We start from the raw sequence: 72,089 nt of genomic DNA on the forward strand, positions 1-72,089 counted from the left end.
TGTCCAGTAAAATTTTAAATACGGTGTCAATCTGGTCTAAAAAGCACAATGCTAAGAATGCGAATGAATTCTGCGCATGTGCATGAACTTGTCTCGTAAAATTTCGAATAAATATAGAAATATTTTGATATTAAATTCTATTTTTGACGAATATGATTTGGAATTATTCAATTTATTTCTAGGAATGATGGCGAAAACTGACTAAAATAAATTTAAATAAAAATATATATACGTATAAAAATATTCGTCGGCTTCGAGCCTCGAACTGAAGACCTGCAAAACTAAGCGATGCACTCTGCCGATCCAGCCACCAAGCTTCGTAACCTGAGAGCTTCTGAAAGAGCTAAGAGTCTCATTTCGACTGTCCAGTAAAATTTTAAATACGGTGTCAATCTGGTCTAAAAAGCACAATGCTAAGAATACGAATGAATTCTGCGCATGTGCATGAACTTGACTCGTAAAATTTCGAATAAATATAGAAATATTTTGATATTAAATTCTATTTTTGACGAATATGATTTGAAATTATTCAATTTATTTCTAGGAATGATGGAGAAAACTGACTAAAATAAATTTAAAAAAAAAATATATATACGTATAAAAATATTCGTCGGCTTCGAGCCTCGAACTGAAGACCTGCAAAACTAAGCGATGCACTCTGCCGATCCAGCCACCAAGCTTCGTTACCTGAGAGCTTCTGAAAGAGCTAAGAGTCTCATTTCGACTGTCCAGTAAAATTTTAAATACGGTGTCAATCTGGTCTAAAAAGCACAATGCTAAGAATACGAATGAATTCTGCGCTTCAGCATGAACTTGACTCGTAAAATTTCGAATAAATATAGAAATATTTTGATATTAAATTCTATTTTTGACGAATATGATTTGGAATTATTCAATTTATTTCTAGCAATGATGGAGAAAACTGACTAAAATAAATTTAAAAAATATATATATACGTATAAAAATATTCGTCGGCTTCGAGCCTCGAAATGAAAACCTGCAAAACTAAGCGCTGCACTCTGCCGATCCAGCCACCAAGCTTCGCAACCTGAGAGCTTCTGAAAGACCTAAGAGTCTCATTTCGACTGTCCAGTAAAATTTTAAATATGGTGTCAATCTGGTCTAAAAAGCATAATGCTAAGAATACGAATGAATTCTGCGCATGTGCATGAACTTGACTCGTAAAATTTCGAATAAATATAGAAATATTTTGATATTAAATTATATTTTTGACGAATATGATTTGGAATTATTCAATTTATTTCTAGGAATGATGGAGAAAACTGACTAAAATAAATTAAAAAAATATATATATATATACGTATAAAAATATTCGTCGGCTTCGAGCCTCGAACTGAAGACCTGCAAAACTAAGCGATGCACTCTGCCGATCCAGCCACCAAGCTTCGTAACCTGAGAGCTTTAGAAAGAGCTAAGAGTCTCATTTCGACTGTCCAGTAAAATTTTAAATACGGTGTCAATCTGGTCTAAAAAGCACAATGCTAAGAATACGAATGAATTCTGCGCATGTGCATGAACTTGACTCGTAAAATTTCGAATAAATATAGAAATATTTTGATATTAAATTCTATTTTTGACGAATATGATTTGGAATTATTCAATTTATTTCTAGGAATGATGGAGAAAACTGACTAAAATAAATTAAAATATATATATATACGTATTAAATTATTCGTCGGCTTATAGACTCGAACTGAAGACCTGCAAAACTAAGCGCTGCACTCTGCCGATCCAGCCACCAAGCTTCGTAACCTGAGAGCTTCTGAAAGAGCTAAGAGTCTCATTTCGACTGTCCAGTAAAATTTTAAATACGGTGTCAATCTGGTCTAAAAAGCACAATGCTAAGAATACGAATGAATTCTGCGCTTCAGCATGAACTTGACTCGTAAAATTTCGAATAAATATAGAAATATTTTGATATTAAATTCTATTTTTGACGAATATGATTTGGAATTATTCAATTTATTTCTTGGAATGATGGAGAAAACTGACTAAAATAAATTAAAAAATATATATATACGTATATAAATGTTCGTCGGCTTATAGCCTCGAACTGAAGACCTGCAAAACTAAGCGCTGCACTCTGCCGATCCAGCCACCAAGCTTCGTAACCTGAGAGCTTCTGAAAGAGCTAAGAGTCTCATTTCGACTGTCCAGTAAAATTTTAAATACGGTGTCAATCTGGTCTAAAAAGCACAATGCTAAGAATGCGAATGAATTCTGCGCATGTGCATGAACTTGTCTCGTAAAATTTCGAATAAATATAGAAATATTTTGATATTAAATTCTATTTTTGACGAATATGATTTGAAATTATTCAATTTATTTCTAGGAATGATATCGAAAACTGACTAAAATAAATTTAAATAAAAATATATATACGTATAAAAATATTCGTCGGCTTCGAGCCTCGAACTGAAGACCTGCAAAACTATGCGATGCACTCTGCCGATCCAGCCACCAAGCTTCGTAACCTGAGAGCTTCTGAAAGAGCTAAGAGTCTCATTTCGACTGTCCAGTAAAATTTTAAATACGGTGTCAATCTGGTCTAAAAAGCACAATGCTAAGAATACGAATGAATTCTGCGCATGTGCATGAACTTGACTCGTAAAATTTCGAATAAATATAGAAATATTTTGATATTAAATTCTATTTTTGACGAATATGATTTGGAATTATTCAATTTATTTCTAGCAATGATGGAGAAAACTGACTAAAATAAATTTAAAAAATATATATATACGTATAAAAATATTCGTCGGCTTCGAGCCTCGAAATGAAGACCTGCAAAACTAAGCGATGCACTCTGCCGATCCAGCCACCAAGCTTCGTAACCTGAGAGCTTTAGAAAGAGCTAAGAGTCTCATTTCGACTGTCCAGTAAAATTTTAAATACGGTGTCAATCTGGTCTAAAAAGCACAATGCTAAGAATACGAATGAATTCTGCGCATGTGCATGAACTTGACTCGTAAAATTTCGAATAAATATAGAAATATTTTGATATTAAATTCTATTTTTGACGAATATGATTTGGAATTATTCAATTTATTTCTAGGAATGATGGAGAAAACTGACTAAAATAAATTAAAATATATATATATACGTATAAAAATATTCGTCGGCTTATAGACTCGAACTGAAGACCTGCAAAACTAAGCGCTGCACTCTGCCGATCCAGCCACCAAGCTTCGTAACCTGAGAGCTTCTGAAAGAGCTAAGAGTCTCATTTCGACTGTCCAGTAAAATTTTAAATACGGTGTCAATCTGGTCTAAAAAGCACAATGCTAAGAATACGAATGAATTCTGCGCTTCAGCATGAACTTGACTCGTAAAATTTCGAATAAATATAGAAATATTTTGATATTAAATTCTATTTTTGACGAATATGATTTGGAATTATTCAATTTATTTCTAGGAATGATGGAGAAAACTGACTAAAATAAATTAAAAAAATATATATATATATACGTATAAAAATATTCGTCGGCTTCGAGCCTCGAACTGAAGACCTGCAAAACTAAGCGATGCACTCTGCCGATCCAGCCACCAAGCTTCGTAACCTGAGAGCTTTAGAAAGAGCTAAGAGTCTCATTTCGACTGTCCAGTAAAATTTTAAATACGGTGTCAATCTGGTCTAAAAAGCACAATGCTAAGAATACGAATGAATTCTGCGCATGTGCATGAACTTGACTCGTAAAATTTCGAATAAATATAGAAATATTTTAATATTAAATTCTATTTTTGACGAATATGATTTGGAATTATTCAATTTATTTCTAGGAATGATGGAGAAAACTGACTAAAATAAATTAAAATATATATATATACGTATTAAATTATTCGTCGGCTTATAGACTCGAACTGAAGACCTGCAAAACTAAGCGCTGCACTCTGCCGATCCAGCCACCAAGCTTCGTAACCTGAGAGCTTCTGAAAGAGCTAAGAGTCTCATTTCGACTGTCCAGTAAAATTTTAAATACGGTGTCAATCTGGTCTAAAAAGCACAATGCTAAGAATACGAATGAATTCTGCGCTTCAGCATGAACTTGACTCGTAAAATTTCGAATAAATATAGAAATATTTTGATATTAAATTCTATTTTTGACGAATATGATTTGGAATTATTCAATTTATTTCTTGGAATGATGGAGAAAACTGACTAAAATAAATTAAAAAATATATATATACGTATATAAATGTTCGTCGGCTTATAGCCTCGAACTGAAGACCTGCAAAACTAAGCGCTGCACTCTGCCGATCCAGCCACCAAGCTTCGTAACCTGAGAGCTTCTGAAAGAGCTAAGAGTCTCATTTCGACTGTCCAGTAAAATTTTAAATACGGTGTCAATCTGGTCTAAAAAGCACAATGCTAAGAATGCGAATGAATTCTGCGCATGTGCATGAACTTGTCTCGTAAAATTTCGAATAAATATAGAAATATTTTGATATTAAATTCTATTTTTGACGAATATGATTTGAAATTATTCAATTTATTTCTAGGAATGATATCGAAAACTGACTAAAATAAATTTAAATAAAAATATATATACGTATAAAAATATTCGTCGGCTTCGAGCCTCGAACTGAAGACCTGCAAAACTATGCGATGCACTCTGCCGATCCAGCCACCAAGCTTCGTAACCTGAGAGCTTCTGAAAGAGCTAAGAGTCTCATTTCGACTGTCCAGTAAAATTTTAAATACGGTGTCAATCTGGTCTAAAAAGCACAATGCTAAGAATACGAATGAATTCTGCGCATGTGCATGAACTTGACTCGTAAAATTTCGAATAAATATAGAAATATTTTGATATTAAATTCTATTTTTGACGAATATGATTTGGAATTATTCAATTTATTTCTAGCAATGATGGAGAAAACTGACTAAAATAAATTTAAAAAATATATATATACGTATAAAAATATTCGTCGGCTTCGAGCCTCGAAATGAAGACCTGCAAAACTAAGCGATGCACTCTGCCGATCCAGCCACCAAGCTTCGTAACCTGAGAGCTTTAGAAAGAGCTAAGAGTCTCATTTCGACTGTCCAGTAAAATTTTAAATACGGTGTCAATCTGGTCTAAAAAGCACAATGCTAAGAATACGAATGAATTCTGCGCATGTGCATGAACTTGACTCGTAAAATTTCGAATAAATATAGAAATATTTTGATATTAAATTCTATTTTTGACGAATATGATTTGGAATTATTCAATTTATTTCTAGGAATGATGGAGAAAACTGACTAAAATAAATTAAAATATATATATATACGTATAAAAATATTCGTCGGATTATAGACTCGAACTGAAGACCTGCAAAACTAAGCGCTGCACTCTGCCGATCCAGCCACCAAGCTTCGTAACCTGAGAGCTTCTGAAAGAGCTAAGAGTCTCATTTCGACTGTCCAGTAAAATTTTAAATACGGTGTCAATCTGGTCTAAAAAGCACAATGCTAAGAATACGAATGAATTCTGCGCTTCAGCATGAACTTGACTCGTAAAATTTCGAATAAATATAGAAATATTTTGATATTAAATTCTATTTTTGACGAATATGATTTGGAATTATTCAATTTATTTCTAGGAATGATGGAGAAAACTGACTAAAATAAATTAAAAAATATATATATACGTATAAAAATGTTCGTCGGCTTATAGCCTCGAACTGAAGACCTGCAAAACTAAGCGATGCACTCTGCCGATCCAGCCACCAAGCTTCGTAACCTGAGAGCTTCTGAAAGAGCTAAGAGTCTCATTTCGACTGTCCAGTAAAATTTTAAATACGGTGTCAATCTGGTCTAAAAAGCACAATGCTAAGAATGCGAATGAATTCTGCGCATGTGCATGAACTTGTCTCGTAAAATTTCGAATAAATATAGAAATATTTTGATATTAAATTCTATTTTTGACGAATATGATTTGGAATTATTCAATTTATTTCTAGGAATGATGGCGAAAACTGACTAAAATAAATTTAAATAAAAATATATATACGTATAAAAATATTCGTCGGCTTCGAGCCTCGAACTGAAGACCTGCAAAACTAAGCGATGCACTCTGCCGATCCAGCCACCAAGCTTCGTAACCTGAGAGCTTCTGAAAGAGCTAAGAGTCTCATTTCGACTGTCCAGTAAAATTTTAAATACGGTGTCAATCTGGTCTAAAAAGCACAATGCTAAGAATACGAATGAATTCTGCGCATGTGCATGAACTTGACTCGTAAAATTTCGAATAAATATAGAAATATTTTGATATTAAATTCTATTTTTGACGAATATGATTTGGAATTATTCAATTTATTTCTAGGAATGATGGAGAAAACTGACTAAAATAAATTTAAAAAAAAATATATATACGTATAAAAATATTCGTCGGCTTCGATCCTCGAACTGAAGACCTGCAAAACTAAGCGATGCACTCTGCCGATCCAGCCACCAAGCTTCGTAACCTGAGAGCTTTTGAAAGAGCTAAGAGTCTCATTTCGACTGTCCAGTAAAATTTTAAATACGCTGTCAATCTGGTCTAAAAAGCACAATGCTAAGAATACGAATGAATTCTGCGCATGTGCATGAACTTGACTCGTAAAATTTCGAATAAATATAGAAATATTTTGATATTAAATTCTATTTTTGACGAATATGATTTGGAATTATTCAATTTATTTCTAGGAATGATGGAGAAAACTGACTAAAATAAATTAAAATATATATATATACGTATAAAAATATTCGTCGGCTTATAGACTCGAACTGAAGACCTGCAAAACTAAGCGCTGCACTCTGCCGATCCAGCCACCAAGCTTCGTAACCTGAGAGCTTCTGAAAGAGCTAAGAGTCTCATTTCGACTGTCCAGTAAAATTTTAAATACGGTGTCAATCTGGTCTAAAAAGCACAATGCTAAGAATACGAATGAATTCTGCGCTTCAGCATGAACTTGACTCGTAAAATTTCGAATAAATATAGAAATATTTTGATATTAAATTCTATTTTTGACGAATATGATTTGGAATTATTCAATTTATTTCTAGGAATGATGGAGAAAACTGACTAAAATAAATTAAAAAATATATATATACGTATAAAAATGTTCGTCGGCTTATAGCCTCGAACTGAAGACCTGCAAAACTAAGCGATGCACTCTGCCGATCCAGCCACCAAGCTTCGTAACCTGAGAGCTTCTGAAAGAGCTAAGAGTCTCATTTCGACTGTCCAGTAAAATTTTAAATACGGTATCAATCTGGTCTAAAAAGCACAATGCTAAGAATGCGAATGAATTCTGCGCATGTGCATGAACTTGTCTCGTAAAATTTCGAATAAATATAGAAATATTTTGATATTAAATTCTATTTTTGACGAATATGATTTGGAATTATTCAATTTATTTCTAGGAATGATGGCGAAAACTGACTAAAATAAATTTAAATAAAAATATATATACGTATAAAAATATTCGTCGGCTTCGAGCCTCGAACTGAAGACCTGCAAAACTAAGCGATGCACTCTGCCGATCCAGCCACCAAGCTTCGTAACCTGAGAGCTTCTGAAAGAGCTAAGAGTCTCATTTCGACTGTCCAGTAAAATTTTAAATACGGTGTCAATCTGGTCTAAAAAGCACAATGCTAAGAATACGAATGAATTCTGCGCATGTGCATGAACTTGACTCGTAAAATTTCGAATAAATATAGAAATATTTTGATATTAAATTCTATTTTTGACGAATATGATTTGGAATTATTCAATTTATTTCTAGGAATGATGGAGAAAACTGACTAAAATAAATTTAAAAAAAAAAATATATATACGTATAAAAATATTCGTCGGCTTCGAGCCTCGAACTGAAGACCTGCAAAACTAAGCGATGCACTCTGCCGATCCAGCCACCAAGCTTCGTAACCTGAGAGCTTTTGAAAGAGCTAAGAGTCTCATTTCGACTGTCCAGTAAAATTTTAAATACGCTGTCAATCTGGTCTAAAAAGCACAATGCTAAGAATACGAATGAATTCTGCGCATGTGCATGAACTTGACTCGTAAAATTTCGAATAAATATAGAAATATTTTGATATTAAATTCTATTTTTGACGAATATGATTTGGAATTATTCAATTTATTTCTAGCAATGATGGAGAAAACTGACTAAAATAAATTTAAAAAATATATATATACGTATAAAAATATTCGTCGGCTTCGAGCCTCGAAATGAAGACCTGCAAAACTAAGCGATGCACTCTGCCGATCCAGCCACCAAGCTTCGTAACCTGAGAGCTTTAGAAAGAGCTAAGAGTCTCATTTCGACTGTCCAGTAAAATTTTAAATACGGTGTCAATCTGGTCTAAAAAGCACAATGCTAAGAATACGAATGAATTCTGCGCATGTGCATGAACTTGACTCGTAAAATTTCGAATAAATATAGAAATATTTTGATATTAAATTCTATTTTTGACGAATATGATTTGGAATTATTCAATTTATTTCTAGGAATGATGGAGAAAACTGACTAAAATAAATTAAAATATATATATATACGTATAAAAATATTCGTCGGCTTATAGACTCGAACTGAAGACCTGCAAAACTAAGCGCTGCACTCTGCCGATCCAGCCACCAAGCTTCGTAACCTGAGAGCTTCTGAAAGAGCTAAGAGTCTCATTTCGACTGTCCAGTAAAATTTTAAATACGGTGTCAATCTGGTCTAAAAAGCACAATGCTAAGAATACGAATGAATTCTGCGCTTCAGCATGAACTTGACTCGTAAAATTTTGAATAAATATAGAAATATTTTGATATTAAATTCTATTTTTGACGAATATGATTTGGAATTATTCAATTTATTTCTAGGAATGATGGAGAAAATTGACTAAAATAAATTAAAAAATATATATATACGTATAAAAATGTTCGTCGGCTTATAGCCTCGAACTGAAGACCTGCAAAACTAAGCGATGCACTCTGCCGATCCAGCCACCAAGCTTCGTAACCTGAGAGCTTCTGAAAGAGCTAAGAGTCTCATTTCGACTGTCCAGTAAAATTTTAAATACGGTGTCAATCTGGTCTAAAAAGCACAATGCTAAGAATACGAATGAATTCTGCGCATGTGCAAGAACTTGACTCGTAAAATTTCGAATAAATATAGAAATATTTTGATATTAAATTCTATTTTTGACGAATATGATTTGGAATTATTCAATTTATTTCTAGGAATGATGGAGAAAACTGACTAAAATAAATTTAAAAAAAATATATATATACGTATAAAAATATTCGTCGGCTTCGAGCCTCGAACTGAAGACCTGCAAAACTAAGCGATGCACTCTGCCGATCCAGCCACCAAGCTTCGTAACCTGAGAGCTTTTGAAAGAGCTAAGAGTCTCATTTCGACTGTCCAGTAAAATTTTAAATACGGTGTCAATCTGGTCTAAAAAGCACAATGCTAAGAATACGAATGAATTCTGCGCATGTGCATGAACTTGACTCGTAAAATTTCGAATAAATATAGAAATATTTTGATATTAAATTCTATTTTTGACGAATATGATTTGGAATTATTCAATTTATTTCTAGCAATGATGGAGAAAACTGACTAAAATAAATTTAAAAAATATATATATACGTATAAAAATATTCGTCGGCTTCGAGCCTCGAACTGAAAACCTGCAAAACTAAGCGCTGCACTCTGCCGATCCAGCCACCAAGCTTCGTAACCTGAGAGCTTCTGAAAGACCTAAGAGTCTCATTTCGACTGTCCAGTAAAATTTTAAATATGGTGTCAATCTGGTCTAAAAAGCATAATGCTAAGAATACGAATGAATTCTGCGCATGTGCATGAACTTGACTCGTAAAATTTCGAATAAATATAGAAATATTTTGATATTAAATTATATTTTTGACGAATATGATTTGGAATTATTCAATTTATTTCTAGGCATGATGGAGAAAACTGACTAAAATAAATTAAAAAAAAATATATATATATACGTATAAAAATATTCGTCGGCTTCGAGCCTCGAACTGAAGACCTGCAAAACTAAGCGATGCACTCTGCCGATCCAGCCACCAAGCTTCGTAACCTGAGAGCTTTAGAAAGAGCTAAGAGTCTCATTTCGACTGTCCAGTAAAATTTTAAATACGGTGTCAATCTGGTCTAAAAAGCACAATGCTAAGAATACGAATGAATTCTGCGCATGTGCATGAACTTGACTCGTAAAATTTCGAATAAATATAGAAATATTTTGATATTAAATTCTATTTTTGACGAATATGATTTGGAATTATTCAATTTATTTCTAGCAATGATGGAGAAAACTGACTAAAATAAATTTAAAAAATATATATATACGTATAAAAATATTCGTCGGCTTCGAGCCTCGAACTGAAAACCTGCAAAACTAAGCGCTGCACTCTGCCGATCCAGCCACCAAGCTTCGTAACCTGAGAGCTTCTGAAAGACCTAAGAGTCTCATTTCGACTGTCCAGTAAAATTTTAAATATGGTGTCAATCTGGTCTAAAAAGCATAATGCTAAGAATACGAATGAATTCTGCGCTTCAGCATGAACTTGACTCGTAAAATTTCGAATAAATATAGAAATATTTTGATATTAAATTCTATTTTTGACGAATATGATTTGGAATTATTAAATTTATTTCTAGGAATGATGGAGAAAACTGACTAAAATAAATTAAAAAATATATATATACGTATAAAAATGTTCGTCGGCTTATAGCCTCGAACTGAAGACCTGCAAAACTAAGCGATGCACTCTGCCGATCCAGCCACCAAGCTTCGTAACCTGAGAGCTTCTGAAAGAGCTAAGAGTCTCATTTCGACTGTCCAGTAAAATTTTAAATACGGTGTCAATCTGGTCTAAAAAGCACAATGCTAAGAATACGAATGAATTCTGCGCATGTGCATGAACTTGACTCGTAAAATTTCGAATAAATATAGAAATATTTTGATATTAAATTCTATTTTTGACGAATATGATTTGGAATTATTCAATTTATTTCTAGGAATGATGGAGAAAACTGACTAAAATAAATTTTAAAAATATATATATATACGTATAAAAATATTCGTCGGCTTCGAGCCTCGAACTGAAGACCTGCAAAACTAAGCGATGCACTCTGCCGATCCAGCCACCAAGCTTCGTAACCTGAGAGCTTTTGAAAGAGCTAAGAGTCTCATTTCGACTGTCCAGTAAAATTTTAAATACGGTGTCAATCTGGTCTAAAAAGCACAATGCTAAGAATACGAATGAATTCTGCGCATGTGCATGAACTTGACTCGTAAAATTTCGAATAAATATAGAAATATTTTGATATTAAATTCTATTTTTGACGAATATGATTTGGAATTATTCAATTTATTTCTAGCAATGATGGAGAAAACTGACTAAAATAAATTTAAAAAATATATATATACGTATAAAAATATTCGTCGGCTTCGAGCCTCGAAATGAAAACCTGCAAAACTAAGCGCTGCACTCTGCCGATCCAGCCACCAAGCTTCGTAACCTGAGAGCTTCTGAAAGACCTAAGAGTCTCATTTCGACTGTCCAGTAAAATTTTAAATATGGTGTCAATCTGGTCTAAAAAGCATAATGCTAAGAATACGAATGAATTCTGCGCATGTGCATGAACTTGACTCGTAAAATTTCGAATAAATATAGAAATATTTTGATATTAAATTATATTTTTGACGAATATGATTTGGAATTATTCAATTTATTTCTAGGAATGATGGAGAAAACTGACTAAAATAAATTAAAAAAATATATATATATATACGTATAAAAATATTCGTCGGCTTCGAGCCTCGAACTGAAGACCTGCAAAACTAAGCGATGCACTCTGCCGATCCAGCCACCAAGCTTCGTAACCTGAGAGCTTTAGAAAGAGCTAAGAGTCTCATTTCGACTGTCCAGTAAAATTTTAAATACGGTGTCAATCTGGTCTAAAAAGCACAATGCTAAGAATACGAATGAATTCTGCGCATGTGCATGAACTTGACTCGTAAAATTTCGAATAAATATAGAAATATTTTGATATTAAATTATATTTTTGACGAATATGATTTGGAATTATTCAATTTATTTCTAGGAATGATGGAGAAAACTGACTAAAATAAATTAAAAATATATATATATATATACGTATAAAAATATTCGTCGGCTTCGAGCCTCGAACTGAAGACCTGCAAAACTAAGCGATGCACTCTGCCGATCCAGCCACCAAGCTTCGTAACCTGAAAGCTTTAGAAAGAGCTAAGAGTCTCATTTCGACTGTCCAGTAAAATTTTAAATACGGTGTCAATCTGGTCTAAAAAGCACAATGCTAAGAATACGAATGAATTCTGCGCATGTGCCTGAACTTGACTCGTAAAATTTCGAATAAATATAGAAATATTTTGATATTAAATTCTATTTTTGACGAATATGATTTGGAATTATTCAATTTATTTCTAGGAATGATGGAGAAAACTGACTAAAATAAATTAAAATATATATATATACGTATAAAAATATTCGTCGGCTTATAGCCTCGAACTGAAGACCTGCAAAACTAAGCGATGCACTCTGCCGATCCAGCCACCAAGCTTCGTAACCTGAGAGCTTCTGAAAGAGCTAATAGTCTCATTTCGACTGTCCAGTAAAATTTTAAATACGGTGTCAATCTGGTCTAAAAAGCACAATGCTAAGAATACGAATGAATTCTGCGCATGTGCAAGAACTTGACTCGTAAAATTTCGAATAAATATAGAAATATTTTGATATTAAATTCTATTTTTGACGAATATGATTTGGAATTATTCAATTTATTTCTAGGAATGATGGAGAAAACTGACTAAAATAAATTAAAAAAAATATATATATATACGTATAAAAATATTCGTCGGCTTCGAGCCTCGAAATGAAAACCTGCAAAACTAAGCGCTGCACTCTGCCGATCCAGCCACCAAGCTTCGTAACCTGAGAGCTTCTGAAAGACCTAAGAGTCTCATTTCGACTGTCCAGTAAAATTTTAAATATGGTGTCAATCTGGTCTAAAAAGCATAATGCTAAGAATACGAATGAATTCTGCGCATGTGCATGAACTTGACTCGTAAAATTTCGAATAAATATAGAAATATTTTGATATTAAATTATATTTTTGACGAATATGATTTGGAATTATTCAATTTATTTCTAGGAATGATGGAGAAAACTGACTAAAATAAATTAAAAAAATATATATATATATACGTATAAAAATATTCGTCGGCTTCGAGCCTCGAACTGAAGACCTGCAAAACTAAGCGATGCACTCTGCCGATCCAGCCACCAAGCTTCGTAACCTGAGAGCTTTAGAAAGAGCTAAGAGTCTCATTTCGACTGTCCAGTAAAATTTTAAATACGGTGTCAATCTGGTCTAAAAAGCACAATGCTAAGAATACGAATGAATTCTGCGCATGTGCATGAACTTGACTCGTAAAATTTCGAATAAATATAGAAATATTTTGATATTAAATTCTATTTTTGACGAATATGATTTGGAATTATTCAATTTATTTCTAGGAATGATGGAGAAAACTGACTAAAATAAATTAAAATATATATATATACGTATAAAAATATTCGTCGGCTTATAGCCTCGAACTGAAGACCTGCAAAACTAAGCGATGCACTCTGCCGATCCAGCCACCAAGCTTCGTAACCTGAGAGCTTCTGAAAGAGCTAAGAGTCTCATTTCGACTGTCCAGTAAAATTTTAAATACGGTGTCAATCTGGTCTAAAAAGCACAATGCTAAGAATACGAATGAATTCTGCGCATGTGCATGAACTTGACTCGTAAAATTTCGAATAAATATAGAAATATTTTGATATTAAATTCTATTTTTGACGAATATGATTTGGAATTATTCAATTTATTTCTAGGAATGATGGAGAAAACTGACTAAAATAAATTAAAATATATACATATATGTATAAAAATATTCGTCGGCTTATAGACTCGAACTGAAGACCTGCAAAACTAAGCGCTGCACTCTGCCGATCCAGCCACCAAGCTTCGTAACCTGAGAGCTTCTGAAAGACCTAAGAGTCTCATTTCGACTGTCCAGTAAAATTTTAAATATGGTGTCAATCTGGTCTAAAAAGCATAATGCTAAGAATACGAATGAATTCTGCGCATGTGCATGAACTTGACTCGTAAAATTTCGAATAAATATAGAAATATTTTGATATTAAATTATATTTTTGACGAATATGATTTGGAATTATTCAATTTATTTCTAGGAATGATGGAGAAAACTGACTAAAATAAATTAAAAAAATATATATATATATACGTATAAAAATATTCGTCGGCTTCGAGCCTCGAACTGAAGACCTGCAAAACTAAGCGATGCACTCTGCCGATCCAGCCACCAAGCTTCGTAACCTGAGAGCTTTAGAAAGAGCTAAGAGTCTCATTTCGACTGTCCAGTAAAATTTTAAATACGGTGTCAATCTGGTCTAAAAAGCACAATGCTAAGAATACGAATGAATTCTGCGCATGTGCATGAACTTGACTCGTAAAATTTCGAATAAATATAGAAATATTTTGATATTAAATTCTATTTTTGACGAATATGATTTGGAATTATTCAATTTATTTCTAGGAATGATGGAGAAAACTGACTAAAATAAATTAAAATATATATATATACGTATTAAAATATTCGTCGGCTTATAGACTCGAACTGAAGACCTGCAAAACTAAGCGCTGCACTCTGCCGATCCAGCCACCAAGCTTCGTAACCTGAGAGCTTCTGAAAGAGCTAAGAGTCTCATTTCGACTGTCCAGTAAAATTTTAAATATGGTGTCAATCTGGTCTAAAAAGCACAATGCTAAGAATACGAATGAATTCTGCGCTTCAGCATGAACTTGACTCGTAAAATTTCGAATAAATATAGAAATATTTTGATATTAAATTCTATTTTTGACGAATATGATTTGGAATTATTCAATTTATTTCTAGGAATGATGGAGAAAACTGACTAAAATAAATTAAAAAATATATATATACGTATATAAATGTTCGTCGGCTTATAGCCTCGAACTGAAGACCTGCAAAACTAAGCGCTGCACTCTGCCGATCCAGCCACCAAGCTTCGTAACCTGAGAGCTTCTGAAAGAGCTAAGAGTCTCATTTCGACTGTCCAGTAAAATTTTAAATACGGTGTCAATCTGGTCTAAAAAGCACAATGCTAAGAATGCGAATGAATTCTGCGCATGTGCATGAACTTGTCTCGTAAAATTTCGAATAAATATAGAAATATTTTGATATTAAATTCAATTTTTGACGAATATGATTTGGAATTATTCAATTTATTTCTAGGAATGATGGCGAAAACTGACTAAAATAAATTTAAATAAAAATATATATACGTATAAAAATATTCGTCGGCTTCGAGCCTCGAACTGAAGACCTGCAAAACTAAGCGATGCACTCTGCCGATCCAGCCACCAAGCTTCGTAACCTGAGAGCTTCTGAAAGAGCTAAGAGTCTCATTTCGACTGTCCAGTAAAATTTTAAATACGGTGTCAATCTGGTCTAAAAAGCCCAATGCTAAGAATACGAATGAATTCTGCGCATGTGCATGAACTTGACTCGTAAAATTTCGAATAAATATAGAAATATTTTGATATTAAATTCTATTTTTGACGAATATGATTTGGAATTATTCAATTTATTTCTAGGAATGATGGAGAAAACTGACTAAAATAAATTTTAAAAAAAAATATATATACGTATAAAAATATTCGTCGGCTTCGAGCCTCGAACTGAAGGCCTGCAAAACTAAGCGATGCACTCTGCCGATCCAGCCACAAAGCTTCGTAACCTGAGAGCTTTTGAAAGAGCTAAGAGTCTCATTTCGACTGTCCAGTAAAATTTTAAATACGCTGTCAATCTGGTCTAAAAAGCACAATGCTAAGAATACGAATGAATTCTGCGCATGTGCATGAACTTGACTCGTAAAATTTCGAATAAATATAGAAATATTTTGATATTAAATTCTATTTTTGACGAATATGATTTGGAATTATTCAATTTATTTCTAGGAATGATGGAGAAAACTGACTAAAATAAATTAAAAAAATATATATATATATACGTATAAAAATATTCGTCGGCTTCGAGCCTCGAACTGAAGACCTGCAAAACTAAGCGATGCACTCTGCCGATCCAGCCACCAAGCTTCGTAACCTGAGAGCTTTAGAAAGAGCTAAGAGTCTCATTTCGACTGTCCAGTAAAATTTTAAATACGGTGTCAATCTGGTCTAAAAAGCACAATGCTAAGAATACGAATGAATTCTGCGCATGTGCATGAACTTGACTCGTAAAATTTCGAATAAATATAGAAATATTTTGATATTAAATTCTATTTTTGACGAATATGATTTGGAATTATTCAATTTATTTCTAGGAATGATGGAGAAAACTGACTAAAATAAATTAAAATATATATATATACGTATTAAAATATTCGTCGGCTTATAGACTCGAACTGAAGACCTGCAAAACTAAGCGCTGCACTCTGCCGATCCAGCCACCAAGCTTCGTAACCTGAGAGCTTCTGAAAGAGCTAAGAGTCTCATTTCGACTGTCCAGTAAAATTTTAAATACGGTGTCAATCTGGTCTAAAAAGCACAATGCTAAGAATACGAATGAATTCTGCGCTTCAGCATGAACTTGACTCGTAAAATTTCGAATAAATATAGAAATATTTTGATATTAAATTCTATTTTTGACGAATATGATTTGGAATTATTCAATTTATTTCTAGGAATGATGGAGAAAACTGACTAAAATAAATTAAAAAAAATATATATACGTATATAAATGTTCGTCGGCTTATAGCCTCGAACTGAAGACCTGCAAAACTAAGCGCTGCACTCTGCCGATCCAGCCACCAAGCTTCGTAACCTGAGAGCTTCTGAAAGAGCTAAGAGTCTCATTTCGACTGTCCAGTAAAATTTTAAATACGGTGTCAATCTGGTCTAAAAAGCACAATGCTAAGAATGCGAATGAATTCTGCGCATGTGCATGAACTTGTCTCGTAAAATTTCGAATAAATATAGAAATATTTTGATATTAAATTCAATTTTTGACGAATATGATTTGGAATTATTCAATTTATTTCTAGGAATGATGGCGAAAACTGACTAAAATAAATTTAAATAAAAATATATATACGTATAAAAATATTCGTCGGCTTCGAGCCTCGAACTGAAGACCTGCAAAACTAAGCGATGCACTCTGCCGATCCAGCCACAAAGCTTCGTAACCTGAGAGCTTTTGAAAGAGCTAAGAGTCTCATTTCGACTGTCCAGTAAAATTTTAAATACGCTGTCAATCTGGTCTAAAAAGCACAATGCTAAGAATACGAATGAATTCTGCGCATGTGCATGAACTTGACTCGTAAAATTTCGAATAAATATAGAAATATTTTGATATTAAATTCTATTTTTGACGAATATGATTTGGAATTATTCAATTTATTTCTAGCAATGATGGAGAAAACTGACTAAAATAAATTTAAAAAATATATATACGTATAAAAATATTCGTCGGCTTCGAGCCTCGAACTGAAGGCCTGCAAAACTAAGCGATGCACTCTGCCGATCCAGCCACAAAGCTTCGTAACCTGAGAGCTTTTGAAAGAGCTAAGAGTCTCATTTCGACTGTCCAGTAAAATTTTAAATACGCTGTCAATCTGGTCTAAAAAGCACAATGCTAAGAATACGAATGAATTCTGCGCATGTGCATGAACTTGACTCGTAAAATTTCGAATAAATATAGAAATATTTTGATATTAAATTCTATTTTTGACGAATATGATTTGGAATTATTCAATTTATTTCTAGCAATGATGGAGAAAACTGACTAAAATAAATTTAAAAAATATATATATACGTATAAAAATATTCGTCGGCTTCGAGCCTCGAAATGAAAACCTGCAAAACTAAGCGCTGCACTCTGCCGATCCAGCCACCAAGCTTCGTAACCTGAGAGCTTCTGAAAGACCTAAGAGTCTCATTTCGACAGTCCAGTAAAATTTTAAATATGGTGTCAATCTGGTCTAAAAAGCATAATGCTAAGAATACGAATGAATTCTGCGCATGTGCATGAACTTGACTCGTAAAATTTCGAATAAATATAGAAATATTTTGATATTAAATTATATTTTTGACGAATATGATTTGGAATTATTCAATTTATTTCTAGGAATGATGGAGAAAACTGACTAAAATAAATTAAAAATATATATATATATATACGTATAAAAATATTCGTCGGCTTCGAGCCTCGAACTGAAGACCTGCAAAACTAAGCGATGCACTCTGCCGATCCAGCCACCAAGCTTCGTAACCTGAGAGCTTTAGAAAGAGCTAAGAGTCTCATTTCGACTGTCCAGTAAAATTTTAAATACGGTGTCAATCTGGTCTAAAAAGCACAATGCTAAGAATACGAATGAATTCTGCGCATGTGCATGAACTTGACTCGTAAAATTTCGAATAAATATAGAAATATTTTGATATTAAATTCTATTTTTGACGAATATGATTTGGAATTATTCAATTTATTTCTAGGAATGATGGAGAAAACTGACTAAAATAAATTAAAATATATATATATACGTATAAAAATATTCGTCGGCTTATAGACTCGAACTGAAGACCTGCAAAACTAAGCGCTGCACTCTGCCGATCCAGCCACCAAGCTTCGTAACCTGAGAGCTTCTGAAAGAGCTAAGAGTCTCATTTCGACTGTCCAGTAAAATTTTAAATACGGTGTCAATCTGGTCTAAAAAGCACAATGCTAAGAATACGAATGAATTCTGCGCTTCAGCATGAACTTGACTCGTAAAATTTCGAATAAATATAGAAATATTTTGATATTAAATTCTATTTTTGACGAATATGATTTGGAATTATTCAATTTATTTCTAGGAATGATGGAGAAAACTGACTAAAATAAATTAAAAAATATATATATACGTATAAAAATGTTCGTCGGCTTATAGCCTCGAACTGAAGACCTGCAAAACTAAGCGATGCACTCTGCCGATCCAGCCACCAAGCTTCGTAACCTGAGAGCTTCTGAAAGAGCTAAGAGTCTCATTTCGACTGTCCAGTAAAATTTTAAATACGGTGTCAATCTGGTCTAAAAAGCACAATGCTAAGAATACGAATGAATTCTGCGCATGTGCATGAACTTGACTCGTAAAATTTCGAATAAATATAGAAATATTTTGATATTAAATTCTATTTTTGACGAATATGATTTGGAATTATTCAATTTATTTCTAGGAATGATGGAGAAAACTGACTAAAATAAATTAAAATATATACATATATGTATAAAAATATTCGTCGGCTTATAGACTCGAACTGAAGACCTGCAAAACTAAGCGCTGCACTCTGCCGATCCAGCCACCAAGCTTCGTAACCTGAGAGCTTCTGAAAGAGCTAAGAGTCTCATTTCGACTGTCCAGTAAAATTTTAAATACGGTGTCAATCTGGTCTAAAAAGCACAATGCTAAGAATACGAATGAATTCTGCGCTTCAGCATGAACTTGACTCGTAAAATTTCGAATAAATATAGAAATATTTTGATATTAAATTCTATTTTTGACGAATATGATTTGGAATTATTCAATTTATTTCTAGGAATGATGGAGAAAACTGACTAAAATAAATTAAAAAATATATATATACGTATAAAAATGTTCGTCGGCTTATAGCCTCGAACTGAAGACCTGCAAAACTAAGCGATGCACTCTGCCGATCCAGCCACCAAGCTTCGTAACCTCAGAGCTTCTGAAAGAGCTAAGAGTCTCATTTCGACTGTCCAGTAAAATTTTAAATACGGTGTCAATCTGGTCTAAAAAGCACAATGCTAAGAATACGAATGAATTCTGCGCATGTGCAAGAACTTGACTCGTAAAATTTCGAATAAATATAGAAATATTTTGATATTAAATTCTATTTTTGACGAATATGATTTGGAATTATTCAATTTATTTCTAGGAATGATGGAGAAAACTGACTAAAATAAATTTAAAAAAATATATATATATACGTATAAAAATATTCGTCGGCTTCGAGCCTCGAACTGAAGACCTGCAAAACTAAGCGATGCACTCTGCCGATCCAGCCACCAAGCTTCGTAACCTGAGAGCTTTTGAAAGAGCTAAGAGTCTCATTTCGACTGTCCAGTAAAATTTTAAATACGGTGTCAATCTGGTCTAAAAAGCACAATGCTAAGAATACGAATGAATTCTGCGCATGTGCATGAACTTGACTCGTAAAATTTCGAATAAATATAGAAATATTTTGATATTAAATTCTATTTTTGACGAATATGATTTGGAATTATTCAATTTATTTCTAGCAATGATGGAGAAAACTGACTAAAATAAATTTAAAAAATATATATATACGTATAAAAATATTCGTCGGCTTCCAGCCTCGAACTGAAGACCTGCAAAACTAAGCGCTGCACTCTGCCGATCCAGCCACCAAGCTTCGTAACCTGAGAGCTTCTGAAAGACCTAAGAGTCTCATTTCGACTGTCCAGTAAAATTTTAAATATGGTGTCAATCTGGTCTAAAAAGCATAATGCTAAGAATACGAATGAATTCTGCGCATGTGCATGAACTTGACTCGTAAAATTTCGAATAAATATAGAAATATTTTGATATTAAATTATATTTTTGACGAATATGATTTGGAATTATTCAATTTATTTCTAGCAATGATGGAGAAAACTGACTAAAATAAATTTAAAAAATATATATATACGTATAAAAATATTCGTCGGCTTCGAGCCTCGAACTGAAAACCTGCAAAACTAAGCGCTGCACTCTGCCGATCCAGCCACCAAGCTTCGTAACCTGAGAGCTTCTGAAAGACCTAAGAGTCTCATTTCGACTGTCCAGTAAAATTTTAAATATGGTGTCAATCTGGTCTAAAAAGCATAATGCTAAGAATACGAATGAATTCTGCGCATGTGCATGAACTTGACTCGTAAAATTTCGAATAAATATAGAAATATTTTGATATTAAATTATATTTTTGACGAATATGATTTGGAATTATTCAATTTATTTCTAGGAATGATGGAGAAAACTGACTAAAATAAATTAAAAAAAAATATATATATATACGTATAAAAATATTCGTCGGCTTCGAGCCTCGAACTGAAGACCTGCAAAACTAAGCGATGCACTCTGCCGATCCAGCCACCAAGCTTCGTAACCTGAGAGCTTTAGAAAGAGCTAAGAGTCTCATTTCGACTGTCCAGTAAAATTTTAAATACGGTGTCAATCTGGTCTAAAAAGCACAATGCTAAGAATACGAATGAATTCTGCGCATGTGCATGAACTTGACTCGTAAAATTTCGAATAAATATAGAAATATTTTGATATTAAATTCTATTTTTGACGAATATGATTTGGAATTATTCAATTTATTTCTAGGAATGATGGAGAAAACTGACTAAAATAAATTAAAATATATATATATATACGTATAAAAATATTCGTCGGCTTATAGACTCGAACTGAAGACCTGCAAAACTAAGCGCTGCACTCTGCCGATCCAGCCACCAAGCTTCGTAACCTGAGAGCTTCTGAAAGAGCTAAGAGTCTCATTTCGACTGTCCAGTAAAATTTTAAATACGGTGTCAATCTGGTCTAAAAAGCACAATGCTAAGAATACGAATGAATTCTGCGCTTCAGCATGAACTTGACTCGTAAAATTTCGAATAAATATAGAAATATTTTGATATTAAATTCTATTTTTGACGAATATGATTTGGAATTATTCAATTTATTTCTAGGAATGATGGAGAAAACTGACTAAAATAAATTAAAAAATATATATATACGTATAAAAATGTTCGTCGGCTTATAGCCTCGAACTGAAGACCTGCAAAACTAAGCGATGCACTCTGCCGATCCAGCCACCAAGCTTCGTAACCTGAGAGCTTCTGAAAGAGCTAAGAGTCTCATTTCGACTGTCCAGTAAAATTTTAAATACGGTGTCAATCTGGTCTAAAAAGCACAATGCTAAGAATACGAATGAATTCTGCGCATGTGCATGAACTTGACTCGTAAAATTTCGAATAAATATAGAAATATTTTGATATTAAATTCTATTTTTGACGAATATGATTTGGAATTATTCAATTTATTTCTAGGAATGATGGAGAAAACTGACTAAAATAAATTTAAAAAAAATATATATACGTATAAAAATATTCGTCGGCTTCGAGCCTCGAACTGAAGACCTGCAAAACTAAGCGCTGCACTTTGCCGATCCAGCCACCAAGCTTCGTAACCTGAGAGCTTCTGAAAGAGCTAAGAGTCTCATTTCGACTGTCCGGTAAAATTTTAAATACGGTGTCAATCTGGTCTAAAAAGCACAATGCTAAGAATACGAATGAATTCTGCGCATGTGCATGAACTTGACTCGTAAAATTTCGAATAAATATAGAAATATTTTGATATTAAATTCTATTTTTGACGAATATGATTTGGAATTATTCAATTTATTTCTAGGAATGATGGAGAAAACTGACTAAAATAAATTTAAAAAAAATATATACGTATAAAATTATTCGTCGGCTTCGAGCCTCGAACTGAAGAGCTGCAAAACTAAGCGCTGCACTCTGACGATCCAGCCACCAAGCTTCGTACCCTGAGAGCATCTGAAAGAGCTAAGAGTCTCATTTCGACTGTCCGGTAAAATTTTAAATACGGTGTCAATCTGGTCTAAAAAGCACAATGCTAAGAATACGAATGAATTCTGCGCATGTGCATGAACTTGACTCGTAAAATTTCGAATAAATATAGAATTATTTTGATATTAAATTCTATTTTTGACGAATATGATTTGGAATTATTCAATTTATTTCTAGCAATGATGGAGAAAACTGACTAAAATAAATTTAAAAAATATATATATACGTATAAAAATATTCGTCGGCTTCGAGCCTCGAAATGAAAACCTGCAAAACTAAGCGCTGCACTCTGCCGATCCAGCCACCAAGCTTCGTAACCTGAGAGCTTCTGAAAGACCTAAGAGTCTCATTTCGACAGTCCAGTAAAATTTTAAATATGGTGTCAATCTGGTCTAAAAAGCATAATGCTAAGAATACGAATGAATTCTGCGCATGTGCATGAACTTGACTCGTAAAATTTCGAATAAATATAGAAATATTTTGATATTAAATTATATTTTTGACGAATATGATTTGGAATTATTCAATTTATTTCTAGGAATGATGGAGAAAACTGACTAAAATAAATTAAAAATATATATATATATATACGTATAAAAATATTCGTCGGCTTCGAGCCTCGAACTGAAGACCTGCAAAACTAAGCGATGCACTCTGCCGATCCAGCCACCAAGCTTCGTAACCTGAGAGCTTTAGAAAGAGCTAAGAGTCTCATTTCGACTGTCCAGTAAAATTTTAAATACGGTGTCAATCTGGTCTAAAAAGCACAATGCTAAGAATACGAATGAATTCTGCGCATGTGCATGAACTTGACTCGTAAAATTTCGAATAAATATAGAAATATTTTGATATTAAATTCTATTTTTGACGAATATGATTTGGAATTATTCAATTTATTTCTAGGAATGATGGAGAAAACTGACTAAAATAAATTAAAATATATATATATACGTATAAAAATATTCGTCGGCTTATAGACTCGAACTGAAGACCTGCAAAACTAAGCGCTGCACTCTGCCGATCCAGCCACCAAGCTTCGTAACCTGAGAGCTTCTGAAAGAGCTAAGAGTCTCATTTCGACTGTCCAGTAAAATTTTAAATACGGTGTCAATCTGGTCTAAAAAGCACAATGCTAAGAATACGAATGAATTCTGCGCTTCAGCATGAACTTGACTCGTAAAATTTCGAATAAATATAGAAATATTTTGATATTAAATTCTATTTTTGACGAATATGATTTGGAATTATTCAATTTATTTCTAGGAATGATGGAGAAAACTGACTAAAATAAATTAAAAAATATATATATACGTATAAAAATGTTCGTCGGCTTATAGCCTCGAACTGAAGACCTGCAAAACTAAGCGATGCACTCTGCCGATCCAGCCACCAAGCTTCGTAACCTGAGAGCTTCTGAAAGAGCTAAGAGTCTCATTTCGACTGTCCAGTAAAATTTTAAATACGGTGTCAATCTGGTCTAAAAAGCACAATGCTAAGAATACGAATGAATTCTGCGCATGTGCATGAACTTGACTCGTAAAATTTCGAATAAATATAGAAATATTTTGATATTAAATTCTATTTTTGACGAATATGATTTGGAATTATTCAATTTATTTCTAGGAATGATGGAGAAAACTGACTAAAATAAATTAAAATATATACATATATGTATAAAAATATTCGTCGGCTTATAGACTCGAACTGAAGACCTGCAAAACTAAGCGCTGCACTCTGCCGATCCAGCCACCAAGCTTCGTAACCTGAGAGCTTCTGAAAGAGCTAAGAGTCTCATTTCGACTGTCCAGTAAAATTTTAAATACGGTGTCAATCTGGTCTAAAAAGCACAATGCTAAGAATACGAATGAATTCTGCGCTTCAGCATGAACTTGACTCGTAAAATTTCGAATAAATATAGAAATATTTTGATATTAAATTCTATTTTTGACGAATATGATTTGGAATTATTCAATTTATTTCTAGGAATGATGGAGAAAACTGACTAAAATAAATTAAAAAATATATATATACGTATAAAAATGTTCGTCGGCTTATAGCCTCGAACTGAAGACCTGCAAAACTAAGCGATGCACTCTGCCGATCCAGCCACCAAGCTTCGTAACCTCAGAGCTTCTGAAAGAGCTAAGAGTCTCATTTCGACTGTCCAGTAAAATTTTAAATACGGTGTCAATCTGGTCTAAAAAGCACAATGCTAAGAATACGAATGAATTCTGCGCATGTGCAAGAACTTGACTCGTAAAATTTCGAATAAATATAGAAATATTTTGATATTAAATTCTATTTTTGACGAATATGATTTGGAATTATTCAATTTATTTCTAGGAATGATGGAGAAAACTGACTAAAATAAATTTAAAAAAAAATATATATATACGTATAAAAATATTCGTCGGCTTCGAGCCTCGAACTGAAGACCTGCAAAACTAAGCGATGCACTCTGCCGATCCAGCCACCAAGCTTCGTAACCTGAGAGCTTTTGAAAGAGCTAAGAGTCTCATTTCGACTGTCCAGTAAAATTTTAAATACGGTGTCAATCTGGTCTAAAAAGCACAATGCTAAGAATACGAATGAATTCTGCGCATGTGCATGAACTTGACTCGTAAAATTTCGAATAAATATAGAAATATTTTGATATTAAATTCTATTTTTGACGAATATGATTTGGAATTATTCAATTTATTTCTAGCAATGATGGAGAAAACTGACTAAAATAAATTTAAAAAATATATATATACGTATAAAAATATTCGTCGGCTTCCAGCCTCGAACTGAAGACCTGCAAAACTAAGCGCTGCACTCTGCCGATCCAGCCACCAAGCTTCGTAACCTGAGAGCTTCTGAAAGACCTAAGAGTCTCATTTCGACTGTCCAGTAAAATTTTAAATATGGTGTCAATCTGGTCTAAAAAGCATAATGCTAAGAATACGAATGAATTCTGCGCATGTGCATGAACTTGACTCGTAAAATTTCGAATAAATATAGAAATATTTTGATATTAAATTATATTTTTGACGAATATGATTTGGAATTATTCAATTTATTTCTAGCAATGATGGAGAAAACTGACTAAAATAAATTTAAAAAATATATATATACGTATAAAAATATTCGTCGGCTTCGAGCCTCGAACTGAAAACCTGCAAAACTAAGCGCTGCACTCTGCCGATCCAGCCACCAAGCTTCGTAACCTGAGAGCTTCTGAAAGACCTAAGAGTCTCATTTCGACTGTCCAGTAAAATTTTAAATATGGTGTCAATCTGGTCTAAAAAGCATAATGCTAAGAATACGAATGAATTCTGCGCATGTGCATGAACTTGACTCGTAAAATTTCGAATAAATATAGAAATATTTTGATATTAAATTATATTTTTGACGAATATGATTTGGAATTATTCAATTTATTTCTAGGAATGATGGAGAAAACTGACTAAAATAAATTAAAAAAATATATATATATATACGTATAAAAATATTCGTCGGCTTCGAGCCTCGAACTGAAGACCTGCAAAACTAAGCGATGCACTCTGCCGATCCAGCCACCAAGCTTCGTAACCTGAGAGCTTTAGAAAGAGCTAAGAGTCTCATTTCGACTGTCCAGTAAAATTTTAAATACGGTGTCAATCTGGTCTAAAAAGCACAATGCTAAGAATACGAATGAATTCTGCGCATGTGCATGAACTTGACTCGTAAAATTTCGAATAAATATAGAAATATTTTGATATTAAATTCTATTTTTGACGAATATGATTTGGAATTATTCAATTTATTTCTAGGAATGATGGAGAAAACTGACTAAAATAAATTAAAATATATATATATATACGTATAAAAATATTCGTCGGCTTATAGACTCGAACTGAAGACCTGCAAAACTAAGCGCTGCACTCTGCCGATCCAGCCACCAAGCTTCGTAACCTGAGAGCTTCTGAAAGAGCTAAGAGTCTCATTTCGACTGTCCAGTAAAATTTTAAATACGGTGTCAATCTGGTCTAAAAAGCACAATGCTAAGAATACGAATGAATTCTGCGCTTCAGCATGAACTTGACTCGTAAAATTTCGAATAAATATAGAAATATTTTGATATTAAATTCTATTTTTGACGAATATGATTTGGAATTATTCAATTTATTTCTAGGAATGATGGAGAAAACTGACTAAAATAAATTAAAAAATATATATATACGTATAAAAATGTTCGTCGGCTTATAGCCTCGAACTGAAGACCTGCAAAACTAAGCGATGCACTCTGCCGATCCAGCCACCAAGCTTCGTAACCTGAGAGCTTCTGAAAGAGCTAAGAGTCTCATTTCGACTGTCCAGTAAAATTTTAAATACGGTGTCAATCTGGTCTAAAAAGCACAATGCTAAGAATACGAATGAATTCTGCGCATGTGCATGAACTTGACTCGTAAAATTTCGAATAAATATAGAAATATTTTGATATTAAATTCTATTTTTGACGAATATGATTTGGAATTATTCAATTTATTTCTAGGAATGATGGAGAAAACTGACTAAAATAAATTTAAAAAAAATATATATACGTATAAAAATATTCGTCGGCTTCGAGCCTCGAACTGAAGACCTGCAAAACTAAGCGCTGCACTTTGCCGATCCAGCCACCAAGCTTCGTAACCTGAGAGCTTCTGAAAGAGCTAAGAGTCTCATTTCGACTGTCCGGTAAAATTTTAAATACGGTGTCAATCTGGTCTAAAAAGCACAATGCTAAGAATACGAATGAATTCTGCGCATGTGCATGAACTTGACTCGTAAAATTTCGAATAAATATAGAAATATTTTGATATTAAATTCTATTTTTGACGAATATGATTTGGAATTATTCAATTTATTTCTAGGAATGATGGAGAAAACTGACTAAAATAAATTAAAAAAATATATATATACGTATAAAATTATTCGTCGGCTTCGAGCCTCGAACTGAAGAGCTGCAAAACTAAGCGCTGCACTCTGACGATCCAGCCACCAAGCTTCGTACCCTGAGAGCATCTGAAAGAGCTAAGAGTCTCATTTCGACTGTCCGGTAAAATTTTAAATACGGTGTCAATCTGGTCTAAAAAGCACAATGCTAAGAATACGAATGAATTCTGCGCATGTGCATGAACTTGACTCGTAAAATTTCGAATAAATATAGAAATATTTTGATATTAAATTCTATTTTTGACGAATATGATTTGGAATTATTCAATTTATTTCTAGGAATGATGGAGAAAACTGACTAAAATAAATTAAAATATATATATATATACGTATATAAATGTTCGTCGGCTGCGAACTGAAGACCTGCAAATCTAAGTTCGGCACTCTGCCGATCCAGCCACCGAGCTTCGTAACCTGAGAGCTTCTGAAAGAGCTAAGAGTCTCATTTCGACTGTCCGGTAAAATTTTAAATACGGTGTCAATCTGGTCTAAAAAGCACAATGCTAAGAATACTAATGAATTCTGCGCATGTGCATGAACTTGACTCGTAAAATTTCGAATAAATATAGAAATATTTTGATATTAAATTCTATTTTTGACGAATATGATTTGGAATTATTCAATTTATTTCTAGGAATGATGGAGAAAACTGACTAAAATAAATTAAAATATATATATATACGTATATAAATGTTCGTCGGCTTATAGCCTCGAACTGAAGACCTGCAAAACTAAGCGCTGCACTCTGCCGATCCAGCCACCAAGCTTCGTAACCTGACAGCTTCTGAAAGAGCTAAGAGTCTCATTTCGACTGTCCAGTAAAATTTTAAATACGGTGTCAATCTGGTCTAAAAAGCACAATGCTAAGAATGCGAATGAATTCTGCGCATGTGCATGAACTTGTCTCGTAAAATTTCGAATAAATATAGAAATATTTTGATATTAAATTCTATTTTTGACGAATATGATTTGGAATTATTCAATTTATTTCTAGGAATGATGGCGAAAACTGACTAAAATAAATTTAAATAAAAATATATATACGTATAAAAATATTCGTCGGCTTCGAGCCTGGAACTGAAGACCTGCAAAACTAAGCGATGCACTCTGCCGATCCAGCCACCAAGCTTCGTAACCTGAGAGCTTCTGAAAGAGCTAAGAGTCTCATTTAGACTGTCCAGTAAAATTTTAAATACGGTGTCAATCTGGTCTAAAAAGCACAATGCTAAGAATACGAATGAATTCTGCGCATGTGCATGAACTTGACTCGTAAAATTTCGAATAAATATAGAAATATTTTGATATTAAATTCTATTTTTGACGAATATGATTTGGAATTATTCAATTTATTTCTAGGAATGATGGAGAAAACTGACTAAAATAAATTTAAAAAAAAATATATATATACGTATAAAAATATTTTTCGGCTTCGAGCCTCGAACTGAAGACCTGCAAAACTAAGCGATGCACTCTGCCGATCCAGCCACCAAGCTTCGTAACCTGAGAGCTTTTGAAAGAGCTAAGAGTCTCATTTCGACTGTCCAGTAAAATTTTAAATACGGTGTCAATCTGGTCTAAAAAGCACAATGCTAAGAATACGAATGAATTCTGCGCTTCAGCATGAACTTGACTCGTAAAATTTCGAATAAATATAGAAATATTTTGATATTAAATTCTATTTTTGACGAATATGATTTGGAATTATTCAATTTATTTCTAGGAATGATGGCGAAAACTGACTAAAATAAATTTAAATAAAAATATATATACGTATAAAAATATTCGTCGGCTTCGAGCCTCGAACTGAAGACCTGCAAAACTAAGCGATGCACTCTGCCGATCCAGCCACCAAGCTTCGTAACCTGAGAGCTTCTGAAAGAGCTAAGAGTCTCATTTCGACTGTCCAGTAAAATTTTAAATACGGTGTCAATCTGGTCTAAAAAGCACAATGCTAAGAATACGAATGAATTCTGCGCATGTGCATGAACTTGACTCGTAAAATTTCGAATAAATATAGAAATATTTTGATATTAAATTCTATTTTTGACGAATATGATTTGGAATTATTCAATTTATTTCTAGGAATGATGGAGAAAACTGACTAAAATAAATTTAAAAAAAATATATACGTATAAAAATATTCGTCGGCTTCGAGCCTCGAACTGAAGACCTGCAAAACTAAGCGCTGCACTCTGCCGATATAGCCACCAAGCTTCGTAACCTGAGAGCTTCTGAAAGAGCTAAGAGTCTCATTTCGACTGTCCAGTAAAATTTTAAATACGGTGTCAATCTGGTCTAAAAAGCACAATGCTAAGAATACGAATGAATACTGCGCATGTGCATGAACTTGACTCGTAAAATTTCGAATAAATATAGAAATATTTTGATATTAAATTCTATTTTTGACGAATATGATTTGGAATTATTCAATTTATTTCTAGGAATGATGGAGAAAACTGGCTAAAATAAATTAAAAAATATATATATACGTATATAAATGTTCGTCGGCTTATAGCCTCGAACTGAAGACCTGCAAAACTAAGCGCTGCACTCTGCCGATCCAGCCACCAAGCTTCGTAACCTGAGAGCTTCTGAAAGAGCTAAGAGTCTCATTTCGACTGTCCAGTAAAATTTTAAATACGGTGTCAATCTGGTCTAAAAAGCACAATGCTAAGAATGCGAATGAATTCTGCGCATGTGCATGAACTTGTCTCGTAAAATTTCGAATAAATATAGAAATATTTTGATATTAAATTCTATTTTTGACGAATATGATTTGGAATTATTCAATTTATTTCTAGGAATGATGGCGAAAACTGACTAAAATAAATTTAAATAAAAATATATATACGTATAAAAATATTCGTCGGCTTCGAGCCTCGAACTGAAGACCTGCAAAACTAAGCGATGCACTCTGCCGATCCAGCCACCAAGCTTCGTAACCTGAGAGCTTCTGAAAGAGCTAAGAGTCTCATTTCGACTGTCCAGTAAAATTTTAAATACGGTGTCAATCTGGTCTAAAAAGCACAATGCTAAGAATACGAATGAATTCTGCGCTTCAGCATGAACTTGACTCGTAAAATTTCGAATAAATATAGAAATATTTTGATATTAAATTCTATTTTTGACGAATATGATTTGGAATTATTCAATTTATTTCTAGGAATGATGGCGAAAACTGACTAAAATAAATTTAAATAAAAATATATATACGTATAAAAATATTCGTCGGCTTCGAGCCTCGAACTGAAGACCTGCAAAACTAAGCGATGCACTCTGCCGATCCAGCCACCGAGCTTCGTAACCTGAGAGCTTCTGAAAGAGCTAAGAGTCTCATTTCGACTGTCCAGTAAAATTTTAAATACGGTGTCAATCTGGTCTAAAAAGCACAATGCTAAGAATACGAATGAATTCTGCGCATGTGCATGAACTTGACTCGTAAAATTTCGAATAAATATAGAAATATTTTGATATTAAATTCTATTTTTGACGAATATGATTTGGAATTATTCAATTTATTTCTAGGAATGATGGAGAAAACTGGCTAAAATAAATTAAAAAATATATATATACGTATATAAATGTTCGTCGGCTTATAGCCTCGAACTGAAGACCTGCAAAACTAAGCGCTGCACTCTGCCGATCCAGCCACCAAGCTTCGTAACCTGAGAGCTTCTGAAAGAGCTAAGAGTCTCATTTCGACTGTCCAGTAAAATTTTAAATACGGTGTCAATCTGGTCTAAAAAGCACAATGCTAAGAATGCGAATGAATTCTGCGCATGTGCATGAACTTGTCTCGTAAAATTTCGAATAAATATAGAAATATTTTGATATTAAATTCTATTTTTGACGAATATGATTTGGAATTATTCAATTTATTTCTAGGAATGATGGCGAAAACTGACTAAAATAAATTTAAATAAAAATATATATACGTATAAAAATATTCGTCGGCTTCGAGCCTCGAACTGAAGACCTGCAAAACTAAGCGATGCACTCTGCCGATCCAGCCACCAAGCTTCGTAACCTGAGAGCTTCTGAAAGAGCTAAGAGTCTCATTTCGACTGTCCAGTAAAATTTTAAATACGGTGTCAATCTGGTCTAAAAAGCACAATGCTAAGAATACGAATGAATTCTGCGCATGTGCATGAACTTGACTCGTAAAATTTCGAATAAATATAGAAATATTTTGATATTAAATTCTATTTTTGACGAATATGATTTGGAATTATTCAATTTATTTCTAGGAATGATGGAGAAAACTGACTAAAATAAATTTAAAAAAAAAAATATATATACGTATAAAAATATTCGTCGGCTTCGAGCCTCGAACTGAAGACCTGCAAAACTAAGCGATGCACTCTGCCGATCCAGCCACCAAGCTTCGTAACCTGAGAGCTTTTGAAAGAGCTAAGAGTCTCATTTCGACTGTCCAGTAAAATTTTAAATACGGTGTCAATCTGGTCTAAAAAGCACAATGCTAAGAATACGAATGAATTCTGCGCTTCAGCATGAACTTGACTCGTAAAATTTCGAATAAATATAGAAATATTTTGATATTAAATTCTATTTTTGACGAATATGATTTGGAATTATTCAATTTATTTCTAGGAATGATGGAGAAAACTGACTAAAATAAATTAAAATATATATATATACGTATAAAAATAATCGTCGGCTTATAGACTCGAACTGAAGACCTGCAAAACTAAGCGCTGCACTCTGCCGATCCAGCCACCAAGCTTCGTAACCTGAGAGCTTCTGAAAGAGCTAAGAGTCTCATTTCGACTGTCCAGTAAAATTTTAAATACGGTGTCAATCTGGTCTAAAAAGCACAATGTTAAGAATACGAATGAATTCTGCGCTTCAGCATGAACTTGACTCGTAAAATTTCGAATAAATATAGAAATATTTTGATATTAAATTCTATTTTTGACGAATATGATTTGGAATTATTCAATTTATTTCTAGGAATGATGGAGAAAACTGACTAAAATAAATTAAAAAATATATATATACGTATAAAAATGTTCGTCGGCTTATAGCCTCGAACTGAAGACCTGCAAAACTAAGCGATGCACTCTGCCGATCCAGCCACCAAGCTTCGTTACCTGAGAGCTTTTGAAAGAGCTAAGAGTCTCATTTCGACTGTCCAGTAAAATTTTAAATACGGTGTCAATCTGGTCTAAAAAGCACAATGCTAAGAATATGAATGAATTCTGCGCATGTGCATGAACTTGACTCGTAAAATTTCGAATAAATATAGAAATATTTTGATATTAAATTCTATTTTTGACGAATATGATTTGGAATTATTCAATTTATTTCTAGCAATGATGGAGAAAACTGACTAAAATAAATTTAAAAAATATATATATACGTATAAAAATATTCGTCGGCTTCGAGCCTCGAACTGAAGATCTGCAAAACTAAGCGATGCACTCTGCCGATCCAGCCACCAAGCTTCGTAACCTGAGAGCTTTAGAAAGAGCTAAGAGTCTCATTTCGACTGTCCAGTAAAATTTTAAATACGGTGTCAATCTGGTCTAAAAAGCACAATGCTAAGAATACGAATGAATTCTGCGCATGTGCATGAACTTGACTCGTAAAATTTCGAATAAATATAGAAATATTTTGATATTAAATTCTATTTTTGACGAATATGATTTGGAATTATTCAATTTATTTCTAGGAGTGATGGAGAAAACTGACTAAAATAAATTAAAAAAAAATATATATACGTATAAAAATATTCGTCGGCTTCGAGCCTCGAACTGAAGACCTGCAAAACTAAGCGCTGCACTCTGCCGATCCAGGCACCAAGCTTCGTAACCTGAGAGCTTCTGAAAGAGCTAAGAGTCTCATTTCGACTGTCCAGTAAAATTTTAAATACGGTGTCAATCTGGTCTAAAAAGCACAATGCTAAGAATACGAATGAATTCTGCGCTTCAGCATGAACTTGACTCGTAAAATTTCGAATAAATATAGAAATATTTTGATATTAAATTCTATTTTTGACGAATATGATTTGGAATTATTCAATTTATTTCTAGGAATGATGGAGAAAACTGACTAAAATAAATTAAAAAATATATATATACGTATATAAATGTTCGTCGGCTTATAGCCTCGAACTGAAGACCTGCAAAACTAAGCGCTGCACTCTGCCGATCCAGCCACCAAGCTTCGTAACCTGAGAGCTTCTGAAAGAGCTAAGAGTCTCATTTCGACTGTCCAGTAAAATTTTAAATACGGTGTCAATCTGGTCTAAAAAGCACAATGCTAAGAATGCGAATGAATTCTGCGCATGTGCATGAACTTGTCTCGTAAAATTTCGAATAAATATAGAAATATTTTGATATTAAATTCTATTTTTGACGAATATGATTTGGAATTATTCAATTTATTTCTAGGAATGATGGCGAAAACTGACTAAAATAAATTTAAATAAAAATATATATACGTATAAAAATATTCGTCGGCTTCGAGCCTCGAACTGAAGACCTGCAAAACTAAGCGATGCACTCTGCCGATCCAGCCACCAAGCTTCGTAACCTGAGAGCTTCTGAAAGAGCTAAGAGTCTCATTTCGACTGTCCAGTAAAATTTTAAATACGGTGTCAATCTGGTCTAAAAAGCACAATGCTAAGAATACGAATGAATTCTGCGCATGTGCATGAACTTGACTCGTAAAATTTCGAATAAATATAGAAATATTTTGATATTAAATTCTATTTTTGACGAATATGATTTGGAATTATTCAATTTATTTCTAGGAATGATGGAGAAAACTGACTAAAATAAATTTAAAAAAAAAATATATATACGTATAAAAATATTCGTCGGCTTCGAGCCTCGAACTGAAGACCTGCAAAACTAAGCGATGCACTCTGCCGATCCAGCCACCAAGCTTCGTAACCTGAGAGCTTTTGAAAGAGCTAAGAGTCTCATTTCGACTGTCCAGTAAAATTTTAAATACGGTGTCAATCTGGTCTAAAAAGCACAATGCTAAGAATACGAATGAATTCTGCGCATGTGCATGAACTTGACTCGTAAAATTTCGAATAAATATAGAAATATTTTGATATTAAATTCTATTTTTGACGAATATGATTTGGAATTATTCAATTTATTTCTATCAATGATGGAGAAAACTGACTAAAATAAATTTTAAAAAAATATATATACGTATAAAAATATTCGTCGGCTTCGAGCCTCGAACTGAAGACCTGCAAAACCAAGCGCTGCACTCTGCCGATCCAGCCACCAAGCTTCGTAACCTGAGAGCTTCTGAAAGAGCTAAGAGTCTCATTTCGACTGTCCAGTAAAATTTTAAATACGGTGTCAATCTGGTCTAAAAAGCACAATGCTAAGAATAAGAATGAATTCTGCGCATGTGCATGAACTTGACTCGTAAAATTTCGAATAAATATAGAAATATTTTGATATTAAATTCTATTTTTGACGAATATGATTTGGAATTATTCAATTTATTTCTAGGAATGATGGAGAAAACTGACTAAAATAAATTAAAAATATATATATATATATACGTATAAAAATATTCGTCGGCTTCGAGCCTCGAACTGAAGACCTGCAAAACTAAGCGATGCACTCTGCCGATCCAGCCACCAAGCTTCTTAACCTGAGAGCTTTTGAAAGAGCTAAGAGTCTCATTTCGACTGTCCAGTAAAATTTTAAATACGGTGTCAATCTGGTCTAAAAAGCACAATGCTAAGAATACGAATGAATTCTGCGCATGTGCATGAACTTGACTCGTAAAATTTCGAATAAATATAGAAATATTTTGATATTAAATTCTATTTTTGACGAATATGATTTGGAATTATTCAATTTATTTCTAGGAATGATGGAGAAAACTGACTAAAATAAATTAAAAAATATATATATACGTATAAAAATGTTCGTCGGCTTATAGCCTCGAACTGAAGACCTGCAAAACTAAGCGCTGCACTCTGCCGATCCAGCCACCAAGCTTCGTAACCTGAGAGCTTCTGAAAGAGCTAAGAGTCTCATTTCGACTGTCCAGTAAAATTTTAAATACGGTGTCAATCTGGTCTAAAAAGCACAATGCTAAGAATACGAATGAATTCTGCGCATCAGCATGAACTTGACTCGTAAAATTTCGAATAAATATAGAAATATTTTGATATTAAATTCTATTTTTGACGAATATGATTTGGAATTATTCAATTTATTTCTATCAATGATGGAGAAAACTGACTAAAATAAATTTAAAAAAAAAATATATATATACGTATAAAAATATTCGTCGGCTTCGAGCCTCGAACTGAAGACCTGCAAAACTAAGCGATGCACTCTGCCGATCCAGCCACCAAGCTTCGTAACCTGAGAGCTTCTGAAAGACCTAAGAGTCTCATTTCGACTGTCCAGTAAAATTTTAAATATGGTGTCAATCTGGTCTAAAAAGCATAATGCTAAGAATACGAATGAATTCTGCGCATGTGCATGAACTTGACTCGTAAAATTTCGAATAAATATAGAAATATTTTGATATTAAATTATATTTTTGACGAATATGATTTGGAATTATTCAATTTATTTCTAGGAATGATGGAGAAAACTGACTAAAATAAATTAAAAAATATATATATACGTATAAAAATATTCGTCGGCTTCGAGCCTCGAACTGAAGACCTGCAAAACTAAGCGATGCACTCTGCCGATCCAGCCACCAAGCTTCGTAACCTGAGAGCTTCTGAAAGAGCTAAGAGTCTCATTTCGACTGTCCAGTAAAATTTTAAATACGGTGTCAATCTGGTCTAAAAAGCACAATGCTAAGAATACGAATGAATTCTGCGCATCAGCATGAACTTGACTCGTAAAATTTCGAATAAATATAGAAATATTTTAATATTAAATTCTATTTTTGACGAATATGATTTGGAATTATTCAATTTATTTCTATCAATGATGGAGAAAACTGACTAAAATAAATTTTAAAAAAATATATATACGTATAAAAATATTCGTCGGTTTCGAGCCTCGAACTGAAGACCTGCAAAACTAAGCGCTGCACTCTGCCGATCCAGCCACCAAGCTTCGTAACCTGAGAGCTTCTGAAAGAGCTAAGAGTCTCATTTCGACTGTCCAGTAAAATTTTAAATACGGTGTCAATCTGGTCTAAAAAGCACAATGCTAAGAATACGAATGAATTCTGCGCATGTGCATGAACTTGACTCGTAAAATTTCGAATAAATATAGAAATATTTTAATATTAAATTCTATTTTTGACGAATATGATTTGGAATTATTCAATTTATTTCTAGGAATGATGGAGAAAACTGACTAAAATAAATTAAAAAAAAAATATATATACGTATAAAAATATTCGTCGGCTTCGAGCCTCGAACTGAAGACCTGCAAAACTAAGCGATGCACTCTGCCGATCCAGCCACCAAGCTTCGTAACCTGAGAGCTTCTGAAAGAGCTAAGAGTCTCATTTCGACTGTCCAGTAAAATTTTAAATACGGTGTCAATCTGGTCTAAAAAGCACAATGCTAAGATTACGAATGAATTCTGCGCATGTGCATGAACTTGACTCGTAAAATTTCGAATAAATATAGAAATATTTTGATATTAAATTCTATTTTTGACGAATTTGATTTGGAATTATTCAATTTATTTCTAGGAATGATGGAGAAAACTGACTAAAATAAATTAAAAAATATATATATACGTATAAAAATATTCGTCGGCTTATAGACTCGAACTGAAGACCTGCAAAACTAAGCGCTGCACTCTGCCGATCCAGCCACCAAGCTTCGTAACCTGAGAGCTTCTGAAAGAGCTAAGAGTCTCATTTCGACTGTCCAGTAAAATTTTAAATACGGTGTCAATCTGGTCTAAAAAGCACAATGCTAAGAATACGAATGAATTCTGCGCTTCAGCATGAACTTGACTCGTAAAATTTCGAATAAATATAGAAATATTTTGATATTAAATTCTATTTTTGACGAATATGATTTGGAATTATTCAATTTATTTCTAGGAATGATGGAGAAAACTGACTAAAATAAATTAAAAAATATATATATACGTATAAAAATGTTCGTCGGCTTATAGCCTCGAACTGAAGACCTGCAAAACTAAGCGCTGCACTCTGCCGATCCAGCCACCAAGCTTCGTAACCTGAGAGCTTCTGAAAGAGCTAAGAGTCTCATTTCGACTGTCCAGTAAAATTTTAAATACGGTGTCAATCTGGTCTAAAAAGCACAATGCTAAGAATACGAATGAATTCTGCGCATCAGCATGAACTTGACTCGTAAAATTTCGAATAAATATAGAAATATTTTGATATTAAATTCTATTTTTGACGAATATGATTTGGAATTATTCAATTTATTTCTATCAATGATGGAGAAAACTGACTAAAATAAATTAAAAAAAAAATATATATATACGTATAAAAATATTCGTCGGCTTCGAGCCTCGAACTGAAGACCTGCAAAACTAAGCGATGCACTCTGCCGATCCAGCCACCAAGCTTCGTAACCTGAGAGCTTCTGAAAGACCTAAGAGTCTCATTTAGACTGTCCAGTAAAATTTTAAATATGGTGTCAATCTGGTCTAAAAAGCATAATGCTAAGAATACGAATGAATTCTGCGCATGTGCATGAACTTGACTCGTAAAATTTCGAATAAATATAGAAATATTTTGATATTAAATTATATTTTTGACGAATATGATTTGGAATTATTCAATTTATTTCTAGGAATGATGGAGAAAACTGACTAAAATAAATTAAAAAAATATATATATATATATACGTATAAAAATATTCGTCGGCTTCGAGCCTCGAACTGAAGACCTGCAAAACTAAGCGATGCACTCTGCCGATCCAGCCACCAAGCTTCGTAACCTGAGAGCTTCTGAAAGACCTAAGAGTCTCATTTCGACTGTCCAGTAAAATTTTAAATATGGTGTCAATCTGGTCTAAAAAGCATAATGCTAAGAATACGAATGAATTCTGCGCATGTGCATGAACTTGACTCGTAAAATTTCGAATAAATATAGAAATATTTTGATATTAAATTATATTTTTGACGAATATGATTTGGAATTATTCAATTTATTTCTAGGAATGATGGAGAAAACTGACTAAAATAAATTAAAAAATATATATATACGTATAAAAATATTCGTCGGCTTCGAGCCTCGAACTGAAGACCTGCAAAACTAAGCGATGCACTCTGCCGATCCAGCCACCAAGCTTCGTAACCTGAGAGCTTCTGAAAGAGCTAAGAGTCTCATTTCGACTGTCCAGTAAAATTTTAAATACGGTGTCAATCTGGTCTAAAAAGCACAATGCTAAGAATACGAATGAATTCTGCGCATCAGCATGAACTTGACTCGTAAAATTTCGAATAAATATAGAAATATTTTAATATTAAATTCTATTTTTGACGAATATGATTTGGAATTATTCAATTTATTTCTATCAATGATGGAGAAAACTGACTAAAATAAATTTTAAAAAAATATATATACGTATAAAAATATTCGTCGGTTTCGAGCCTCGAACTGAAGACCTGCAAAACTAAGCGCTGCACTCTGCCGATCCAGCCACCAAGCTTCGTAACCTGAGAGCTTCTGAAAGAGCTAAGAGTCTCATTTCGACTGTCCAGTAAAATTTTAAATACGGTGTCAATCTGGTCTAAAAAGCACAATGCTAAGAATACGAATGAATTCTGCGCATGTGCATGAACTTGACTCGTAAAATTTCGAATAAATATAGAAATATTTTAATATTAAATTCTATTTTTGACGAATATGATTTGGAATTATTCAATTTATTTCTAGGAATGATGGAGAAAACTGACTAAAATAAATTAAAAAAAAAATATATATACGTATAAAAATATTCGTCGGCTTCGAGCCTCGAACTGAAGACCTGCAAAACTAAGCGATGCACTCTGCCGATCCAGCCACCAAGCTTCGTAACCTGAGAGCTTCTGAAAGAGCTAAGAGTCTCATTTCGACTGTCCAGTAAAATTTTAAATACGGTGTCAATCTGGTCTAAAAAGCACAATGCTAAGATTACGAATGAATTCTGCGCATGTGCATGAACTTGACTCGTAAAATTTCGAATAAATATAGAAATATTTTGATATTAAATTCTATTTTTGACGAATTTGATTTGGAATTATTCAATTTATTTCTAGGAATGATGGAGAAAACTGACTAAAATAAATTAAAAAATATATATATACGTATAAAAATATTCGTCGGCTTATAGACTCGAACTGAAGACCTGCAAAACTAAGCGCTGCACTCTGCCGATCCAGCCACCAAGCTTCGTAACCTGAGAGCTTCTGAAAGAGCTAAGAGTCTCATTTCGACTGTCCAGTAAAATTTTAAATACGGTGTCAATCTGGTCTAAAAAGCACAATGCTAAGAATACGAATGAATTCTGCGCTTCAGCATGAACTTGACTCGTAAAATTTCGAATAAATATAGAAATATTTTGATATTAAATTCTATTTTTGACGAATATGATTTGGAATTATTCAATTTATTTCTAGGAATGATGGAGAAAACTGACTAAAATAAATTAAAAAATATATATATACGTATAAAAATGTTCGTCGGCTTATAGCCTCGAACTGAAGACCTGCAAAACTAAGCGCTGCACTCTGCCGATCCAGCCACCAAGCTTCGTAACCTGAGAGCTTCTGAAAGAGCTAAGAGTCTCATTTCGACTGTCCAGTAAAATTTTAAATACGGTGTCAATCTGGTCTAAAAAGCACAATGCTAAGAATACGAATGAATTCTGCGCATCAGCATGAACTTGACTCGTAAAATTTCGAATAAATATAGAAATATTTTGATATTAAATTCTATTTTTGACGAATATGATTTGGAATTATTCAATTTATTTCTATCAATGATGGAGAAAACTGACTAAAATAAATTAAAAAAAAAATATATATATACGTATAAAAATATTCGTCGGCTTCGAGCCTCGAACTGAAGACCTGCAAAACTAAGCGATGCACTCTGCCGATCCAGCCACCAAGCTTCGTAACCTGAGAGCTTCTGAAAGACCTAAGAGTCTCATTTAGACTGTCCAGTAAAATTTTAAATATGGTGTCAATCTGGTCTAAAAAGCATAATGCTAAGAATACGAATGAATTCTGCGCATGTGCATGAACTTGACTCGTAAAATTTCGAATAAATATAGAAATATTTTGATATTAAATTATATTTTTGACGAATATGATTTGGAATTATTCAATTTATTTCTAGGAATGATGGAGAAAACTGACTAAAATAAATTAAAAAAATATATATATATATATACGTATAAAAATATTCGTCGGCTTCAAGCCTCGAACTGAAGACCTGCAAAACTAAGCGATGCACTCTGCCGATCCAGCCACCAAGCTTCGTAACCTGAGAGCTTTTGAAAGAGCTAAGAGTCTCATTTCGACTGTCCAGTAAAATTTTAAATACGGTGTCAATCTGGTCTAAAAAGCACAATGCTAAGAATACGAATGAATTCTGCGCATGTGCATGAACTTGACTCCTAAAATTTCGAATAAATATAGAAATATTTTGATATTAAATTCTATTTTTGACGAATATGATTTGGAATTATTCAATTTATTTCTAGGAATGATGGAGAAAACTGACTAAAATAAATTAAAAAATATATATATACGTATAAAAATATTCGTCGGCTTATAGACTCGAACTGAAGACCTGCAAAACTAAGCGCTGCACTCTGCCGATCCAGCCACCAAGCTTCGTTACCTGAGAGCTTCTGAAAGAGCTAAGAGTCTCATTTCGACTGTCCAGTAAAATTTTAAATACGGTGTCAATCTGGTCTAAAAAGCACAATGCTAAGAATACGAATGAATTCTGCGCATCAGCATGAACTTGACTCGTAAAATTTCGAATAAATATAGAAATATTTTGATATTAAATTCTATTTTTGACGAATATGATTTGGAATTATTCAATTTATTTCTATCAATGATGGAGAAAACTGACTAAAATAAATTTTAAAAAAATATATATACGTATAAAAATATTCGTCGGCTTCGAGCCTCGAACTGAAGACCTGCAAAACTAAGCGCTGCACTCTGCCGATCCAGCCACCAAGCTTCGTAACCTGAGAGCTTCTGAAAGAGCTAAGAGTCTCATTTCGACTGTCCAGTAAAATTTTAAATACGGTGTCAATCTGGTCTAAAAAGCACAATGCTAAGAATACGAATGAATTCTGCGCATCAGCATGAACTTGACTCGTAAAATTTCGAATAAATATAGAAATATTTTAATATTAAATTCTATTTTTGACGAATATGATTTGGAATTATTCAATTTATTTCTATCAATGATGGAGAAAACTGACTAAAATAAATTTTAAAAAAATATATATACGTATAAAAATATTCGTCGGCTTCGAGCCTCGAACTGAAGACCTGCAAAACTAAGCGCTGCACTCTGCCGATCCAGCCACCAAGCTTCGTAACCTGAGAGCTTCTGAAAGAGCTAAGAGTCTCATTTCGACTGTCCAGTAAAATTTTAAATACGGTGTCAATCTGGTCTAAAAAGCACAATGCTAAGAATACGAATGAATTCTGCGCATGTGCATGAACTTGACTCGTAAAATTTCGAATAAATATAGAAATATTTTAATATTAAATTCTATTTTTGACGAATATGATTTGGAATTATTCAATTTATTTCTAGGAATGATGGAGAAAACTGACTAAAATAAATTAAAAAAAAAAATATATATACGTATAAAAATATTCGTCGGCTTCGAGCCTCGAACTGAAGACCTGCAAAACTAAGCGATGCACTCTGCCGATCCAGCCACCAAGCTTCGTAACCTGAGAGCTTCTGAAAGAGCTAAGAGTCTCATTTCGACTGTCCAGTAAAATTTTAAATACGGTGTCAATCTGGTCTAAAAAGCACAATGCTAAGATTACGAATGAATTCTGCGCATGTGCATGAACTTGACTCGTAAAATTTCGAATAAATATAGAAATATTTTGATATTAAATTCTATTTTTGACGAATTTGATTTGGAATTATTCAATTTATTTCTAGGAATGATGGAGAAAACTGACTAAAATAAATTAAAAAATATATATATACGTATAAAAATATTCGTCGGCTTATAGACTCGAACTGAAGACCTGCAAAACTAAGCGCTGCACTCTGCCGATCCAGCCACCAAGCTTCGTAACCTGAGAGCTTCTGAAAGAGCTAAGAGTCTCATTTCGACTGTCCAGTAAAATTTTAAATACGGTGTCAATCTGGTCTAAAAAGCACAATGCTAAGAATACGAATGAATTCTGCGCTTCAGCATGAACTTGACTCGTAAAATTTCGAATAAATATAGAAATATTTTGATATTAAATTCTATTTTTGACGAATATGATTTGGAATTATTCAATTTATTTCTAGGAATGATGGAGAAAACTGACTAAAATAAATTAAAAAATATATATATACGTATAAAAATGTTCGTCGGCTTATAGCCTCGAACTGAAGACCTGCAAAACTAAGCGCTGCACTCTGCCGATCTAGCCACCAAGCTTCGTAACCTGAGAGCTTCTGAAAGAGCTAAGAGTCTCATTTCGACTGTCCAGTAAAATTTTAAATACGGTGTCAATCTGGTCTAAAAAGCACAATGCTAAGAATACGAATGAATTCTGCGCATCAGCATGAACTTGACTCGTAAAATTTCGAATAAATATAGAAATATTTTGATATTAAATTATATTTTTGACGAATATGATTTGGAATTATTCAATTTATTTCTAGGAATGATGGAGAAAACTGACTAAAATAAATTAAAAATATATATATATATATATACGTATAAAAATATTCGTCGGCTTCAAGCCTCGAACTGAAGACCTGCAAAACTAAGCGATGCACTCTGCCGATCCAGCCACCAAGCTTCGTAACCTGAGAGCTTTTGAAAGAGCTAAGAGTCTCATTTCGACTGTCCAGTAAAATTTTAAATACGGTGTCAATCTGGTCTAAAAAGCACAATGCTAAGAATACGAATGAATTCTGCGCATGTGCATGAACTTGACTCGTAAAATTTCGAATAAATATAGAAATATTTTGATATTAAATTCTATTTTTGACGAATATGATTTGGAATTATTCAATTTATTTCTAGGAATGATGGAGAAAACTGACTAAAATAAATTAAAAAATATATATATACGTATAAAAATATTCGTCGGCTTATAGACTCGAACTGAAGACCTGCAAAACTAAGCGCTGCACTCTGCCGATCCAGCCACCAAGCTTCGTAACCTGAGAGCTTCTGAAAGAGCTAAGAGTCTCATTTCGACTGTCCAGTAAAATTTTAAATACGGTGTCAATCTGGTCTAAAAAGCACAATGCTAAGAATACGAATGAATTCTGCGCATCAGCATGAACTTGACTCGTAAAATTTCGAATAAATATAGAAATATTTTGATATTAAATTCTATTTTTGACGAATATGATTTGGAATTATTCAATTTATTTCTATCAATGATGGAGAAAACTGACTAAAATAAATTTTAAAAATATATATATACGTATAAAAATGTTCGTCGGCTTATAGCCTCGAACTGAAGACCTGCAAAACTAAGCGCTGCACTCTGCCGATCCAGCCACCAAGCTTCGTAACCTGAGAGCTTCTGAAAGAGCTAAGAGTCTCATTTCGACTGTCCAGTAAAATTTTAAATACGGTGTCAATCTGGTCTAAAAAGCACAATGCTAAGAATACGAATGAATTCTGCGCATGTGCATGAACTTGACTCGTAAAATTTCGAATAAATATAGAAATATTTTAATATTAAATTCTATTTTTGACGAATATGATTTGGAATTATTCAATTTATTTCTAGGAATGATGGAGAAAACTGACTAAAATAAATTTAAAAAAAAAATATATATACGTATAAAAATATTCGTCGGCTTCGAGCCTCGAACTGAAGACCTGCAAAACTAAGCGATGCACTCTGCCGCTCCAGCCACCAAGCTTCGTAACCTGAGAGCTTCTGAAAGAGCTAAGAGTCTCATTTCGACTGTCCAGTAAAATTTTAAATACGGTGTCAATCTGGTCTAAAAAGCACAATGCTAAGAATACGAATGAATTCTGCGCATGTGCATGAACTTAACTCGTAAAATTTCGAATAAATATAGAAATATTTTGATATTAAATTCTATTTTTGACGAATATGATTTGGAATTATTCAATTTATTTCTAGGAATGATGGAGAAAACTGACTAAAATAAATTAAAAATATATATATATATACGTATAAAAATATTCGTCGGCTTCGAGCCTCGAACTGTAGACCTGCAAAATTAAGCGCTGCACTCTGCAGGTCCAGCCTCCAAGCTTCGTAACCTGAGAGCTTCTGAAAGAGCTAAGAGTCTCTTTTCGACTGTCCAGTAAAATTTAAAATACGGTGTCAATCTGGTCTAAAAAGCACAATGCTAAGAATACGAATGAATTCTGCGCATGTGCATGAACTTGACTCGTAAAATTTCGAATAAATATAGAAATATTTTGATATTAAATTCTATTTTTGACGAATATGATTTGGAATTATTCAATTTATTTCTAGGAATGATGGCGAAAACTGACTAAAATAAATTTAAAAAAAATATATATATACGTATAAAAATATTCGTCGGCTTCGAGCCTCGAACTGAAGACCTGCAAAACTAAGCGATGCACTCTGCCGATCCAGCCACCAAGCTTCTTAACCTGAGAGCTTTTGAAAGAGCTAAGAGTCTCATTTCGACTGTCCAGTAAAATTTTAAATACGGTGTCAATCTGGTCTAAAAAGCACAATGCTAAGAATACGAATGAATTCTGCGCATGTGCATGAACTTGACTCGTAAAATTTCGAATAAATATAGAAATATTTTGATATTAAATTCTATTTTTGACGAATATGATTTGGAATTATTCAATTTATTTCTAGGAATGATGGAGAAAACTGACTAAAATAAATTAAAAAATATATATATACGTATAAAAATATTCGTCGGCTTATAGACTCGAACTGAAGACCTGCAAAACTAAGCGCTGCACTCTGCCGATCCAGCCACCAAGCTTCGTAACCTGAGAGCTTCTGAAAGAGCTAAGAGTCTCATTTCGACTGTCCAGTAAAATTTTAAATACGGTGTCAATCTGGTCTAAAAAGCACAATGCTAAGAATACGAATGAATTCTGCGCATCAGCATGAACTTGACTCGTAAAATTTCGAATAAATATAGAAATATTTTGATATTAAATTCTATTTTTGACGAATATGATTTGGAATTATTCAATTTATTTCTATCAATGATGGAGAAAACTGACTAAAATAAATTTTAAAAAAATATATATACGTATAAAAATATTCGTCGGCTTCGAGCCTCGAACTGAAGACCTGCAAAACTAAGCGCTGCACTCTGCCGATCCAGCCACCAAGCTTCGTAACCTGAGAGCTTCTGAAAGAGCTAAGAGTCTCATTTCGACTGTCCAGTAAAATTTTAAATACGGTGTCAATCTGGTCTAAAAAGCACAATGCTAAGAATACGAATGAATTCTGCGCATCAGCATGAACTTGACTCGTAAAATTTCGAATAAATATAGAAATATTTTAATATTAAATTCTATTTTTGACGAATATGATTTGGAATTATTCAATTTATTTCTATCAATGATGGAGAAAACTGACTAAAATAAATTTAAAAAAAAAATATATATACGTATAAAAATATTCGTCGGCTTCGAGCCTCGAACTGAAGACCTGCAAAACTAAGCGATGCACTTTGCCGATCCAGCCACCAAGCTTCGTAACCTGAGAGCTTCTGAAAGAGCTAAGAGTCTCATTTCGACTGTCCAGTAAAATTTTAAATACGGTGTCAATCTGGTCTAAAAAGCACAATGCTAAGATTACGAATGAATTCTGCGCATGTGCATGAACTTGACTCGTAAAATTTCGAATAAATATAGAAATATTTTGATATTAAATTCTATTTTTGACGAATTTGATTTGGAATTATTCAATTTATTTCTAGGAATGATGGAGAAAACTGACTAAAATAAATTAAAAAATATATATATACGTATAAAAATATTCGTCGGCTTATAGACTCGAACTGAAGACCTGCAAAACTAAGCGCTGCACTCTGCCGATCCAGCCACCAAGCTTCGTAACCTGAGAGCTTCTGAAAGAGCTAAGAGTCTCATTTCGACTGTCCAGTAAAATTTTAAATACGGTGTCAATCTGGTCTAAAAAGCACAATGCTAAGAATACGAATGAATTCTGCGCTTCAGCATGAACTTGACTCGTAAAATTTCGAATAAATATAGAAATATTTTGATATTAAATTCTATTTTTGACGAATATGATTTGGAATTATTCAATTTATTTCTAGGAATGATGGAGAAAACTGACTAAAATAAATTAAAAAATATATATATACGTATAAAAATGTTCGTCGGCTTATAGCCTCGAACTGAAGACCTGCAAAACTAAGCGCTGCACTCTGCCGATCCAGCCACCAAGCTTCGTAACCTGAGAGCTTCTGAAAGAGCTAAGAGTCTCATTTCGACTGTCCAGTAAAATTTTAAATACGGTGTCAATCTGGTCTAAAAAGCACAATGCTAAGAATACGAATGAATTCTGCGCATCAGCATGAACTTGACTCGTAAAATTTCGAATAAATATAGAAATATTTTGATATTAAATTCTATTTTTGACGAATATGATTTGGAATTATTCAATTTATTTCTATCAATGATGGAGAAAACTGACTAAAATAAATTTAAAAAAAAATATATATATACGTATAAAAATATTCGTCGGCTTCGAGCCTCGAACTGAAGACCTGCAAAACTAAGCGATGCACTCTGCCGATCCAGCCACCAAGCTTCGTAACCTGAGAGCTTCTGAAAGACCTAAGAGTCTCATTTAGACTGTCCAGTAAAATTTTAAATACGGTGTCAATCTGGTCTAAAAAGCACAATGCTAAGAATACGAATGAATTCTGCGCTTCAGCATGAACTTGACTCGTAAAATTTCGAATAAATATAGAAATATTTTGATATTAAATTATATTTTTGACGAATATGATTTGGAATTATTCAATTTATTTTTAGGAATGATGGAGAAAACTGACTAAAATAAATTAAAAAAATATATATATATATATACGTATAAAAATATTCGTCGGCTTCAAGCCTCGAACTGAAGACCTGCAAAACTAAGCGATGCACTCTGCCGATCCAGCCACCAAGCTTCGTAACCTGAGAGCTTTTGAAAGAGCTAAGAGTCTCATTTCGACTGTCCAGTAAAATTTTAAATACGGTGTCAATCTGGTCTAAAAAGCACAATGCTAAGAATACGAATGAATTCTGCGCATGTGCATGAACTTGACTCGTAAAATTTCGAATAAATATAGAAATATTTTGATATTAAATTCTATTTTTGACGAATATGATTTGGAATTATTCAATTTATTTCTATCAATGATGGAGAAAACTGACTAAAATAAATTTTAAAAAAATATATATACGTATAAAAATATTCGTCGGCTTCGAGCCTCGAACTGAAGACCTGCAAAACTAAGCGCTGCACTCTGCCGATCCAGCCACCAAGCTTCGTAACCTGAGAGCTTCTGAAAGAGCTAAGAGTCTCATTTCGACTGTCCAGTAAAATTTTAAATACGGTGTCAATCTGGTCTAAAAAGCACAATGCTAAGAATACGAATGAATTCTGCGCATGTGCATGAACTTGACTCGTAAAATTTCGAATAAATATAGAAATATTTTAATATTAAATTCTATTTTTGACGAATATGATTTGGAATTATTCAATTTATTTCTAGGAATGATGGAGAAAACTGACTAAAATAAATTTTAAAAAAAAATATATATACGTATAAAAATATTCGTCGGCTTCGAGCCTCGAACTGAAGACCTGCAAAACTAAGCGATGCACTCTGCCGATCCAGCCACCAAGCTTCGTAACCTGAGAGCTTCTGAAAGAGCTAAGAGTCTCATTTCGACTGTCCAGTAAAATTTTAAATACGGTGTCAATCTGGTCTAAAAAGCACAATGCTAAGAATACGAATGAATTCTGCGCATGTGCATGAACTTAACTCGTAAAATTTCGAATAAATATAGAAATATTTTGATATTAAATTCTATTTTTGACGAATATGATTTGGAATTATTCAATTTATTTCTAGGAATGATGGAGAAAACTGACTAAAATAAATTAAAAATATATATATATATACGTATAAAAATATTCGTCGGCTTCGAGCCTCGAACTGTAGACCTGCAAAATTAAGCGCTGCACTCTGCAGGTCCAGCCTCCAAGCTTCGTAACCTGAGAGCTTCTGAAAGAGCTAAGAGTCTCATTTCGACTGTCCAGTAAAATTTTAAATACGGTGTCAATCTGGTCTAAAAAGCACAATGCTAAGAATAAGAATGAATTCTGCGCATGTGCATGAACTTGACTCGTAAAATTTCGAATAAATATAGAAATATTTTGATATTAAATTCTATTTTTGACGAATATGATTTGGAATTATTCAATTTATTTCTAGGAATGATGGCGAAAACTGACTAAAATAAATTTAAAAAAAATATATATATACGTATAAAAATATTCGTCGGCTTCGAGCCTCCAACTGAAGACCTGCAAAACTAAGCGATGCACTCTGCCGATCCAGCCACCAAGCTTCTTAACCTGAGAGCTTTTGAAAGAGCTAAGAGTCTCATTTCGACTGTCCAGTAAAATTTAAAATACGGTGTCAATCTGGTCTAAAAAGCACAATGCTAAGAATACGAATGAATTCTGCGCATGTGCATGAACTTGACTCGTAAAATTTCGAATAAATATAGAAATATTTTGATATTAAATTCTATTTTTGACGAATATGATTTGGAATTATTCAATTTATTTCTAGGAATGATGGCGAAAACTGACTAAAATAAATTTAAAAAAAATATATATATACGTATAAAAATATTCGTCGGCTTCGAGCCTCGAACTGAAGACCTGCAAAACTAAGCGATGCACTCTGCCGATCCAGCCACCAAGCTTCTTAACCTGAGAGCTTTTGAAAGAGCTAAGAGTCTCATTTCGACTGTCCAGTAAAATTTTAAATACGGTGTCAATCTGGTCTAAAAAGCACAATGCTAAGAATACGAATGAATTCTGCGCATGTGCATGAACTTGACTCGTAAAATTTCGAATAAATATAGAAATATTTTGATATTAAATTCTATTTTTGACGAATATGATTTGGAATTATTCAATTTATTTCTAGGAATGATGGAGAAAACTGACTAAAATAAATTAAAAAATATATATATACGTATAAAAATATTCGTCGGCTTATAGACTCGAACTGAAGACCTGCAAAACTAAGCGCTGCACTCTGCCGATCCAGCCACCAAGCTTCGTAACCTGAGAGCTTCTGAAAGAGCTAAGAGTCTCATTTCGACTGTCCAGTAAAATTTTAAATACGGTGTCAATCTGGTCTAAAAAGCACAATGCTAAGAATACGAATGAATTCTGCGCATGTGCATGAACTTAACTCGTAAAATTTCGAATAAATATAGAAATATTTTGATATTAAATTCTATTTTTGACGAATATGATTTGGAATTATTCAATTTATTTCTATCAATGATGGAGAAAACTGACTAAAATAAATTTTAAAAAAATATATATACGTATAAAAATATTCGTCGGCTTCGAGCCTCGAACTGAAGACCTGCAAAACCAAGCGCTGCACTCTGCCGATCCAGCCACCAAGCTTCGTAACCTGAGAGCTTCTGAAAGAGCTAAGAGTCTCATTTCGACTGTCCAGTAAAATTTTAAATACGGTGTCAATCTGGTCTAAAAAGCACAATGCTAAGAATAAGAATGAATTCTGCGCATGTGCATGAACTTGACTCGTAAAATTTCGAATAAATATAGAAATATTTTGATATTAAATTCTATTTTTGACGAATATGATTTGGAATTATTCAATTTATTTCTAGGAATGATGGAGAAAACTGACTAAAATAAATTAAAAAATATATATATACGTATAAAAATATTCGTCGGCTTATAGACTCGAACTGAAGACCTGCAAAACTAAGCGCTGCACTCTGCCGATCCAGCCACCAAGCTTCGTAACCTGAGAGCTTCTGAAAGAGCTAAGATTCTCATTTCGACTGTCCAGTAAAATTTTAAATACGGTGTCAATCTGGTCTAAAAAGCACAATGCTAAGAATACGAATGAATTCTGCGCATGTGCATGAACTTGACTCGTAAAATTTCGAATAAATATAGAAATATTTTGATATTAAATTCTATTTTTGACGAATATGATTTGGAATTATTCAATTTATTTCTAGGAATGATGGCGAAAACTGACTAAAATAAATTTAAAAAAAATATATATATACGTATAAAAATATTCGTCGGCTTCGAGACTCGAACTGAAGACCTGCAAAACTAAGCGATACACTCTGCCGATCCAGCCACCAAGCTTCTTAACCTGAGAGCTTTTGAAAGAGCTAAGAGTCTCATTTCGACTGTCCAGTAAAATTTTAAATACGGTGTCAATCTGGTCTAAAAAGCACAATGCTAAGAATACGAATGAATTCTGCGCATGTGCATGAACTTGACTCGTAAAATTTCGAATAAATATAGAAATATTTTGATATTAAATTCTATTTTTGACGAATATGATTTGGAATTATTCAATTTATTTCTAGGAATGATGGCGAAAACTGACTAAAATAAATTTAAAAAATATATATATATACGTATAAAAATATTCGTCGGCTTCGAGCCTCGAACTGAAGACCTGCAAAACTAAGCGATGCACTCTGCCGATCCAGCCACCAAGCTTCTTAACCTGAGAGCTTTTGAAAGAGCTAAGAGTCTCATTTCGACTGTCCAGTAAAATTTTAAATACGGTGTCAATCTGGTCTAAAAAGCACAATGCTAAGAATACGAATGAATTCTGCGCATGTGCATGAACTTGACTCGTAAAATTTCGAATAAATATAGAAATATTTTGATATTAAATTCTATTTTTGACGAATATGATTTGGAATTATTCAATTTATTTCTAGGAATGATGGAGAAAACTGACTAAAATAAATTAAAAAATATATATATACGTATAAAAATATTCGTCGGCTTATAGACTCGAACTGAAGACCTGCAAAACTAAGCGCTGCACTCTGCCGATCCAGCCACCAAGCTTCGTAACCTGAGAGCTTCTGAAAGAGCTAAGAGTCTCATTTCGACTGTCCAGTAAAATTTTAAATACGGTGTCAATCTGGTCTAAAAAGCACAATGCTAAGAATACGAATGAATTCTGCGCTTCAGCATGAACTTGACTCGTAAAATTTCGAATAAATATAGAAATATTTTGATATTAAATTCTATTTTTGACGAATATGATTTGGAATTATTCAATTTATTTCTAGAAATGATGGAGAAAACTGACTAAAATAAATTAAAAAATATATATATACGTATAAAAATGTTCGTCGGCTTATAGCCTCGAACTGAAGACCTGCAAAACTAAGCGCTGCACTCTGCCGATCCAGCCACCAAGCTTCGTAACCTGAGAGCTTCTGAAAGAGCTAAGAGTCTCATTTCGACTGTCCAGTAAAATTTTAAATACGGTGTCAATCTGGTCTAAAAAGCACAATGCTAAGAATACTAATGAATTCTGCGCATGTGCATGAACTTGTCTCGTAAAATTTCGAATAAATATAGAAACAATTTGATATTAAATTCTATTTTTGACGAATATGATTTGGAATTATTCAATTTATTTCTAGGAATGATGGCGAAAACTGACTAAAATAAATTTAAATAAAAATATATATACGTATAAAAATATTCGTCGGCTTATAGACTCGAACTGAAGACCTGCAAACTAAGCGCTGCACTCTGCCGATCCAGCCACCAAGCTTCGTAACCTGAGAGCTTCTGAAAGAGCTAAGAGTCTCATTTCGACTGTCCAGTAAAATTTTAAATACGGTGTCAATCTGGTCTAAAAAGCACAATGCTAAGAATACGAATGAATTCTGCGCATCAGCATGAACTTGACTCGTAAAATTTCGAATAAATATAGAAATATTTTGATATTAAATTCTATTTTTGACGAATATGATTTGGAATTATTCAATTTATTTCTATCAATGATGGAGAAAACTGACTAAAATAAATTTTAAAAAAATATATATACGTATAAAAATATTCGTCGGCTTCGAGCCTCGAACTGAAGACCTGCAAAACTAAGCGCTGCACTCTGCCGATCCAGCCACCAAGCTTCGTAACCTGAGAGCTTCTGAAAGAGCTAAGAGTCTCATTTCGACTGTGCAGTAAAATTTTAAATACGGTGTCAATCTGGTCTAAAAAGCACAATGCTATGAATACGAATGAATTCTGCGCATGTGCATGAACTTGACTCGTAAAATTTCGAATAAATATAGAAATATTTTAATATTAAATTCTATTTTTGACGAATATGATTTGGAATTATTCAATTTATTTCTAGGAATGATGGAGAAAACTGACTAAAATAAATTAAAAAATATATATATACGTATAAAAATATTCGTCGGCTTATAGACTCGAACTGAAGACCTGCAAAACTAAGCGCTGCACTCTGCCGATCCAGCCACCAAGCTTCGTAACCTGAGAGCTTCTGAAAGAGCTAAGATTCTCATTTCGACTGTCCAGTAAAATTTTAAATACGGTGTCAATCTGGTCTAAAAAGCACAATGCTAAGAATACGAATGAATTCTGCGCATGTGCATGAACTTGACTCGTAAAATTTCGAATAAATATAGAAATATTTTGATATTAAATTCTATTTTTGACGAATATGATTTGGAATTATTCAATTTATTTCTAGGAATGATGGCGAAAACTGACTAAAATAAATTTAAAAAATATATATATATACGTATAAAAATATTCGTCGGCTTCGAGCCTCGAACTGAAGACCTGCAAAACTAAGCGATGCACTCTGCCGATCCAGCCACCAAGCTTCTTAACCTGAGAGCTTTTGAAAGAGCTAAGAGTCTCATTTCGACTGTCCAGTAAAATTTTAAATACGGTGTCAATCTGGTCTAAAAAGCACAATGCTAAGAATACGAATGAATTCTGCGCATGTGCATGAACTTGACTCGTAAAATTTCGAATAAATATAGAAATATTTTGATATTAAATTCTATTTTTGACGAATATGATTTGGAATTATTCAATTTATTTCTAGGAATGATGGAGAAAACTGACTAAAATAAATTAAAAAATATATATATACGTATAAAAATATTCGTCGGCTTATAGACTCGAACTGAAGACCTGCAAAACTAAGCGCTGCACTCTGCCGATCCAGCCACCAAGCTTCGTAACCTGAGAGCTTCTGAAAGAGCTAAGAGTCTCATTTCGACTGTCCAGTAAAATTTTAAATACGGTGTCAATCTGGTCTAAAAAGCACAATGCTAAGAATACGAATGAATTCTGCGCTTCAGCATGAACTTGACTCGTAAAATTTCGAATAAATATAGAAATATTTTGATATTAAATTCTATTTTTGACGAATATGATTTGGAATTATTCAATTTATTTCTAGAAATGATGGAGAAAACTGACTAAAATAAATTAAAAAATATATATATACGTATAAAAATGTTCGTCGGCTTATAGCCTCGAACTGAAGACCTGCAAAACTAAGCGCTGCACTCTGCCGATCCAGCCACCAAGCTTCGTAACCTGAGAGCTTCTGAAAGAGCTAAGAGTCTCATTTCGACTGTCCAGTAAAATTTTAAATACGGTGTCAATCTGGTCTAAAAAGCACAATGCTAAGAATACTAATGAATTCTGCGCATGTGCATGAACTTGTCTCGTAAAATTTCGAATAAATATAGAAACAATTTGATATTAAATTCTATTTTTGACGAATATGATTTGGAATTATTCAATTTATTTCTAGGAATGATGGCGAAAACTGACTAAAATAAATTTAAATAAAAATATATATACGTATAAAAATATTCGTCGGCTTATAGACTCGAACTGAAGACCTGCAAACTAAGCGCTGCACTCTGCCGATCCAGCCACCAAGCTTCGTAACCTGAGAGCTTCTGAAAGAGCTAAGAGTCTCATTTCGACTGTCCAGTAAAATTTTAAATACGGTGTCAATCTGGTCTAAAAAGCACAATGCTAAGAATACGAATGAATTCTGCGCATCAGCATGAACTTGACTCGTAAAATTTCGAATAAATATAGAAATATTTTGATATTAAATTCTATTTTTGACTAATATGATTTGGAATTATTCAATTTATTTCTATCAATGATGGAGAAAACTGACTAAAATAAATTTTAAAAAAATATATATACGTATAAAAATATTCGTCGGCTTCGAGCCTCGAACTGAAGACCTGCAAAACTAAGCGCTGCACTCTGCCGATCCAGCCACCAAGCTTCGTAACCTGAGAGCTTCTGAAAGAGCTAAGAGTCTCATTTCGACTGTGCAGTAAAATTTTAAATACGGTGTCAATCTGGTCTAAAAAGCACAATGCTATGAATACGAATGAATTCTGCGCATGTGCATGAACTTGACTCGTAAAATTTCGAATAAATATAGAAATATTTTAATATTAAATTCTATTTTTGACGAATATGATTTGGAATTATTCAATTTATTTCTAGGAATGATGGAGAAAACTGACTAAAATAAATTTAAAAAAAAAATATATATACGTATAAAAATATTCGTCGGCTACGAGCCTCGAACTGAAGACCTGCAAAACTAAGCGATGCACTCTGCCGATCCAGCCACCAAGCTTCGTAACCTGAGAGCTTCTGAAAGAGCTAAGAGTCTCATTTCGACTGTCCAGTAAAATTTTAAATACGGTGTCAATCTGGTCTAAAAAGCACAATGCTAAGAATACGAATGAATTCTGCGCATGTGCATGAACTTGACTCGTAAAATTTCGAATAAATATAGAAATATTTTGATATTAAATTCTATTTTTGACGAATATGATTTAGAATTATTCAATTTATTTCTATCAATGATGGAGAAAACTGACTAAAATAAATTTTAAAAAAATATATATACGTATAAAAATATTCGTCGGCTTCGAGCCTCGAACTGAAGACCTGCAAAACTAAGCGCTGCACTCCGCCGATCAAGCCACCAAGCTTCGTAACCTGAGAGCTTCTGAAAGCGCTAAGAGTCTCATTTCGACTGTCCGGTAAAATTTTAAATACGGTGTCAATCTGGTCTAAAAAGCACAATGCTAAGAATACGAATGAATTCTGCGCATGTGCATGAACTTGACTCGTAAAATTTCGAATAAATATAGAAATATTTTGATATTAAATTCTATTTTTGACGAATATGATTTGGAATTATTCAATTTATTTCTAGGAATGATGGCGAAAACTGACTAAAATAAATTTAAAAAAAATATATATATACGTATAAAAATATTCGTCGGCTTCGAGCCTCGAACTGAAGACCTGCAAAACTAAGCGCTGCACTCTGCCGATCCAGCCACCAAGCTTCGTAACCTGAGAGCTTCTGAAAGAGCTAAGAGTCTCATTTCGACTGTCCAGTAAAATTTTAAATACGGTGTCAATCTGGTCTAAAAAGCACAATGCTAAGAATACGAATGAATTCTGCGCATGTGCATGAACTTGACTCGTAAAATTTCGAATAAATATAGAAATATTTTGATATTAAATTCTATTTTTGACGAATATGATTTGGAATTATTCAATTTATTTCTAGGAATGATGGAGAAAACTGACTAAAATAAATTTAAAAAATATATATATACGTATAAAAATATTCGTCGGCTTCGAGCCTCGAACTGAAGACCTGCAAAACTAAGCTCTGCACTCTGCCGATCCAGCCACCAAGCTTCGTAACCTGAAAGCTTCTGAAAGAGCTAAGAGTCTCATTTCGACTGTCCGGTAAAATTTTAAATACGGTGTCAATCTCGTCTAAAAAGCACAATGCTAGGAATTCGAATGAATTCTGCGCATGTGCATGAACTTGACTCGTAAAATTTCGAATAAATATAGAAATATTTTGATATTAAATTCTATTTTTGACGAATATGATTTGGAATTATTCAATTTATTTCTAGGAATGATGGAGAAAACTGACTAAAATAAATTTAAAAAAAAATATATATACGTATAAAAATATTCGTCGGCTTTTTGCCTCGAACTGAAGACCTGCAAAACTAAGCGATGCACTCTGCCGATCCAGCCACCAAGCTTCGTAACCTGAGAGCTTCTGAAAGAGCTAAGAGTCTCATTTCGACTGTCCAGTAAAATTTTAAATACGGTGTCAATCTGGTCTAAAAAGCACAATGCTAAGAATACGAATGAATTCTGCGCTTCAGCATGAACTTGACTCGTAAAATTTCGAATAAATATAGAAATATTTTGATATTAAATTCTATTTTTGACGAATATGATTTGGAATTATTCAATTTATTTCTAGGAATGATGGAGAAAACTGACTAAAATAAATTAAAAAAATATATATATATATACGTATAAAAATATTCGTCGGCTTCGAGCCTCGAACTGAAGACCTGCAAAACTAAGCGATGCACTCTGCCGATCCAGCCACCAAGCTTCGTAACCTGAGAGCTTCTGAAAGAGCTAAGAGTCTCATTTCGACTGTGCAGTAAAATTTTAAATACGGTGTCAATCTGGTCTAAAAAGCACAATGCTAAGAATACGAATGAATTCTGCGCATGTGCATGAACTTAACTCGTAAAATTTCGAATAAATATAGAAATATTTTGATATTAAATTCTATTTTTGACGAATATGATTTGGAATTATTCAATTTATTTCTATCAATGATGGAGAAAACTGACTAAAATAAATTTTAAAAAAATATATATACGTATAAAAATATTCGTCGGCTTCGAGCCTCGAACTGAAGACCTGCAAAACCAAGCGCTGCACTCTGCCGATCCAGCCACCAAGCTTCGTAACCTAAGAGCTTCTGAAAGAGCTAAGAGTCTCATTTCGACTGTCCAGTAAAATTTTAAATACGGTGTCAATCTGGTCTAAAAAGCACAATGCTAAGAATACGAATGAATTCTGCGCATGTGCATGAACTTGACTCGTAAAATTTCGAATAAATAAAGAAATATTTTGATATTAAATTCTATTTTTGACGAATATGATTTGGAATTATTCAATTTATTTCTAGGAATGATGGCGAAAACTGACTAAAATAAATTTTAAAAAAATATATATACGTATAAAAATATTCGTCGGCTTCGAGCCTCGAACTGAAGACCTGCAAAACTAAGCGCTGCACTCTGCCGATCCAGCCACCAAGCTTCGTAACCTGAGAGCTTCTGAAAGAGCTAAGAGTCTCATTTCGACTGTCCAGTAAAATTTTAAATACGGTGCCAATCTGGTCTAAAAAGCACAATGCTAAGAATACGAATGAATTCTGCGCATGTGCATGAACTTGACTCGTAAAATTTCGAATAAATATAGAAATATTTTGATATTAAATTCTATTTTTGACGAATATGATTTGGAATTATTCAATTTATTTCTAGGAATGATGGAGAAAACTGACTAAAATAAATTTAAAAAATATATATATACGTATAAAAACCTTCGTCGGCTTCGAGCCTCGAACTGAAGACCTGCAAAACTAAGCGCTGCACTCTGCTGGTCCAGACACCAAGCTTCGTAACCTGAGAGCTTCTGAAAGAGCTAAGAGTCTCATTTCGACTGTCCGGTAAAATTTTAAATACGGTATCAATCTGGTCTAAAAAGCACAATGCTAAGAATAAGAATGAATTCTGCGCATGTGCATGAACTTGACTCGTAAAATTTCGAATAAATATAGAAATATTTTGATATTAAATTCTATTTTTGACGAATATGATTTGGAATTATTCAATTTATTTCTAGGAATGATGGAGAAAACTGACTAAAATAAATTTTAAAAAAATATATATACGTATAAAAATATTCGTCGGCTTCGAGCCTTGAACTGAAGACCGGCAAAACTAAGCGCTGCACTCTGCCGATCCAGCCACCAAGCTTCGTAACCTGAGAGCTTCTGAAAGAGCTAAGAGTCTCATTTCGACTGTCCGGTAAAATTTTAAATACGGTGTCAATCTGGTCTAAAAAGCACAATGCTAAGAATACGAAAGAATTCTGCGCATGTGCATGAACTTGACTCGTAAAATTTCGAATAAATATAGAAATATTTTGATATTAAATTCTATTTTTGCCGAATATGATTTGGAATTATTCAATTTATTTCTAGGAATGATGGAGAAAACTGACTAAAATAAATTTAAAAAATATATATATACGTATAAAAATATTCGTCGGCTACGAGCCTCGAACTGAAGACCTGCAAAAATAAGCGCTGCACTCTGCCGATCCAGCCACCAAGCTTCGTAGCCTGAGAGCTTCTGAAAGAGCTAAGAGTCTCATTTCGACTGTCCGGTAAAATTTTAAATACGGTGTCAATATGGTCTAAAAAGAACAATGCTAAGAATACGAATGAATTCTGCGCATGTGCATGAACTTGACTCATAAAATTTCGAATAAATATAGAAATATTTTGATATTAAATTCTATTTTTGACGAATATGATTTGGAATTATTCAATTTATTTCTAGGAATGATGGAGAAAACTGACTAAAATAAATTAAAAAAATATATATATATACGTATAAAAATATTCGTCGGCTTCGAGCCTCGAACTGAAGACCTCCAAATTAAGCGCTGCACTCTGCAGGTCCAGCCACCAAGCTTCGTAACCTGAGAGCTTCTGAAAGAGCTAAGAGTCTCATTTCGACTGTCCAGTAAAATTTTAAATACGGTGTCAATCTGGTCTAAAAAGCACAATGCTAAGAATACGAATGAATTCTGCGCATGTGCATGAACTTGACTCGTAAAATTTCGAATAAATTTAGAAATATTTTGATATTAAATTCTATTTTTGACGAATATGATTTGGAATTATTCAATTTATTTCTAGGAATGATGGAGAAAACTGACTAAAATAAATTAAAAATATATATATATACGTATAAAAATATTCGTCGGCTTCGAGCCTCGAACTGAAGACCTCCAAACTAAGCGCTGCACTCTGCCGATCCAGCCACCAAGCTTCGTAACCTGAGAGCTTCTGAAAGAGCTAAGAGTCTCATTTCGACTGTCCCGTAAAATTTTAAATACGGTGTCAATCTGGTCTAAAAAGCACAATGCTAAGAATACGAATGAATTCTGCGCATGTGCATGAACTTGACTCGTAAAATTTCGAATAAATATAGAAATATTTTGATATTAAATTCTATTTTTGACGAATATTATTTGGAATTATTCAATTTATTTCTAGGAATGATGGAGAAAACTGACTAAAGTAAATTAAAAAAATATATATATACGTATAAAAATATTCGTCGGCTTCGAGCCTCGAACTGAAGACCGGCAAAACTAAGCTCTGCACTCTGCCGATCCAGCCACCAAGCTTCGCAACCTGAGTGCTTCTGAAAGAGCTAAGAGTCTCATTTCGACTGTCCCGTAAAATTTTAAATACGGTGTCAATCTGGTCTAAAAAGCACAATGCTAAGAATACGAATGAATTCTGCGCATGTGCATGAACTTGACTCGTAAAATTTCGAATAAATATAGAAATATTTTGATATTAAATTCTATTTTTGACGAATATGATTTGGAATTATTCAATTTATTTCTAGCAATGATGGAGAAAACTGACTAAAATAAATTTAAAAAAAATATATATACGTATAAAAATATTCGTCGGCTTCGAGCCTCGAACTGAAGACCTGCAAAACTAAGCGCTGCACTCTGCCGATCCAGCCACCAAGCTTCGTAACCTGAGAGCTTCTGAAAGAGCTAAGAGTCTCATTTCGACTGTCCGGTAAAATTTTAAATACGGTGTCAATCTGGTCTAAAAAGCACAATGCTAAGAATACGAATGAATTTTGCGCATGTGCATGAACTTGACTCGTAAAATTTCGAATAAATAAAGAAATATTTTGATATTAAATTCTATTTTTGACGAATATGATTTGGAATTATTCAATTTATTTCTAGGAATGATGGCGAAAACTGACTAAAATAAATTTTAAAAAAATATATATACGTATAAAAATATTCGTCGGCTTCGAGCCTCGAACTGAAGATCTGCAAAACTAAGCGCTGCACTCTGCCGATCCAGCCACCAAGCTTCGTAACCTGAGAGCTTCTGAAAGAGCTAAGAGTCTCATTTCGACTGTCCAGTAAAATTTTAAATACGGTGCCAATCTGGTCTAAAAAGCACAATGCTAAGAATACGAATGAATTCTGCGCATGTGCATGAACTTGACTCGTAAAATTTCGAATAAATATAGAAATATTTTGATATTAAATTCTATTTTTGACGAATATGATTTGGAATTATTCAATTTATTTCTAGGAATGATGGAGAAAACTGACTAAAATAAATTTAAAAAAAATATATATACGTATAAAAATATTCGTCGGCTTCGAGCCTCGAACTGAAGACCTGCAAAACTAAGCGCTGCACTCTGCCGATCAGGCCACCAAGCTTCGTAACCTGAGAGCTTCTGAAAGAGCTAAGAGTCTCATTTCGACTGTCCGGTAAAATTTTAAATACGGTGTCAATCTGGTCTAAAAAGCACAATGCTAAGAATACGAATGAATTCTGCGCATGTGCATGAATTTGACTCGTAAAATTTCGAATAAATATAGAAATATTTTGATATTAATTTCTATTTTTGACGAATATGATTTGGAATTATTCAATTTATTTCTAGGAATGATGGAGAAAACTGACTAAAATAAATTAAAAAAATATATATATACGTATAAAAATATTCGCCGGCTTCGAGCCTCGAACTGAAGACCTGCAAAACTAAGCGCTGCATTCTGCCGATTAGGCCACCAAGCTTCGTACCCTGAGAGCTTCTGAAAGAGCTAAGAGTAACATTTCGACTGTCCGGTAAAATTTTAAATACGGTGTCAATCTGGTCTAAAAAGCACAATGCTAAGAATACGAATGAATTCTGCGCATGTGCATGAACTTGACTCGTAAAATTTCGAATAAATATAGAAATATTTTGATATTAAATTCTATTTTTGAAGAATATGATTTGGAATTATTCAATTTATTTCTAGGAATGATGGCGAAAACTGACTAAAATAAATTTAAAATATATATATATATACGTATAAAAATATTCGTCGGCTTCGAGCCTCGAACTGAAGACCTGCAAAACTAAGCGCTGCACTCTGCCGATCCAGCCACCAAGCTTCGTAACCTGAGAGCTTCTGAAAGAGCTAAGAGTCTCATTTCGACTGTCCGGTAAAATTTTAAATACGGTGTCAATCTGGTCTAAAAAGCACAATGCTAAGAATACGAATGAATTCTGCGCATGTGCATGAACTTGACTCGTAAAATTTCGAATAAATATAGAAATATTTTGATATTAAATTCTATTTTTGACGAATATGATTTGGAATTATTCAATTTATTTCTAGGAATGATGGAGAAAACTGACTAAAATAAATTTAAAAAATATATATATACTTATAAAAATATTCGTCGGCTTCGAGCCTCGAACTGAAGACCTGCAAAACTAAGCGCTGCACTCTGCCGATCCAGCCACCAAGCTTCGTAACCTGAGAGCTTCTGAAAGAGCTAAGAGTCTCATTTCGACTGTCCGGTAAAATTTTAAATACGGTGTCAATCTAGTCTAAAAAGCCCAATGCTAAGAATACGAATGAATTCTGCGCATGTGCATGAACTTGACTCGTAAAATTTCGAATAAATGTAGAAATATTTTGATATTAAATTCTATTTTTGCCGAATATGATTTGGAATTATTCAATTTATTTCTAGGAATGATGGAGAAAACTGACTAAAATAAATTTAAAATATATATATATACGTATAAAAATATTCGTCTGCTACGAGCCTCGAACTGAAGACCTGCAAAACTAAGCGCTGCACTCTGCCGATCCAGCCACCAAGCTTCGTAACCTGAGAGCTTCTGAAAGAGCTAAGAGTCTCATTTCGACTGTCCCGTAAAATTTTAAATACGGTGTCAATCTGGTCTAAAAAGCACAATGCTAAGAATACAAATGAATTCTGCGCATGTGCATGAACTTGACTCGTAAAATTTCGAATAAATATAGAAATATTTTGATATTAAATTCTATTTTTTCCGAATACGATTTGGAATTATTCAATTTATTTCTAGGAATGATGGAGAAAACTGACTAAAATAAATTAAAAATATATATATATACGTATAAAAATATTCGTCGGCTTCGAGCCTCGAACTGAAGACCTGCAAAAATAAGCGCTGCACTCTGCCGATCCAGCCACCAAGCTTCGTAACCTGAGAGCTTCTGAAAGAGCTAAGAGTCACATTTCGACTGTCCAGTAAAATTTTAAATACGGTGTCAATCTGGTCTAAAAAGCACAATGCTAAGAATACGAATGAATTCTGCGCATGTGCATGAACTTGACTCGTAAAATTTCGAATAAATTTAGAAATATTTTGATATTAAATTCTATTTTTGACGAATATGATTTGGAATTATTCAATTTATTTCTAGGAATGATGGAGAAAACTGACTAAAATAAATTAAAAAAATATATATATATACGTATAAAAATATTCGTCGGCTTCGAGCCTCGAACTGAAGACCTGCAAAATTAAGCGCTGCACTCTGCAGGTCCAGCCACCAAGCTTCGTAACCTGAGAGCTTCTGAAAGAGCTAAGAGTCTCATTTCGACTGTCCAGTAAAATTTTAAATACGGTGTCAATCTGGTCTAAAAAGCACAATGCTAAGAATACGAATGAATTCTGCGCATGTGCATGAACTTGACTCGTAAAATTTCGAATAAATATAGAAATATTTTGATATTAAATTCTATTTTTGACGAATATGATTTGGAATTATTCAATTTATTTCTATCAATGATGGAGAAAACTGACTAAAATAAATTTTAAAAAAATATATATACGTATAAAAATATTCGTCGGCTTCGAGCCTCGAACTGAAGACCTGCAAAACCAAGCGCTGCACTCTGCCGATCCAGCCACCAAGCTTCGTAACCTAAGAGCTTCTGAAAGAGCTAAGAGTCTCATTTCGACTGTCCAGTAAAATTTTAAATACGGTGTCAATCTGGTCTAAAAAGAACAATGCTAAGAATAAGAATGAATTCTGCGCATGTGCATGAACTTGACTCGTAAAATTTCGAATAAATATAGAAATATTTTGATATTAAATTCTATTTTTGACGAATATGATTTGGAATTATTCAATTTATTTCTAGCAATGATGGAGAAAACTGACTAAAATAAATTTAAAAAAAATATATATACGTATAAAAATATTCGTCGGCTTCGAGCCTCGAACTGAAGACCTGCAAAACTAAGCGCTGCACTCTGCCGATCCAGCCACCAAGCTTCGTAACCTGAGAGCTTCTGAAAGAGCTAAGAGTAACATTTCGACTGTCCGGTAAAATTTTAAATACGGTGTCAATCTGGTCTAAAAAGCACAATGCTAAGAATACGAATGAATTCTGCGCATGTGCATGAACTTGACTCGTAAAATTTCGAATAAATATAGAAATATTTTGATATTAAATTCTATTTTTGAAGAATATGATTTGGAATTATTCAATTTATTTCTAGGAATGATGGCGAAAACTGACTAAAATAAATTTAAAATATATATATATATACGTATAAAAATATTCGTCGGCTTCGAGCCTCGAACTGAAGACCTGCAAAACTAAGCGCTGCACTCTGCCGATCCAGCCACCAAGCTTCGTAACCTGAGAGCTTCTGAAAGAGCTAAGAGTCTCATTTCGACTGTCCGGTAAAATTTTAAATACGGTGTCAATCTGGTCTAAAAAGCACAATGCTAGGAATACGAATGAATTCTGCGCATGTGCATGAACTTGACTCGTAAAATTTCGAATAAATATAGAAATATTTTGATATTAAATTCTATTTTTGACGAATATGATTTGTAATTATTCAATTTATTTCTAGGAATGATGGAGAAAACTGACTAAAATAAATTAAAAATATATATATATATATACGTATAAAAATATTCGTCGCTTTCGAGCCTCGAACTGAAGACCTGCAAAATTAAGCGCTGCACTCTGCAGGTCCAGCCACCAAGCTTCGTAACTTGAGAGCTTCTGAAAGAGCTAAGAGTCTCATTTCGACTGTCCGGTAAAATTTTAAATACGGTGTCAATCTGGTCTAAAAAGCACAATGCTAAGAATACGAATGAATTCTGCGCATGTGCATGAACTTGACTCGTAAAATTTCGAATAAATATAGAAATATTTTGATATTAAATTCTATTTTTGACGAATATGATTTGGAATTATTCAATTTATTTCTAGGAATGATGGAGAAAACTGACTAAAATAAATTTAAAAAATATATATATACGTATAAAAATATTCGTCGGCTTCGAGCCTCGAACTGAAGACCTGCAAAACTAAGCGCTGCACTCTGCCGATCCAGCCACCAAGCTTCGTAACCTGAGAGCTTCTGAAAGAGCTAAGAGTCTCATTTCGACTGTCCGGTAAAATTTTAAATACGGTGTCAATCTAGTCTAAAAAGCCCAATGCTAAGAATACGAATGAATTCTGCGCATGTGCATGAACTTGACTCGTAAAATTTCGAATAAATATAGAAATATTTTGATATTAAATTCTATTTTTGCCGAATATGATTTGGAATTATTCAATTTATTTCTAGGAATGATGGAGAAAACTGACTAAAATAAATTTAAAAAATATATATATACGTATAAAAATATTCGTCGGCTACGAGCCTCGAACTGAAGACCTGCAAATTAAGCGCTGCACTCTGCAGGTCCAGCCACCAAGCTTCGTAACCTGAGAGCTTCTGAAAGAGCTAAGAGTCTCATTTCGACTGTCCAGTAAAATTTTAAATACGGTGTCAATCTGGTCTAAAAAGCACAATGCTAAGAATACGAATGAATTCTGCGCATGTGCATGAACTTGACTCGTAAAATTTCGAATAAATTTAGAAATATTTTGATATTAAATTCTATTTTTGACGAATATGATTTGGAATTATTCAATTTATTTCTAGGAATGATGGAGAAAACTGACTAAAATAAATTAAAAATATATATATATACGTATAAAAATATTCGTCGGCTTCGAGCCTCGAACTGAAGACCTCCAAACTAAGCGCTGCACTCTGCCGATCCAGCCACCAAGCTTCGTAACCTGAGAGCTTCTGAAAGAGCTAAGAGTCTCATTTCGACTGTCCCGTAAAATTTTAAATACGGTGTCAATCTGGTCTAAAAAGCACAATGCTAAGAATACGAATGAATTCTGCGCATGTGCATGAACTTGACTCGTAAAATTTCGAATAAATATAGAAATATTTTGATATTAAATTCTATTTTTGACGAATATGATTTGGAATTATTCAATTTATTTCTAGGAATGATGGAGAAAACTGACTAAAGTAAATTAAAAAAATATATATATACGTATAAAAATATTCGTCGGCTTCGAGCCTCGAACTGAAGACCGGCAAAACTAAGCTCTGCACTCTGCCGATCCAGCCACCAAGCTTCGCAACCTGAGTGCTTCTGAAAGAGCTAAGAGTCTCATTTCGACTGTCCCGTAAAATTTTAAATACGGTGTCAATCTGGTCTAAAAAGCACAATGCTAAGAATACGAATGAATTCTGCGCATGTGCATGAACTTGACTCGTAAAATTTCGAATAAATATAGAAATATTTTGATATTAAATTCTATTTTTGACGAATATGATTTGGAATTATTCAATTTATTTCTAGCAATGATGGAGAAAACTGACTAAAATAAATTTAAAAAAAATATATATACGTATAAAAATATTCGTCGGCTTCGAGCCTCGAACTGAAGACCTGCAAAACTAAGCGCTGCACTCTGCCGATCCAGCCACCAAGCTTCGTAACCTGAGAGCTTCTGAAAGAGCTAAGAGTCTCATTTCGACTGTCCGGTAAAATTTTAAATACGGTGTCAATCTGGTCTAAAAAGCACAATGCTAAGAATACGAATGAATTTTGCGCATGTGCATGAACTTGACTCGTAAAATTTCGAATAAATAAAGAAATATTTTGATATTAAATTCTATTTTTGACGAATATGATTTGGAATTATTCAATTTATTTCTAGGAATGATGGCGAAAACTGACTAAAATAAATTTTAAAAAAATATATATACGTATAAAAATATTCGTCGGCTTCGAGCCTCGAACTGAAGATCTGCAAAACTAAGCGCTGCACTCTGCCGATCCAGCCACCAAGCTTCGTAACCTGAGAGCTTCTGAAAGAGCTAAGAGTCTCATTTCGACTGTCCAGTAAAATTTTAAATACGGTGCCAATCTGGTCTAAAAAGCACAATGCTAAGAATACGAATGAATTCTGCGCATGTGCATGAACTTGACTCGTAAAATTTCGAATAAATATAGAAATATTTTGATATTAAATTCTATTTTTGACGAATATGATTTGGAATTATTCAATTTATTTCTAGGAATGATGGAGAAAACTGACTAAAATAAATTTAAAAAAAATATATATACGTATAAAAATATTCGTCGGCTTCGAGCCTCGAACTGAAGACCTGCAAAACTAAGCGCTGCACTCTGCCGATCAGGCCACCAAGCTTCGTAACCTGAGAGCTTCTGAAAGAGCTAAGAGTCTCATTTCGACTGTCCGGTAAAATTTTAAATACGGTGTCAATCTGGTCTAAAAAGCACAATGCTAAGAATACGAATGAATTCTGCGCATGTGCATGAATTTGACTCGTAAAATTTCGAATAAATATAGAAATATTTTGATATTAATTTCTATTTTTGACGAATATGATTTGGAATTATTCAATTTATTTCTAGGAATGATGGAGAAAACTGACTAAAATAAATTAAAAAAATATATATATACGTATAAAAATATTCGCCGGCTTCGAGCCTCGAACTGAAGACCTGCAAAACTAAGCGCTGCATTCTGCCGATTAGGCCACCAAGCTTCGTAACCTGAGAGCTTCTGAAAGAGCTAAGAGTAACATTTCGACTGTCCGGTAAAATTTTAAATACGGTGTCAATCTGGTCTAAAAAGCACAATGCTAAGAATACGAATGAATTCTGCGCATGTGCATGAACTTGACTCGTAAAATTTCGAATAAATATAGAAATATTTTGATATTAAATTCTATTTTTGAAGAATATGATTTGGAATTATTCAATTTATTTCTAGGAATGATGGCGAAAACTGACTAAAATAAATTTAAAATATATATATATATACGTATAAAAATATTCGTCGGCTTCGAGCCTCGAACTGAAGACCTGCAAAACTAAGCGTTGCACTCTGCCGATCCAGCCACCAAGCTTCGTAACCTGAGAGCTTCTGAAAGAGCTAAGAGTCTCATTTCGACTGTCCGGTAAAATTTTAAATACGGTGTCAATCTGGTCTAAAAAGCACAATGCTAGGAATACGAATGAATTCTGCGCATGTGCATGAACTTGACTCGTAAAATTTCGAATAAATATAGAAATATTTTGATATTAAATTCTATTTTTGACGAATATGATTTGGAATTATTCAATTTATTTCTAGGAATGATGGAGAAAACTGACTAAAATAAATTAAAAATATATATATATATATATACGTATAAAAATATTCGTCGCTTTCGAGCCTCGAACTGAAGACCTGCAAAATTAAGCGCTGCACTCTGCAGGTCCAGCCACCAAGCTTCGTAACTTGAGAGCTTCTGAAAGAGCTAAGAGTCTCATTTCGACTGTCCGGTAAAATTTTAAATACGGTGTCAATCTGGTCTAAAAAGCACAATGCTAAGAATACGAATGAATTCTGCGCATGTGCATGAACTTGACTCGTAAAATTTCGAATAAATATAGAAATATTTTGATATTAAATTCTATTTTTGACGAATATGATTTGGAATTATTCAATTTATTTCTAGGAATGATGGAGAAAACTGACTAAAATAAATTTAAAAAATATATATATACGTATAAAAATATTCGTCGGCTTCGAGCCTCGAACTGAAGACCTGCAAAACTAAGCGCTGCACTCTGCCGATCCAGCCACCAAGCTTCGTAACCTGAGAGCTTCTGAAAGAGCTAAGAGTCTCATTTCGACTGTCCGGTAAAATTTTAAATACGGTGTCAATCTAGTCTAAAAAGCCCAATGCTAAGAATACGAATGAATTCTGCGCATGTGCATGAACTTGACTCGTAAAATTTCGAATAAATGTAGAAATATTTTGATATTAAATTCTATTTTTGCCGAATATGATTTGGAATTATTCAATTTATTTCTAGGAATGATGGAGAAAACTGACTAAAATAAATTTAAAATATATATATATACGTATAAAAATATTCGTCTGCTACGAGCCTCGAACTGAAGACCTGCAAAACTAAGCGCTGCACTCTGCCGATCCAGCCACCAAGCTTCGTAACCTGAGAGCTTCTGAAAGAGCTAAGAGTCTCATTTCGACTGTCCCGTAAAATTTTAAATACGGTGTCAATCTGGTCTAAAAAGCACAATGCTAAGAATACGAATGAATTCTGCGCATGTGCATGAACTTGACTCGTAAAATTTCGAATAAATATAGAAATATTTTGATATTAAATTCTATTTTTTCCGAATACGATTTGGAATTATTCAATTTATTTCTAGGAATGATGGAGAAAACTGACTAAAATAAATTAAAAATATATATATATACGTATAAAAATATTCGTCGGCTTCGAGCCTCGAACTGAAGACCTGCAAAACCAAGCGCTGCACTCTGCCGATCCAGCCACCAAGCTTCGTAACCTAAGAGCTTCTGAAAGAGCTAAGAGTCTCATTTCGACTGTCCAGTAAAATTTTAAATACGGTGTCAATCTGGTCTAAAAAGCACAATGCTAAGAATACGAATGAATTCTGCGCATGTGCATGAACTTGACTCGTAAAATTTCGAATAAATATAGAAATATTTTGATATTAAATTCTATTTTTTCCGAATACGATTTGGAATTATTCAATTTATTTCTAGGAATGATGGAGAAAACTGACTAAAATAAATTAAAAATATATATATATACGTATAAAAATATTCGTCGGCTTCGAGCCTCGAACTGAAGACCTGCAAAAATAAGCGCTGCACTCTGCCGATCCAGCCACCAAGCTTCGTAACCTGAGAGCTTCTGAAAGAGCTAAGAGTCACATTTCGACTGTCCAGTAAAATTTTAAATACGGTGTCAATCTGGTCTAAAAAGCACAATGCTAAGAATACGAATGAATTCTGCGCATGTGCATGAACTTGACTCGTAAAATTTCGAATAAATTTAGAAATATTTTGATATTAAATTCTATTTTTGACGAATATGATTTGGAATTATTCAATTTATTTCTAGGAATGATGGAGAAAACTGACTAAAATAAATTTAAAAAAAAATATATATATACGTATAAAAATATTCGTCGGCTTCGAGCCTCGAACTGAAGACCTGCAAAATTAAGCGCTGCACTCTGCAGGTCCAGCCACCAAGCTTCGTAACCTGAGAGCTTCTGAAAGAGCTAAGAGTCTCATTTCGACTGTCCAGTAAAATTTTAAATACGGTGTCAATCTGGTCTAAAAAGCACAATGCTAAGAATACGAATGAATTCTGCGCATGTGCATGAACTTGACTCGTAAAATTTCGAATAAATATAGAAATATTTTGATATTAAATTCTATTTTTGACGAATATGATTTGGAATTATTCAATTTATTTCTATCAATGATGGAGAAAACTGACTAAAATAAATTTTAAAAATATATATATACGTATAAAAATATTCGTCGGCTTCGAGCCTCGAACTGAAGACCTGCAAAACCAAGCGCTGCACTCTGCCGATCCAGCCACCAAGCTTCGTAACCTAAGAGCTTCTGAAAGAGCTAAGAGTCTCATTTCGACTGTCCAGTAAAATTTTAAATACGGTGTCAATCTGGTCTAAAAAGAACAATGCTAAGAATAAGAATGAATTCTGCGCATGTGCATGAACTTGACTCGTAAAATTTCGAATAAATATAGAAATATTTTGATATTAAATTCTATTTTTGACGAATATGATTTGGAATTATTCAATTTATTTCTAGCAATGATGGAGAAAACTGACTAAAATAAATTTAAAAAAAATATATATACGTATAAAAATATTCGTCGGCTTCGAGCCTCGAACTGAAGACCTGCAAAACTAAGCGCTGCACTCTGCCGATCCAGCCACCAAGCTTCGTAACCTGAGAGCTTCTGAAAGAGCTAAGAGTAACATTTCGACTGTCCGGTAAAATTTTAAATACGGTGTCAATCTGGTCTAAAAAGCACAATGCTAAGAATACGAATGAATTCTGCGCATGTGCATGAACTTGACTCGTAAAATTTCGAATAAATATAGAAATATTTTGATATTAAATTCTATTTTTGAAGAATATGATTTGGAATTATTCAATTTATTTCTAGGAATGACGGCGAAAACTGACTAAAATAAATTTAAAATATATATATATATACGTATAAAAATATTCGTCGGCTTCGAGCCTCGAACTGAAGACCTGCAAAACTAAGCGCTGCACTCTGCCGATCCAGCCACCAAGCTTCGTAACCTGAGAGCTTCTGAAAGAGCTAAGAGTCTCATTTCGACTGTCCGGTAAAATTTTAAATACGGTGTCAATCTGGTCTAAAAAGCCCAATGCTAGGAATACGAATGAATTCTGCGCATGTGCATGAACTTGACTCGTAAAATTTCGAATAAATATAGAAATATTTTGATATTAAATTCTATTTTTGACGAATATGATTTGGAATTATTCAATTTATTTCTAGGAATGATGGAGAAAACTGACTAAAATAAATTAAAAATATATATATATATATACGTATAAAAATATTCGTCGCTTTCGAGCCTCGAACTGAAGACCTGCAAAATTAAGCGCTGCACTCTGCAGGTCCAGCCACCAAGCTTCGTAACTTGAGAGCTTCTGAAAGAGCTAAGAGTCTCATTTCGACTGTCCGGTAAAATTTTAAATACGGTGTCAATCTGGTCTAAAAAGCACAATGCTAAGAATACGAATGAATTCTGCGCATGTGCATGAACTTGACTCGTAAAATTTCGAATAAATATAGAAATATTT

This window comes from Argiope bruennichi, chromosome 2 (assembly GCF_947563725.1).
Source record: "Argiope bruennichi chromosome 2, qqArgBrue1.1, whole genome shotgun sequence".
NCBI classification, from domain to species: Eukaryota; Metazoa; Arthropoda; class Arachnida; order Araneae; family Araneidae; genus Argiope; species Argiope bruennichi.